Source organism: Mustelus asterias, unplaced genomic scaffold (assembly GCF_964213995.1).
Source record: "Mustelus asterias unplaced genomic scaffold, sMusAst1.hap1.1 HAP1_SCAFFOLD_1549, whole genome shotgun sequence".
Taxonomy (NCBI): domain Eukaryota; kingdom Metazoa; phylum Chordata; class Chondrichthyes; order Carcharhiniformes; family Triakidae; genus Mustelus; species Mustelus asterias.
The window spans coordinates 972-71,819 of NW_027591494.1; the positions used below are offsets into that span (position 1 = coordinate 972).

Here is a 70,848-nt window from a genome sequence, read left to right on the forward strand (position 1 = left end):
AAACGGACCCTAGTTTAAACTTGCAGGTGTATCGGGAGTTGGCTGGAGTGTCGGGGCTGGAGCATTGGAGGAATGATACCTCCGTGCTACAGTGCCATCCATGGCAGGAGGGCATAAGTGCAGCGTGACACCTTTACATTCTAAGTTGTGGCCCTTGGAATTTCCAGCATGAACACAGAACAGTACAGGCCCTTCGGCCCACGATGTTGTGCTGAACCTTGACCAAGATCAAGCTATCCCACTCCCTATCATTCTAGTGTGCTCCATGTGCCTATCCAGTGACCACTTGAAAGTTCCTAAAGTGTCCTACTCCACTGTCACAGCAGGCAGTCCATTCCACACCCCAACCACTCTGAGTAAAGAACCTACCTCGTACATCCCTCCTATATCTCCCACCATGAACCTTATAGTTATGCCCCCTAGTAACAGCTATATCCACCCGAGGAAGTAGTCTCTGAACGTCCACTCTATCTATCCCCCCTCATCATCTTATAAACCTCTATTAAGTCGCCTCTCATCCTCCTCCGCTCTAAAGAGAACAGCCCTAGCTCCCTCAACCTTTGCTCATAAGACCTACCCTCCAAACCAGGCAGCATCCTGGTAAATCTCCTTTGCACTCTTTCCAGTGCTTCCACATTCTTCTTATAGTGGGGTGACCAGAACTGCACACAATATTCCAAATGTGGTCTCACCAAGGTCCTGTACAGTTGCAGCATAACCCCACGGCTCTTAAACTCCAACCCCCTGTTAATAAACGCTAACATACTATCGGCCTTCTTCACGGCTCTATCCACTTGAGTGGCAACCTTCAGAGATCTGTGGATATGAACCCCAAGATCTCTCTGTTCCTCCACATTCCTCAGAACCCTACCTTTGACCCTGTAATCCGCATTCAAATTTGTCCTACCAAAATGAATCACCTCGCACTTATCAGGGTTAAACTCCATCTGCCATTTTTCGGCCCAGCTCTGCATCCTATCTATGTCTCTTTGCAGCCTACAACAGCCCTCCACCTCATCCACTACTCCACCAATCTTGGTGTCATCTGCAAATTTACTGATCCACCCTTCGGCCCCCTCCTCCAAGTCATTTATAAAAATTACAAATAGCAGAGGACCCAGCACTGACCCTTGTGGTACGCTGCTGGTAACTGGTCTCCAGTCTGAAAATTTTCCATCCACCACCACCCTCTGTCTTCTGTGAGATAGTAAGAAGTTTAACAACACCAGGTTAAAGTCCAACAGGTTTATTTGGTAGCAAAAGCCACACAAGCTTTCGGAGCCCCAAGCCCCGTCTTCAGGTGACTGACTTTCCTGTCTGGAGACAATACACATCTCTTTAACCTGTCTTGATGCTCTCTCCACTCACATTGTTTGTATCTTAAAGACTTGATTAGCTGTAAGTATTCGCATTCCAACCATTATTCATGTAAATTGAGTTTGTGTCTTTATATGCCCTGTTTGTGAACAGAATTCCCACTCACCTGAAGAAGGGGCTTGGGGCTCCGAAAGCTTGTGTGGCTTTTGCTATCAAATAAACCTGTTGGACTTTAACCTGGTGTTGTTAAACTTCTTACTGTGTTTACCCCAGTCCAACACCGGCATCTCCACATCATGACTTCTGTGAGATAGCCAGTTACTTATCCAATCGGCCAAATTTCCCTCTATTCCACACCACCTTACTTTCTTCATGAGCCGACCATGGGGGACCTTATCAAATGCCTTCCTAAAATCCATGTATATGACATCAACTGCTCTACCTTCATCTACACACTTCGTTACCTCCTCAAAGAATTCAATCAAATTTGTGAGGCAAGACTTACCCTTCACGAATCCGTGCTGACTATCCTGGATTAAGCTGCATCTTTCTAAATGGTCGTAAATCCTATCCCTCAGGACCTTTTCCATTAACTTACCGACCACCGAAGTAAGACTGACCGGCCTATAATTACCAGGGTCATTCCTATTTCCTTTCTTGAACAGAGGAACAACATTCGCCACTCTCCAGTCCTCTGGCACTATCCCTGTGTGGAGATGCCGGCGTTGGACTGGGGTAAGCACAGTAAGAAGTCTCACAACACCAGGTTAAAGTCCAACAGGTTTATTTGGTAGCAAATACCATAAGCTTTCGGAGCAGCTTTATGGTATTTGCTACCAAATAAACCTGTTGGACTTTAACCTGGTGTTGTGAGACTTCTTACTGTACTATCCTTGTGGACAGTGAGGACCCAAAGATCAAAGCCAAAGGTTCTGCAATCTCATCCCCTGCCTCCCAAGGAATCCTAGGATATATCTCACCTGGCCCAGGGGGCTTATCAACCTTCAGATTTTTCAAAATTGCTAATACATCTTCCCTCAGAACATCTGCCTCCTCCAGCCTATCAGCCTGTATCACACTCTCATCCTCAAAAACATGGCCCCTCTCCTTGATGAACGCTGAAGAAAAGTATTCATTCATCGCCTCTCCTATCTCTTCTGACTCCATGCACAAGTTCCCACTACTGTCCTTGACCGGCCCTAACCTCACCCTGGTCATTCTTTTATTTCTCTCACAAGAGTAAAAAGCCTTGGGGTTTTCCTTGATCCGACCCGACAAGGACTTCTCATGCCCCCTCCTAGCTCTCCTAAGCCCCTTTTTTCAGCTCGTTCCTTGCTAACTTGTAACCCTCAATGGACCCAACTGAACCTTGTTTTCTCACCCTTGCATGGGGAAGTAAGCAGGAAGCAAGATTATAAAAAGATATAAAGGGGAGGGTTGACTAGTGCTGTACTATGCTACTTGTCTTGCTCTGTGTGCACGTGACACTTCTAGCAAGTGTTTCCATGTACCTTCCCTGGCGCGTGAGCAAAGCCAGTCTTTGGTGCTCATTCCCTAATTACCCTTTGAACCTAGAGGCCATTTTAAGGGGGCAGTTAAGAATCAGCCGTGGCCAAATGTCCAGCCAACCCGGGCGCGGATGACAGATTGCCTTCCGGGGCGGCAGTGCTTAGCACCGCTGCCTCACAGCGCCAGGGACCCGGGTTCGATTCCCAGCCTCGGGTCACTGTCTGTGCGGAGTCTGCACGTTCTCCCCGTGTCTGCGTGGGTTTCTTCCGGGTGCTGCGGTTTCCTCCCACAGTCCGAAAGACGTGCTAGTTCGATGCTAAATTCTCCCTCGGTGTACCCGAACAGGTGTCGGAGTGTGGCAACTAGGGGATTTTAATAGTCACTTAATTGCGGTGTTAATGTAAGCTTATTCGTGACACTAATAAATAAACTGTAAAGGACTTTAAGTGAACCACATAATAAAGAACAAAGAAAATTACAGCACAGGAACAGGCCCTTCGGCCCTCCAAGCCTGCACCGACCATGCTGCCCTTCTGAACTAAAACCCCCTACCCTTCCGGGGACCATATCCCTCTATTCCCATCCTATTCATGTATTTGTCCAGACGCCCCTTAAAGCTCACTGTCGTATCTACTTCCACTACCTCCCCCGGCAACGAGTTCCAGGCACCCACCACCCTCTGTGTAAAAAAAACTTGCCTCGTACATCTCCTTTAAACCTTGCCCCTCGCACCTTAAACCTGTGCCCCCGAGTAATTGACTCTTCCACCCTGGGGAAAAGCTTCTGACTATCCACTCTGCCCCTCATAATCTTGTAGACTTCTATCCGGTCGCCCCGCAACCTCCGTCGTTCCAGTGAGAACAAACCAAGTTTCTCCAACCGTTCCTCATAGCTGATGCCCTCCATACCAGGCAACATCCTGGTAAATCTTTTCTGTAACCCTCTCCAAAGCCTCCACACCTTTCCGGTAGTGTGGCGACCAGAATTGAACACTATATTCCAAGTGCGGCCTAACTAAGGTTCTATAAAGCTGCAACATGACTTGCCAATTTTTAAACTCAATGCCCCGGCCAATCTAATGGACCAAACTAATCAGCAGAATAGTTTGACTTGGTCACCGTTGCCAACACTAGCCCTCTGTTTACGAATTGAATTCCCACCAGCTGCTGTGGTAGGATTTGAACCCGTGTCCTCCCAGAGCCTAAGCCTATGCCTCTGGATTACTAGTGCTGTGTGTTATGGTTCAGGTTAGAAGCGCCAAAGTGTTTTATGAAGCCCGGCTGAATCATAAGTTTTGCATCTTGAATGTGGTTGGGATAAGCACGAGATGTTCCACTTCAGGTGTGATTCCAAAGACCCACTGGGGAGTTTTTACCAAACCAAGTTTATTTAAGAATATAGTTAACATATATAGTAAGAAAATTAGCAAGAACTTTTCCTAATTACAAACAAGAAACAAAACACTTACGTATAACCCCTTAACAAAGATAGTTAATGTGTTCTAATTAAACCATAGCCCTTGCCAGAGACAAAACCGTTTAAAACAGGTTCAGTACGGCAAAGACTACTGCTCACGTGATGATGGAAATTGGGTCCTTTGGTTGAAGTCTGCAGTTCTCTGGATTCACTCCGAACAGCATGAAGGCGAGACAGCTTCCCAAAAGCACTAGAGAGACTCTGCTCCAGCCCCCAACAACAGCAAACTTTCGTCCTTCAGGGAAACAAAGAGAATTTCCCAAGAAAGAAACAACAGGGAGAGAGGGAAAACAGTTCCTTTAAGCTTGCTGTCCCTTCTCAAACTGAAACACAAACCTGCAGCTCCAAACTGAAAATGGGGGAAAAAAACTGTCCAAACACACACGACTGTCCTCCGAACAATGCAGGATGGTAAAACTAATCCCATTTAAAACACAGGTAGCAATGAAAGGACATTTCCAGTCAAGTTGCCAACATTGACATCACTGAAACTGAGCTAAAAAACCACTGAAGATGTGAAAGCCGCAGGAATCGTTGTTTTTGAAAGAAACTCTGTCTTATAGGTACACTAACATCACACTGTGACGTTCCCTTGAAGTGTTGAAGACACGCACGCACTCGCAAGGTCAGACATGGGGTTGAAAAACAAAACTGAAGCGGTCGCTTCCACCACAGTCTCGATACTCGAACCCGCCCAGCTCACACGATCTTAATATGAGCTTCAAAAAAACACTTGAATTTCTAACCTATGTGTGTCTTCCAAGAGCGAGATGGAGAGGTTGAGAGAAGGAACTACAGAGCTTAGGGGGCCCCCGGCAAACCAAAGACACAGTTAAACAAATAAAGAATTGCATTTACATTATGCCTGCCATGTCACAGAATCACGGACCCTACAGTGCAGAAGGAGGCCATTAGGCCCATTGAGTCTGCACCGACTACAATCCCACTCAGGCCCTCTCCCCATAACCCCATGCATTTACCCTACTAATCCCCCTGACACTAAGGGGCAATTTACCACGGCTAATTCACCTAACCTGCACATCTTTGGACTGTGGGAGGAAGCCGGAGCATCCGGGGGAAACCCACGCCGACACGGGGAGATGGTGCAAACTCCACACAGACAGTGACCCAAGTTGGGAATCAAACCCGGGTCCCTGGTGCTGTGAGGCAGCAGTGCTAACCACCGTGCCGCCCACTGGATATAACGACGGGGCATTTTATATCCAATGAAGCAACTGCGTTGGAGATATAGAAGAACATAAGAACTAGGAGCAGGAGTAGGCCATCTGGCCCCTCGAGCCTGCCCCGCCATTCAATAAGATCATGGCTGATCCTTTCGTGGACTCAACACCACTTACCCACCCACTCACCATAACCCTTAATTCCTGTTCAAAAATCTATCTAGCCTTGCCTTAAAAAAGGATCAGGTGTAGGCCTTTCGGTCCCTCAAGGCTGCTCTGCTGTTCCATTTGGTTGCGACCGATTCACTTCAACACCATTTTCCTGCACTCTCCACGTGTCCCTTGCTATGGAAGTCTATCAGTCTCGTATCTCGGACGTACTCAATGACAGCCCCCTGGGCTGGAATTTCCAAAGATTTGCCATCCTCAGATTAAAGAATACAAAGTTTATAAAGTGTCACAAGTAGGCTTACAATTAACACTGTAAGAAGTCTCACAACACCAGGTTAAAGTCCAACAGGTTTATTTGGAATCACGAGCTTTCAGAGTGCTGTTCAGTTAAAGTTTAATGTTTATTTATTAGTCACAAGTAAGGCTTGCATTAATCATAGAAACCCTACAGTGCAGAAGGAGGCCATTTGGCCCATCGAGTCTGCACCGACCACAATCCCACCCAGGCCCTCATATCCCTACATATTTTACCCGCTAATCCCTTTAACCTACGCATCTCAGAACTCTAAGGGGCAATTTTTAGCATAGCCAATCAACCTAACCCGCACATCTTTGGACTGTGGGAGGAAACCGGAGCACCCGGAGGAAACCCACGCAGACACGAGGAGAATGTGCAAACTCCACACAGACAGTGACCCAAGCCGGGAATTGAACCCAGGTCCCTGGAGCTGTGAAGCAGCAGTGCTAACCACTGTGCTACCGTGCCGCCTAGTTAACTCACCTAATGAAGGAGCGGCGCTCCGAAAGCTCAAGATTCCAAATAAACCTGTTGGACTTTAACCTGGTGTTGTGAGACTTCTTACTGTGCCCACCCCAGTCCAACGCCAGCATCTCCACATCATGGCTACATTAACACCGCAATGAAGATGCTGTGAAAATTCCCTAGTCGCCACACTCCGGCGCCTGTTCGGGTACACTGAGGGAGAATTTAGCACGGCCGACGCACCTAACAAGCACATCTTTGGGACTGTGGGAGGAAACCGGAGCACCCGGAGGAAACCCACGGGGTGGGGGGGGGGGGAGAACGTGCAGACTCTGCGCAGATAGTGACCCGAGCCGGGAATCGAACCCGGGTCCCTGGCGCTGTGAGGCAGCAGTGCTGACCACCGTGCCACCTCATCTCTGGTCCTAAGTGGGCAGTGTGACGCCCCCACCCCACTGGGACCTTAACTACCACTCCCTCAGCTGGGGGAAAGCAGGCAGGTGATGTTCCGGGAGTAACCGTTGAAGGATTCGGTTGTGGAAGAAATGCTTCCCGAAGCTCTTTTTGTCAGGCCAAAAGGCGTCAAATGTGACTGTTGGCGAGGGGGAAGCGACCTCCCAGTAACTTCAATCTGATTTGCTGTCTTCTTGCCAGATGGCCGGCTCCTCCTTGTACGGCACTCAGCTGAGGAAGATCGGTCACCGAGGCGTGGATTCCACCGGGGAAACGACGTACAAGAAGGTGAGTGGCTAATCCCGTGATTAAATCTTCCACTCCTCCCCCGGTGAATTGCCTTGGACATCCTGTTCCGCACACGCCATCACCCACCTCCCCTCCAGTGGGCCAGATCTTCCTCCACGCTGCAGGCCCTTCGGCCTCTGACCCACGTCCCTGACGCCTCTCGTGAGGCAGCCTCCAAGCCCACGCGCCTCGGGCGAAGGGGACGCGGTGAAGTAGGATCAGACAAACGGGCGACGAGATGGGCGGAATCACGGGAGAAGAGCCAAGGCAGTGGGGACGAATAGGCTCGCTCGTTCGAAAGAGCCAGCATGGGCAGTGTTGGGCCCAATGGCTTCCCGTCGCTGTATCCTATGAAGCTGAGCACTCCTGGCCCTATCTGGGACAGGACAAGGCAGCCCTGAATCTTTCCATCGCTTCCAAAGAATCCCTATAGTGCAGAAGGAGGCCCTTCAGCCCATCGGCCCTCCGACAGAGCATCTTAGCCAAGCCCCCCACCAAACCCTGTCCGCACAACCCCACGCATTTACCTCGCTAATCCACCTAACCTGCACATCTTTGGACACTAAGGGGCAATTTAGCATGGCCAGTCCACCAAACCCATACAACTTTGGACTGTGGGTGGAAACCGGAGCAAGCTTAGCCTCACTAGCTCTCCATTTTTGCAGCGCTTTCGAACAAAATATCTCAGATGCAGGAAGACTAATCCGAGCAGAAAATGCCGGGAGTCCCTGGGCAGATCTGGCAGCGCCCACGGAGGGCGAAACCAGCTTTAATGTCCCAACCTATACTGCTGTTCAGAGCGTTAGTAAATCGCCCGTCTTGTTTTAAGGTTGCGTGAGCTGGGCGGGTTTGAGGATCGAGACCATGGTGGGGGTGACCGCGTCGGTTTGATTGTTGACCCTCTGTTTCTGACCTTGCGATTGTGTGTGTGTGTGTGTCTCTGTGTGTGTGTCTCTGTGTGTGTGTCTCTGTGTGTGTGTCTCTGTGTGTGTGTCTCTGTGTGTGTGTCTCTGTGTGTGTGTCTCTGTGTGTGTGTCTCTGTGTGTGTGTCTCTGTGTGTGTGTCTCTGTGTGTGTGTCTCTGTGTGTGTGTGTCTCTGTGTGTGTGTGTCTCTGTGTGTGTGTGTCTCTGTGTGTGTGTGTGTCTCTGTGTGTGTGTGTGTCTCTGTGTGTGTGTGTGTGTCTCTGTGTGTGTGTGTGTGTCTCTGTGTGTGTGTGTGTGTCTCTGTGTGTGTGTGTGTCTCTGTGTGTGTGTGTGTCTCTGTGTGTGTGTGTGTCTCTGTGTGTGTGTGTGTCTCTGTGTGTGTGTGTGTGTCTCTGTGTGTGTGTGTGTGTCTCTGTGTGTGTGTGTGTCTCTGTGTGTGTGTGTGTGTGTCTGTGTGTGTGTGTGTGTGTGTCTGTGTGTGTGTGTGTCTGTGTGTGTGTGTGTCTCTGTGTGTGTGTGTCTCTGTGTGTGTGTGTCTCTGTGTGTGTGTGTCTTTGTGTGTGTGTGTGTCTCTGTGTGTGTGTGTGTCTCTGTGTGTGTGTGTGTCTCTGTGTGTGTGTGTCTCTGTGTGTGTGTGTGTCTCTGTGTGTGTGTGTGTCTCTGTGTGTGTGTGTGTCTCTGTGTGTGTGTGTGTCTCTGTGTGTGTGTGTGTCTCTGTGTGTGTGTGTCTCTGTGTGTGTGTGTGTCTCTGTGTGTGTGTGTGTCTTTGTGTGTGTGTGTGTCTCTGTGTGTGTGTGTGTGTCTCTGTGTGTGTGTGTGTCTCTGTGTGTGTGTGTGTCTCTGTGTGTGTGTGTGTCTCTGTGTGTGTGTGTCTCTGTGTGTGTGTGTGTCTCTGTGTGTGTGTGTGTCTCTGTGTGTGTGTGTGTCTCTGTGTGTGTGTGTGTCTCTGTCTGTGTGTGTGTGTGTGTCTCTGTGTGTGTGTGTGTCTCTGTGTGTGTGTGTGTCTCTGTGTGTGTGTGTGTCTCTGTGTGTGTGTGTGTGTGTGTCTCTGTGTGTGTGTGTGTCTCTGTGTGTCTCTGTGTGTGTGTGTGTGTGCGTGTCTCTGTGTGTGTGTGTGTCTGTCTCTGTGTGTGTGTGTGTCTCTGTGTGTGTGCGTGTCTCTGTGTGTGTGTGTGTGTGTCTCTGTATGTGTCTCTTCCAATCAGACAACCTCCTCTGCCCTCCGAGGCGCTATCCAGCTGGGAATCACGCACACTGTCGGCAGCCTCAGCACCAAACCCGAACGCGATGTCCTCATGCAAGACTTCTACGTGGTGGAAAGCATCTTCTTCCCCAGGTAAGGGCTCGCCATGCGTCTCGCCGCGCTGCCCAGGAGACCAGTGCGCTCGCCGAGTAATCGGCTTCAATCCCTATGGCCCAGGATACCGGGAAACCCGATAAGGGAGTTCAGCCGATGTGGGGAAGAGGGTGGAATGGGGGGGACCCACTGCCACACGGAATGGATTTGATTTATTATTGTCACATGTATTGGGATACAGTGAAAAGTATTGTTTCTTGCGCGCTATACAGACAAAGCATACCGTTCATAGAGTACATAGATTTGATTTATTATTGTCGCATGTATTGGGACACAGTGAAAAGTATTGTTTCTTGCGCACTATACAAACAAAGCATACCGTTCATAGAGAAGGAAAGGAGAGGGTGCAGAATGTAGAGTTACAGTCACAGCTAGGGTGTAGAGAAACATCAACTTAATGCGAGGTAGGTCCATTCAAAAGACTGACAGCAGCAGGGAAGAAGCTGTTCTTGAGTCGGTCGGTACGTGACCTCAGACTTTTGCATCTTTTTCCTAACGGAAGAAGGTGGAAGAGAGAATGTCCGGGATGCGTGGGGGTCCTTGATTATGCTGGCTGCTTTTCCCGAGACAGCGGGAAGTGTAGACGGAGTCAATGGATGGGAGGCTGGTTTGAGTGATGGGACTGGGCTACATTCACAACCCTTTGTAGATTCTTACAGTCTTGGGCAGAGCAGGAGCCCAGACCAAGCTGTGATACAACCAGAAAGGACGCTTTCTATGGTGCATCTGTACAAATGTTGAGAGTTGTAGCGGACATGCCAAATTTCCTTAGTCTTCTGAGAAAGTAGAGGTGTTGGTGGGGCTTTCTTAACTATAGTGTCGGCGTGGGGGGACCAGGACAGGTTGTTGGTGATCTGAATGAGGAAGAACGGGTGAGGCATCGAGTAAGAGAGAAACGCCATGTCTAGTTGGGCTGAATGTCCTTATATTCAGTATTGTAAATTCTATTTATTCATTCGTGGGACACGGGCATCGCTGGCTGGCCAGCATTTATTGCCCATCCCTAATTGCCCTTGGAGGGCAGTTGAGGGTCAACCACATTGCTGTGGCTCTGGAGTCACATGTAGGCCAGACCGGGGTAAGGACGGCAGATTTCCTTCCCTAAAGGGAACCAGATGGGTTTTTCCGACAATGGGTCATCAGTAGATTCTTAATTCCAGATATTTTTTGTTGAATTCAAATTCCACCATTTGCCGTGGCGGGATTCGAACCCGGGTCCTCCAGAACATTAGCTGAGTTTCTGGATTAATAGTCGAGCGATAATACCACTAGACCTCCCCCAATCAATTTGAATGAGCAGTGTTTACCTGGCAACGTACTCAAAGTTTACAGTTTATTTATTAGCCACAAGTAGGCTCACATTAACACTGCAATGAAGTTACCACACACACCGGCGCCTGTTCGGGTACACGGAGAGAGAATTTTAGCATGACCAATGCACCTGACCCGCCTGTCTTTGGGACTGTGGGAGGAAACTGGAGCTCCCGGAGGAAACCCACGCAGACATGGGGAGAATGTGCAAACTCCGCACGGACAGTGACCCAAGCCGGGAATTGAACCCGGGTCCTTGGCGCAGTGAGGCAGCAGTGGGCAGGATTAAAGGTAGGAGGGCAGTCCCAGCAATGATCTTCTCGCGAGTCATTTTCCTGAGGGGAGTTACTCGCCCTGGGTAGAGTCGGGTTGGGTATGGCTGCTTCTATCTCCGCTAAATTCGGCCTGTTGTGTTTGGTTCTCAGTGAAGGAAGCAACTTGACGCCGGCACATCATTACTCCGATTTCCGGTTCAAAACCTACGCGCCCGTGGCGTTCAGGTATTTCCGAGAGCTGTTTGGAATTCGTCCCGACGATTACCTGGTAAGTGGCGATGGCCGGGCAGACTGGATTCGGCGTGGGAAACGTTAGATGTTCTGCACTTTGGTAGGAAAGATAGAGGCGTAGACTGTTTTCAAAATGGGGATAGAATTCAGAAATCAGAAACGCTAAGGGACTTGTGGGTGTCCTAGTTCAGGATTCTCTTAAGGTTAACGTGCAGGTTGCGTTGGTAGTTAGGAAGGCAAATGCGATGTTAGCATTCATGTCGAGAGGGCTAGAATACAGGAGCAGGGATGTACTTCTGAGGCTGTATAAGTCTCTAGTCAGACCCCATTTGGAGTATTGGGAGCAGTTTTGGGGCCCCGTATCTAAGGAAGGACGTGCCGGTCCTTGGAAAGGGTCCAGAGGAGGTTCACAAGAATGATCCCAGGAATGAAGAGCTTGTGGTATGAGGAACGGTCGAGGACTCTGGGTCTGTACTCGTTGGAGTTTAGAAGGATATGGGGGGATTTTATTGAAACTTACAGCTTACTGCGAGGCCTGGATAGAGTGGACGTGGGGAAGATGTCTCCATTAGTGGGAGAGACTAGGATCCGAGGGCACAGCCTCAGAGTGAAGGGACGATGCTTTAGAACCGAGATGAGGAGGAATTTCTTCAGCCAGAGGGTGGTGAATCTGTGGAATTCATTGCCACAGAGGAGGCTGGATCATTGAGTGTCTTTAAGACGGAGATAGATAGATAGATTCTTCTCGGCAGGTCCGACAGCATCTGTGGAGAGAGAATACAGCCAACGTTTTGAGTCCGGATAACCAGCGCTCTTGACGAAGGGTCACCCAGACTCCAAACGTTGGCTCGATTCTCTCTCCACAGATGCTGTCAGACCTGCCGAGATTTTCCAGCATTTTCTGTTTTTATTTCAGATTCCGGCATCCGCGTTATTATGGATAGGTTCATGATTGGTAAGGGAGGTCAAAGATTACAGGGAAAAGGTGGGAGAATGGGGTTGAGAAACTTTCCAGCCATGGCGAAACTTTACATCTCGCACTCGTCAGGACAGATAAACGCCAATGGTAAAAACCACAACGATTTGTACTGGGTGAGAAGGAGAGTGCCGACTGTGCCACTGTGGGTGGCACAGTGGGGTTAGCACTGCTGCCTCACAGCGCCAGGGACCCGGGTTCGATTCCCGGCCTCGGGTCACTGTCTGTGTGGAGTCTGCACGTTCTCCCCGTGTCTGCGTGGGTTTCCTCCGGGTGCTCCGGTTTCCTCCCACAGTCCGAAAGACGTGCTGGTTAGGGTGGATTAGCCACGCTAAATTAACCCTGAGTGTCAGGGGGACTAGCTAGGGTAAATACATGGTGGCACAGTGGGGTTAGCACTGCTGCCTCACAGCGCCAGGGACACAAGTTCAATTCCCGGCTTGGGTCACTGTCTGTGGGAAGTTTGCACGTTCTCCCCGTGTCTGCGTGGGTTTCCTCCGGGTGCCCCGGTTTCCCCCATAGCCCAAAGGTGTGCTGGTTAGGGTGGATTGGCCGTGCTAAATTCTCCCTCAGTGTAACCCGAACAGGCGCCGGAGTGTGGCGACTCGGGGGATTTTCACAGGACCTTCATTGCGGTGTTAATGTTTACTTATTAGTCACAAGTAGGCTTACATTAACACTGCAATGAAGTTACTGTGAAAATCCCCTCATCGCCACACTCCGGCGCCTGTTCGGGTACACGGAAGGAGAATTCAGCACTGCCAAAGCACCCTAACCTGCACATCTTTGGACACCTAGGGGACAATTTAGCACGGCCAATGCCACCTAACCAGTTTTTCGGACTGTGGGAAGAAACCGGAGCATCCGGAGGAAACCCACGCAGACACGGGGAGAACGTGCAGACTCCGCACAGACAGTGACCCAAGCCGGGAATCGAACCCGGCTCCCTGGCGCTGTGAGGCAGCAGTGTTAACCCCTGTGAAGCCCACTTGTCACTAATAAATAAACTTTAAACTTTTACAGAGGGTGACGGAGAAAGGGTCTGGGTGGGATTGTGGTCGGTGCAGACTCGATGGGCCGAATGGCCGCCTCCTGCACTGTAGGGATTCTCTGATTCTGCTCCACTCTGTGCTGTCGGCTCGTGTTGACTTGAATCCCAACCCATTCTCTCTCTCTCTCCTTCCCTCGCCTTCCCCCTCTCCCTCCCGCAGTATTCTCTGTGCAACGAGACGTTGATAGAGCTCTCTAACCCTGGTGCGAGTGGATCCATCTTCTACGTGTCGGCTGACGATGAATTTATTATCAAAACAGTTCAACACAAGGAGACAGAGTTTTTGCGGAAGCTGCTTCCCGGATATTATATGGTGAGTTGTCCACACGGGGTGAGCGAGCAGGGCCAGAAGGGCCGAACGGCGGCCTCCTCCTGCTCCTATTTTCTGCGTTCTTTGTTCTATATTTAGCCCCCGCCTCTTTTTTAACAACAGATCTGTATTCTGACCCCACCCCACCCTTGGAATCATTTAAAAACCTTACTGAGACGTAGGCATCTCTGGCCAAGCCCCGCACTTATTCCCACCCCTTGGGGCAGTTGCACAGTGGGTTAGCACTGCTGCCTCACAGCGCCAGGGACTCGGGTTCGATTCCCGGCCTCGGGTCACTGTCTGGGTGGAGTCTGCACGTTCTTCCCGTGTCTGCGTGGGTTTCCTCCGGGTGCTCCGGTTTCCTCCCACAGTCCAAAGATCTGCGGGTTAGGTGGATTGGCCGTGCAAAATTGCCCCTTAATGTCCAACGATGTGTAGGTTAGGTGGATTGGCCATGCTAAATTGCCCCTTAGTATCCAAAGGTGTACAGGTTAGGTGGATTGGCCACGCTAAATTGCCCCTTAGAACATAGAACAGTACAGCACAGAACAGGCCCTTCGGCCCACAATGTTGTGCCGAGCTTTATCTGAAACCAAGATCAAGCTATCCCACTCCCTATCATCCTGGTGTGCTCCATGTGCCTATACAATAACCGCTTAAATGTTCCTAAAGTGTCTGACTCCACTATCACTGCAGGCAGTCCATTCCACACCCCAACCACTCTCTGCGTAAAGAACCTACCTCTGATGTCCTTCCTATATCTCCCGCCATGAACCCTATAGTTATGCCCCCTTGTAATAGCTCCATCCACCAGAGGAAATAGTCTTTGAACGTTCACTCTATCTATCCCCTTCATCATTTTATAAACCTCTATTAAGTCTCCCTTCAGCCTCCTCCGCTCCAGAGAGAACAGCCCTAGCTCCCTCAACCTTTCCTCATAAGACCTACCCTCCAAACCAGGCAGCATCCTGGTAAATCTCCTCTGCACTCTTTCCAGCGCTTCCACATCCTTCTTATAGTGAGGTGACCAGAACTACACACAATATTCCAAATGTGGTCTCACCAAGGTCCTGTACAGTTGCAGCATAACCACGGCTCTTAAACTCCAACCCCCTGTTAATAAAAGCTAACACACTATAGGCCTTCTTCACAGCTCTATCCACTTGAGTGGCAACCTTCAGAGATCTGTGGATATGGACCCCAAGATCTTTCTGTTCCTCCACAGTCTTCAGAACCCTATCTTTGACCCTGTAATCCACATTAAAATTAGTCCTACCAAAATGAATCACCTCACATTTATCAGGGTTAAACTCCATTTGCCATTTTTCAGCCCAGCTTTGCATCCTATCTATGTCTCTGCAGCCTACAACAGCCCTCCACCTCATCCACTACTCCACCAATCTTGGTGTCATCAGCAAATTTACTGATCCACCCTTCAGCCCCCTCCTCTAAGTCATTAATAAAAATCACAAAGAGCAGAGGACCAAGCACTGATCCCTGTGGCACTCCGCTAGCAACCTGCCTCCAATCCGAAAATTTTCCATCCACCACCACCCTCTGTCTTCGATCAGATAGCCAATTACCTATCCAATCTGCCAACTTTCTCTCTATCCCACACCTCCTTACTTTCATCATAAGCCGACCATGGGGGACCTTATCAAACGCCTTACTAAAATCCATGTACATGACATCAACTGCCCTACCTTCATCAACACACTTAGTTACCTCCTCAAAAAATTCAATCAAATTTGTGAGGCACGACTTGTCCTTCACGAATCCGTGCTGACTATCCCGGATTAATCCGCATCTTTCTAAATGGTCGTAAATCCCATCCCTAAGGACCTTTTCCATCAATTTACCAACCACCGAAGTAAGACTAACCAGTCTATAATTACCAGGGTCATTTCTATTCCCTTTCTTAAACAGAGGAACAACATTCGCCACTCTCCAGTCCTCTGGCACCATCCCCGTGGACAGTGAGGACCCAAAGATCAAAGCCAAAGGCTCTGCAATCTCATCCCTTGCCTCCCAAAGAATCCTAGGATACATTTCATCAGGCCCAGGGGACTTATCGACCTTCAGTTTATTCAAAACTGCCAGTACATCCTCCCTCCGAACAACTATTTCCTCCAGCCTATTAGCTTGTAACACCTTCTCTTCCTCAAAAACATGGCCCCTCTCCTTGGTGAACACTGAAGAAAAGTATTCATTCATCACCTTGCCTATCTCTACTGACTCCATACACAAGTTCCCACCACTGTCCTTGACCGGCCCTAACCTCACCCTGGTCATTCTTTTATTCCTCACATAAGAGTAAAAAGCCTTGGGGTTTTCCTTGATCCGACCCGCCAAGAACTTCTCATGTCCCCTCCTAGCTCTCCTAAGCCCCTTTTTCAGCTCATTCCTTGCTAACTTGTAACCCTCAATCGAGCCATCTGAACCTTGTTTCCTCATCCCTACATAAGCTTCCCTCTTCCTTTTCACAAGACGTTCCACCTCTTTCGTGAACCATGGTTCCCTCACTCGGCCATTTCCTCCCTGCCTGACAGGGACATACCTATCAAGGACACCCAGTATTTGTTCCTTGAAAAAGTTCCACTTTTCATTAGTGCCTTTCCCTGACAGTTTCTGTTCCCATCTTATGCCCCCTAATTCTTGCTTAATCGCATCATAATTACCTCTCCCCCAATTGTAAACCTTGCCCTGCCGTACGGCCCTATCCCTCTCCATTCCAATAACAAAAGACACCGAATTGTGGTCACTATCTCCAAAGTGCTCTCCCACAACCAAATCTAACACTTGGCCCGGTTCATTTCCCAGTACCAAATCCAATGTGGCCTCACCTCTTGTCGGCCTATCCACATATTGTGTCAGGAAACCCTCCTGCACACACTGCACAAAAACTGCCCCATCCGAACTATTTGACCTACAAAGGTTCCAATCAATATTTGGAAAGTTAAAGTCCCCCATGACAACTACCCTGTGACCCCCCACACATATCCATAATCTGCTTAGCAATTTCTTCCTCCACATCTCTATTACTATTTGGGGGCCTATAGTAAACTCCTAACAACGTGACCGCTCCTTTCCTATTTCTAACCTCAGCCCATATTACCTCAGTGTGCAGATCCCCCTCGAAGTGCCTTTCTGCAGCCGTTAAACTATCCTTGATTAACAATGCTACTCCTCCACCTCTTTTACCAACTTCCCTACACTTACTGAAACATCTATACCCCGGAACGTCCAACAACCATTCCTGTCCTTGTTCTACCCACGTCTCCGTAATGGCCACAACATCGTAGTCCCAAGTACCAATCCACGCTCCAAGTTCATCTACCTTGTTCCGGATGCTCCTTGCATTGAAGTAGACACATTTCAACCCACCTTCCTGTCTACCGGTACCCACCCTTGACCCTGATACCTTCCCCAGTACCTCACCACCCTCAACACTGACTTCTGGACTACAACTCCTTTTCCCACTCCCCTGACAAATTAGTTTAAACCCCCCTGAAGAGCCGTAGCAAATTTCCCTCCCAGGATATTGGTGCCCCTCTGGTTCAGGTGCACCCCGTCCTGTTTGTACAGGTCCCACCTTCCCCAGAATGTGTTCCAATTATCCACGTATCTGAAACCCTCCCTCCTACACCATCCCTGCAACCACATGTTTAACTGTACTCTCTCCCTGTTCCTCAACTCGCTATCACGTGGCACCGGTAACGTACCAGAGATGACCGCATGTTTTGTCTTGGCTCTCAGCTTCCAGCCCAGCTCCCGAAATTCCTGTTTTAAATCCCCGTCCCTTCTCTTACCTATGTCGTTGGTACCAATGTGTACCACGACTTGTGACTGTTTCCCCTCCCCCTTAAGAATCCGGAAAACACGGTCCGAGACGTCACGGACCCTGGCATCCGGTAGGCAACATACCATCCTCGAGTCTCTTTTGCTGCCACAGAACCTCCTATCTATCCCTCTAACTAACGACTCCCCAATAACTATTGCCCTCCCGCTCTCCCCCTTACCCTCCCGAGCCACAGAGACGGACACAGTGCTGGAGATCCTCTCACTGCGACTCACCACTGGTATGTCGTCCCCCTCAACCGTATCCAAAGCGGAATACTTGTTGCTAAGGGGAACGACCACAGGAGATCCCTGCACTGACTGCTTCCTCCCAGCCCCTCTCACCGTCACCCATCTATTTTCAATCCTCGGAGTAACTGTATCCCTAAAGCTTCTGTCTATGGCCACCTCTGCGTCCCTAATGATCCTAAGTTCATCCAACTCCAGCTCCAGTTCCCTAACACGGTTTTGGAGGAGCTGCAGATGGGTGCACTTCCCACAGGTGTAATCAGCAGGGACACTGTCGTCGTCCCTCACCTCAAACATAGTGCAAGAGGAACATAGCACTGCCTGCACACCCATTCCCGTCTAGATACCTTGCCAGTACCAGGTAGAAACAGCAAAAATGAATTAAACTCACCCCTGCTCGCCCTTTCTGCCTAAGCCCTGTGAGCCAAAGCCCTTCCAGCTTTCACTCAGCTTCCCAATCACTCCACAGCCCGCTCCCGACGCTGCCTGCTCCCGACGCTGCCCGCTGTATAGAGTGACTTTTATACTAAAAAACCCTGCAGCCTACTCCCACTTCCTCAGAGTTTAAATCCTTGAAAAAAGCCAGCGGAAAAAGGGATTAAATAAATAAATCGCAGCACTTTACTCACTCTCAGTACTCCTGCTAAGAATCTCTCCCTCTGTCCTGCACCACTTCGAACAAATGAGGGTCCAAAGATGTGTAGGTTAGGGGGGGATTGGCCGTGCTAAATAGCCCCTTAATGTCCAACGATGTGTAGGTTAGTGGATTGGCCACGCTAAATTGACCCTTTGTGTCGGGGAGCTCGCAGGGTAAATATGTGGGGTTACGTGGATGGGGCCTGGGTGAGATTGTGCTTGGTACAGACTCGATGGTCCGAATGGCCTCCTTCTGCGCTGTAGGGATTCTATGAACTTTCCTCCCCTCTCTCAGATGCTTCTCGAAGTCAATGCGTTTGAAGTTGTGGTCGACCCACGTTTGATGACGTACCTGCGAAGCCCCCCGCCCCTTGCGACATTTTACTTTAAGCATGCTGTCAAGCACTTGGAGGCGCTACGTGAATGAAATGTGTCTAAAAGCTTCTTGCTTTTTCTCTCTCCACCCCCCCCACCCCCCCCCCACGCAGAACTTGAACCAGAACCCTCGCACGCTGCTGCCCAAGTTCTTCGGGCTGTACTGCATCCAGTCGGGAGGCAACAACATCCGGCTGGTGGTGATGAATAACCTGCTGCCTCGCGTGATGAAGATGCACCTCAAGTATGACCTGAAGGGCTCGACCTACAAGCGACGGGCCTCCCAGAAGGAGCGGGAGAAGCCTCGGCCTACCTTCAAGGACCTGGACTTCCTGCAGGATATTCCTGACGGACTCTTCCTGGATATCGACATGCACAGTGCCTTATGTAAAACCATTCAGAGAGACTGCTTGGTTAGTTGCCTCCTGGGGCTAGCTGTTTGACCCATACACTTGTTGGGGTTTATCCTTCCCCCTGCTCTTCTCCCCTTCCCTTGGTGGAATTTCAGTTAGGCCGCGCCGTCTTTAACGGGGGTTACGGAACCAGCAATGCGGGTAGGTGCAGTTGACGCTGAGCTCAATCGTCATCCGATGGAACGATGGGATAGGCTCAAGGTATGACAGTGACCCAGAGGGTGAGTGGGCAATCAACTTGGCCGATGGACTACAAATGTGGGGGAAATGTGAAGTTGTGCACTAGGGGAAGAAGAATAAAGGAGATGAATGTTACGTAACGTGGAAACTGGAAGCAGCGGTAGGCCATTTGGCCCTTCAAGCCTGCTCCGCCATCCATTATCATGGAATCCCGACAGTGCCGAAGGAGGCCATTGAGCCTGCACCGACAACAATCCCACCCAGGCCCTATCCCGTAACCCCACGTATTTACCCTGATAGTCCCTCTGACATTAAGGGGCAATTTAGCACGGCTAATCTACCTAACCCGCACATCTTTGGACACTAAGGGACAATTTAGCATGGCCAATCCACCTAACCCGCACATCTTTGGATACTAAGGAGCAATTTAGCATGGCCAATCCACCTAACCTGCACATCTTTGGATACTAAGGAGCAATTTAGCATGGCCAATCCACCTAACCTGCACATCTTTGGATACTAAGGAGCAATTTAGCATGACCAATCCACTTAAACTACACATCTTTGGATACTAAGGGACAATTTAGCATGGCCAATCCACCTAACCTGCACATCTTTGGATACTAAGGAGCAATTTAGCATGACCAATCCACCTACCCTACACATCTTTGGACACTAAGGGACAATTTAGCATGGCCAATCCACCTACCCTACACATCTTTGGATACTAAGGAGCAATTTAGCATGACCAATCCACCTAACCCGCACATCTTTGGACACTAAGGGACAATTTAGCATGGCCAATCCACCTACCCTACACATCTTTGGACACTAAGGGACAATTTAGCATGACCAATCCACCTAACCTACACATCTTTGGACACTAAGGGACAATTTAGCATGGCCAATCCACCTACCCTACACATCTTTGGACACTAAGGGACAATTTAGCATGGCCAATCCACCTAACCCGCACATCTTTGGACACCAAGGGGCAATTTAGCATGGCCAGTCCACCCAACCTACACGTCTTTGGACAAAAGGGGCAATTTAGCATGGCCAATCCAACTAACCTACACATCTTTGGACTGTGGGAGAAAACCCACACAGACACGGGGAGAACATGCAAACTCCACACAGTCACCCAAGGCCGACATTGAACCAGGTCTCTGGCACTGTGAGGCAGCAGTGCTAACCACTGTGCCACCGTGCCATCCTAATGATAATGGCTGATCTTTTGATTTGATTTTATTATTGTCACGGAGATGCAGTAAAAAGTATTGTTTCTTGCGCGCTATACAGACAAAGCATACTGTTCATAGAGTACGTAGATTAGATTTATTATTGTCACATGTATTGGGACACAGTGAAAAGTATTGTTTCTTGCGCGCTACACAGACAAAGCATACCATTCATAGAGAAGGAAAGGAGAGAGTGCAGAATGTAGTGTTACAGTCATAGCTAGGGTGTAGAGAAAGATCAACTTAATGCAAGGTAGGTCCATTCAAAAGTCTGACAGCAGCAGGGAAGAAGCTGTTCTTGAGTCGGTCCTCAGACTTTTCTATCTTTTTCCCTACGGAAGAAGGTGGATGATATTGTGCCGCCCTCGAATATTTTTTTAAAAAAACGATTGAGTCCTGAATGGGAATCGAACCTGGCACTTGCCAGCCTTGGTGTTGCAAGTTGGGCAATGCTTTTAATGGTGAGGGTGGGCCACTGGAGGCAGTAATAAGAACATAAGAACCAGGAGCAGGAGTAGGCCATCTGGTCCCTCGAGCCTGCCCCGCCATTCAATAAGATCGTGGCTGATCTTTTCGTGGACTCAGCTCCACTTACCCACCCGCTCACCTTAATTCCTTCACTGTTCCAAAATCTATCTATCCTTGTCTTAAAAATATTCAATGAGGTAGCCTCAACTGGGCAGGGAATTCCACAGATTCACAACCCTTAGTGTGAAGAAATTCCTCCTCAACTCAGTCCTAAATCTGCTTCCCCTTATTTTGAGGCCATGACCCCTAGTTCTGGTTTCACCTGCCAGTGGAAACAACCTCCCTACTTCTATCTTATCTATTCCCTTCATTATCTTATATGTTTCTATAAGATCCCTCCCACCCCTTATTCTTCTGAATTCCAATGAGTGCAGTCCCTCCTCATAAGCCAACAATCTCGGCCGATGGCACAGTAGTTAACACTGCTGCCTCACAGCGCCAGGATCCCAGGTTCAATTCCGGCCTTGGGTCGCTTGCTGCCTTCAGTTTGCACATTCTCCCCGTGTCTGCGTGGGTTTCCTCCGGGTGCTCCGGTTTCCTCCCACAGTCCAAAGATGTGCGGGTTAGGTGGATTGGCCGTGCTAAATTGCCCCTTAGGGTCAGGGGGATTAGCAGAGTAAATATGTGAAGTTACGGGAATAGGGACTGGGTGGGATTGTGGTTAGTGCAGGCTCGATGGGCCGAATGGCTTCCTTCTGCACTGTAGGGTTTCTATGATTCTGGTGAATCTCCTCTGCACCCCCTCCAGTGCCAGTATATCCTTTCTCAAGTAAGGAGACCAAAACTGTACACAGTACTCCAGGTGTGGCCTCACCAGCACCGTATTTTAAACCCCCAATCGCAGCCACTTTGAGCAGAGGATTTGAATTTGACGTGGAGGGGTTAGAACTCTGTGCGAATCTAGGCCACTGCGCCAGCAACCGTCACTGGCGCCACCTCTCCTTCAGATCAGGGGCTAAACCGAGATTCGGTTTACACAAACCTCCCTGTTTTTAAACTCCATCCCTCCAGCAATGAAGGACAAAACTCCATTTGCCGGGTTCGAATCCCCGCCACGGCAAACGGTGGAATTTGAATTCAATAAAAAATATCTGGAATTAAGAATCTACTGATGACCCATTGTCGGAAAAACCCCATCTGGTTCCCTTTAGGGAAGGAAATCTGCCGTCCTTACCCCGGTCTGGCCTACATGTGACTCCAGAGCCACAGCAATGTGGTTGACTCTCAACTGGGCTCCTAGGGCAACTAGGGATGGGCAATAAATGTTGCCCAGCGACACCCATGTCCCACGAATGAATAGAAGAAAAGGTGACGCGCTCTGTGGGAGGATCGGGCAACATCTGAGGAGGGGGAACCCCCAATCCTAAATCTAAGCAGACCACCACCCTGTTTTCCTTTGTTTTTTTCCCCCCCCACCTTTCCACCCACCCTGTTTCTTCTGCCACAGGGGGTACCCCCCCATTCACTATCCCACACAAGAAAAAACTAACACGACTAATAATATATAAGGAAAAGGCCCAGGAAACAAGAAGACAGCAAGCCACAAGATCAGGGCAAGGCATCACAGGAGGCTACAAGGTTTGGGCGTGAGCCGAAAGAAAAGTGGCAGAGCACAAAGAAAATGGGGGAGACGTGTCCTCTCTCTGTCCGACCCCTAAACCCTCCCCGCAAGAGATTGGTGACCTTTGCACAGGACGCCCTCCGAGTGGCAGAGGGGAAGTTGTAGCTCTCTTCCTCGGCGCTCCCCAAGTAACCCCAGCCTGTCCTGTTTTGTTATTATTTCCCGTCCCTGGCGCGCCTTGCCCCGCTCCTCCCGCTACTTTATCCTTCTCCTTCTGTTGCCTTCCCGACGTAGGTGCTGCAGAGCTTCAAGATCATGGACTACAGCCTGCTGGTGGGGATCCACAACGTGGACATCGCAGGCCGCGAGCGCCTGAGCGAGGGCCCGCAGGCCAGCACGGACGGCGTGGGGCCCCTGGACGCCCGGCGGCCGCTGGGGCAGCGGGCCCTGTACTCCACGGCGGTGGAGGCCATCCAGGGGGAGTCGCGGCTGGGAGGCACGGGCGAGACGGATGAGCTGTAAGTCTCCGCGGCGGGTTTGAGATGCGTGTGGGGGTTGGGGGGGTGGTGGGGTTGGACGCGGGGTGTCGTTGTCAGGTGGCGTGCGAGTGGCAGAGGTGCCACGGGCTGGCGACCCCTTTTCCCTGCTCCCACCAGGTGAATAGAGTCATACAACATAGAAACAGGCCCTTCGGCCCATTCCTCCATGCCAACCAAGTTTCCCCAAACTGAACTGGTCCCATTTTGCCTGCATTTGGCCCGTATCCCTCTAAACCTTTCCCCATCCATGTATCTGTCCAAATGTCTTTTAAATGTCATTGTAGCCGCCTCTACCACCCCCTCTGGCTGCTCATGCCACACACGCACCACCCTCTGTGTGAAAAAGTTACCCCTCGGGTCCCTTTCCCCTCTCACCTTCAACCCCTGCCCTCTAGTTTTGGACTACTCCCAACCCTGGGGGAAAAGACCCTGGCTATTCGCCTGATCTATATCCCTCATGATTTTATAAACCTCTATAAGGCCGCCGCCCGCCCCCCCCCCCCCTCATCCCCATACCCTCCAGAGGAAAAGAGTTCCAGCCTCTCCAATATACACGATTCCCACGATTGCTGTATTTAAGAGATGCCTGGGGGGGTGTGTGTTTAGGTTCCTCCAGAGCGTCCCGTTCATCTTTTAGCCAAACGTCATCTATCAGTAGAGCACGCGGCCACGTTGCTGTTTATGGGATCCTGCTGTGCGCACATTGTCCACCGTGCTTCCTTCATCCCCACCGTAACCGCGCTCGGAAAGCACATCATTGGTTGCAGGACGCTTTGGGATGCCCTGATGCATTTTGGTAGATCGAACCGGGGCAGGACTAACTCAGTTAATGGTCGGGCGTCGGGGGAGAGTTACAGAACAAAGGGATCTTGGGGTACAGGTTCATAGCTCCTTGAAAGTGGGAGTCACAGGTGGACAGAGTGGTGAAGAAGGCATTCGGCACGCTTGGTTTCATTGGTCAGAACATTGAATACAGGAGTTGGGACATCTTGTTGAAGTTGTACAAGACATTGGTAAGGCCACACTTGGAATACTGTGTGCAGTTCTGGTCACCCTATTATAGAAAGGATATTATTAAACTCGAAAGAGTGCAGAAGAGCTTTACTAGGATGCTACCGGGACTTGATGGTTTGAGTTATAAGGAGAGGCTGGATAGACTGGGACTTTTTTCTCTGGAGCGTAGGAGGCTGAGGGGAGATCTTATAGAGGTCTATAAAATAATGAGGGGCACAGATCAGCTAGATAGTCAATATCTTTTCCCAAAGGTAGAGGAGTCTAAAACTAGAGGGCATAGGTTTGAGGTGAGAGGGGAGAGATACAAAAGGGTCCAGAGGGGCAAGGTTTTCACACACAGGGTGGTGAGTGTCTGGAACGAGCTGCCAGAGGTAGTAGTAGAGGCGGGTACAATTTTGTCTTTTAAAAAGCATTTCGACGGTTACATGGGGAAGGTGATGGTCTAGTGGTATTATCGCCAGACTATTAATCCAGAATCTCAGTTAATGTTCTGGGGGACCCGGGTTCGAATCCCGCCACGGCAGATGGTGGAATTTGAATTCAATAAAAAGTATCTGGAATTAAGAATCTACTGATGACCCATTGTCGGAAAAACCCATCTGGTTCCCTTTAGGGAAGGAAATCTGCTGTCCTTTACCCCAGTCTGGCCTACACGTGACTCCAGAGCCACAGCAATGTAGTTGACTGCCCCTGTAACCCCCTTCAGCCCTGACAGCCCCTCCCTATCCCAGCCAGTGACACCCATGTCCCACGAATGAATCGAGGGATATGGGCCAAATGCGGGCAATTGGGACGAGCTTAGTGGTTTTAAAAAAAAAGGGTGGCACAGTGGGTTAGCACTGCTGCCTCACAGCGCCAGGGACCTGGGTTCAATTTCTGGCTTGGGTCACTGTCTGTGTGGAGCCTGCACGTTCTCCCCGTGTCTGCGTGGGTTTCCTCCGGGTGCTCCGGTTTCCTCCCACACTCCAAAGATGTGCAGGTTCGGTGGATTGGCCGTGCTAAATTGCCCCGAGTGTCAGGGGGAATTAGCAAGGTAAATGCGTGGGGTTACAGGAGTAGGGCCTAGATTGGATTGTGGTCGGTACAGACTCGATGTGTCGAATGGCCTCCTCCTATACTGTAGGGATTCTATGATTAGATGACAAGTTGGGCCAGAGGTCCTGTTTCCATGCTGTAAACCTCTGTGGCTCTATGAAAGGGGCGCTATAGAAATGCAGGTTCTATATGGAATCGGGGTGGGGGGGCCGGGATGAGTATTGGAATGGATGAGTGATGCTCCAGTATTCTGTTTCAGAATGGGTGGCATCCCAGCCAGGAACTCCAAGGGGGAGCGCCTGATGTTATATGTTGGCATCATAGACATCTTACAATCCTATCGGTAAGTAGCTCCCTGAGCTTCTGTCCCGAGTTGCTGTCAACCGCCGGTCAACACCAGGTTCAACACAGCTTCAGATTTCAAATTCTCATTGTGTTCATGTCCCTCCATTGCCCCTGCCCTCCCCAGCTCTGCACTCTGCCAGCCCCTCCACCCCCTCCCTATCTCCGTAACCCCCTCCAGCCCCTACACCCCCTCCCTATCTCTGTAACCCCCTCCAGCCCCTACACCCCCTCCCTATCTCTGTAACCCCCTCCAGCCCCTACACCCCCTCCCTATCTCTGTAACCCCCTCCAGCCCCTACACCCCCTCCCTATCTCTGAAACCCTCTCCAGCCCCTACACCCCCTCCCTATCTCTGTAACCCCCTCCAGCCCCTACATCCCCTCCCTATCTCTGTAACCCCCTCCAGCCCCGACACCCCCTCCCTATCTCTGTAACCCCCTCCAGCCCCGACACCCCCTCCCTAACTCTGTAACCTCCTCCAGCCCCTACACCCCCTCCCTATCTCTGTAACCCTCTCCAGCCCCTACACCCCCTCCCTATCTCTGTAACCTCCTCCAGCCCCTCCACCCCCTCCCTATCTCTGTAACCTCATCCAGCCCCTACACCCCCTCCCTATCTCTGTAACCCCCTCCAGCCCCTACACCCTCTCCCTATCTCTGTAACCCCCTCCAGCCCCTACACTCCCTCCCTATCTCTGTAACCTCCTCCAGCCCCTACACACCCTCCCTATCTCTGTAACCTCCTCCAGCCCCTACACCCCCCTCCCTATCTCTGTAACCCTCTCCAGCCCCTACACCCCCTCCCTATCTCTGTAACCTCCTCCAGCCCCTACACCCCCTCCCTATCTCTGTAACCTCCTCCAGCCCCTACACCCCCTCCCTATCTCTGTAACTCCCTCCAGCCCCTACACACCCTCCCTATCTCTGTAACCTCCCCAGCCCCTACACCCCCTCTCTATCTCTGTACCCTCCTCCAGCCCCTACACCCCCTCCCTATCTCTGTAACCCCCTCCAGCCCCTACACCCCCTCCCTATCTCTGTACCCTCCTCCAGACCTTACACCCCCTCCCTGTCTCTGTAACCTCATCCAGCCTCTACACCCCCCTTATCTCTGTAACCTCCTCCAGCCCCTACACCCCCTCCCTATCTCTGTAACCTCCTCCACACGCTACACCCCCACCCTATCTCTGTAACCTCCTCCAGCCCCCTACACCCCTTCCCTATCTCTGTAACCTCCTCGAGACGCTACACCCCCACCCTATCTCTGTAACCTCCTCCAGCCCCTACACCCCCTCCCTATCTCTGTAACCTCCTCCAGCCCCTACACCCCCTCACTATCTCTGTAACCTCCTCCAGCCCCTACACCCCCTCCCTATCTCTGTAACCTCCTCCAGCCCCTACACCCCCTCCCTATCTCTGTAACCTCCTCCAGCCCCTACACTCCCTCCCTATCTCTGTAACCTCCTCCAGCCCCTACACCCCCTCCCTATCTCTGTAACCTCCTCCAGCCCCGACGCCCCCTCCCTATCTCTGTAACCTCCTCCAGCCCCTACACTCCCTCCCTATCTCTGTACCCTCCTCCAGACCTTACTCCCCCTCCCTATCTCTGTAACATCCTCCAGCCCCTTCACCCCCCTCCCTGTCTCTAACCTCCTCCAGCCCCTACACCCCCTCCCTATCTCTGTAACCACCTCCAGTCCTGACAGCCCCTCCCTATCTCTGTAACCACCTCCAGCCCCTACACCCCCTCCCTATCTCTGTAACCTCCTCCAGCCCCTACACCCCCTCCCTATCTCTGTAACCTCCTCCAGCCCCTACACTCCCTCCCTATCTCTGTAACCTCCTCCAGCCCCTACACCCCCTCCCTATCTCTGTAACCTCCTCCAGCCCCGACGCCCCCTCCCTATCTCTGTAACCTCCTCCAGCCCCTACACTCCCTCCCTATCTCTGTACCCTCCTCCAGACCTTACTCCCCCTCCCTATCTCTGTAACCTCCTCCAGCCCCTTCAACCCCTCCCTGTCTCTAACCTCCTCCAGCCCCTACACCCCCTCCCTATCTCTGTAACCACCTCCAGTCCTGACAGCCCCTCCCTATCTCTGTAACCACCTCCAGCCCCTACACCCCCTCCCTATCTCTGTAACCTCCTCCAGCCCCTACACCCCCTCCCTATCTCTGTAACCACCTCCAGCCCCTACACCCCCTCCCTATCTCTGTAACCTCCTCCAGCCCCCTACACCCCTTCCCTATCTCTGTAACCTCCTCCAGCCCCTACACCCCCTCCCTATCTCTGTAACCACCTCCAGCCCCTACACCCCCTCCCTATCTCTGTAACCTCCTCCAGCCCCCTACACCCCCTCCCTATCTCTGTAACCTCCTCCAGCCCCTCTGAGATCTCTGCGCTCCTCCAATTCCGGCCTCTCGCGTATCCCACGATTCCCATCACTCCGCCATTGGCGACCGTGCCTTCAGCTGCCTGGGGGGAGGCCCTAAGCTCTGGAATTCTCTGCCTAAATACCTCTGCCACCCGCGACCCCTCTCGCGCGCCCTTGGTTCAGACCCCTTTGAGCTTTGATCACTCTTCTGGTATCTCCCAACGTGGTTTGCTGTCCTGTTTACGCTTCAGTGAAGCACCTTTAACAATTGAGCTGATTTGGGTTAAAGAATTCATTATTCGATGATGTCTAGTTCGCTCCTTCTGTACCATGTTGAAAAACCCTTGTCTTGAGTCTTGTTCCCCCATGTAGCCACTGTAACCTTGTCTTTCCCACCACCCCCCCCTCCTCCATTTTAGATTCATAAAGAAGCTGGAACATTCTTGGAAGGCCCTCGTACACGATGGGGTGAGTAGGAAGGATTAGTCCTGCCTCTACAAAAGTAGGGCCCTCCGTGTGTACCTCGGACCGGTCTGTCACTGAGTTAGCCAAGCATGATTTGGGTGGCACGGTGGTTAGCACAGCTGCCTCACAACGCCAGGGACCCGGGTTCGATCCCGGCCTCTGGTCACCGTCTGCGCAGAGTCTGCACGTTCTGCCCCGCCGTGTCTGCGTGGGTTTCCTCCCGCACTCCAAAATGTGCGGATTAGGTGGATTGGCCATGTTAAATTACCCCTTTAGTGTCCAAAGATGTGCAGGTTAGGTGGATTGGCCGTGCTAAATTACCCCTTTAGTGTCCAAAGATGTGCAGGTTAGGTGGATTGGCCGTGCTAAATTGCCCCTTAGTATCACGGGCGGCACGGTATCACAGTGGTTAGCACTGCTGCTTCACAGCTCCAGGGTCCCGGGTTCGATTCCCGGCTCGGGTCACTGTCTGTGTGGAGTTTGCACATTCTCCTCGTGTCTGTGTGGGTTTCCTCCGGGTGCTCCGGTTTCCTCCCACAGTCCAAAGATGTGCGGGTTAGGTTGATTGGCCAGGTTAAAAATTGCCCCTTAGAATCCTGGGATGTGTAGGTTAGCGGGTAAATATGTGGGGGTAGGGCCTGGGTGGGATTGTGGTCGGTGCAGACTCGATGGGCCGAATGGCCTCCTTCTGCACTGTAGGGTTTCTATGATTTCTATGATCCAAAGATGTGCAGGTTAGGTGGATTGGCCGTGCTAAATTGCCCTTTAGTATCCAAAGATGTGCAGGTTAGGTGGATTGGCCATGCTAAATTGCCCCTTAGTGTCAGAGGGATTAGCAGGGTAAATACATGGGATTGTGGTGGGTACAGACCCGATGGGCCGAATGGCCTCCTTCTGCCCTATCAGGATTCTATGATTCCGATGTCCAGAGAGTTTCCCCCTGAAGTGGGGCCCTCCATTCGTTGAAAAATGAATTAGCGACTGATGCTCAGGAGGAGGCCATTTGGCCCGCTGTACCCATGCTAACCCCTCACGTCGTGTTATCCAATTGATCCCACGCGTGGGAATTCAGCAACTGGCGCTCCGGCCTGCCAAAGCCTCGCTTCTAACAATGGCAGCTTCCCGCGCAGTCCCAGGAAGTACTCTGTGCAACATCCTGTGCAGTCACTCGGCTTTTCACCAGATTAATTCCTTCCATTCACCTTGAACTTGGGGACGGCACGGTGGCACAGTGGTTAGCACTGCTGTCTCACGGTGCCAGGCACCCGGGTTCAATTCCCGGCTTGGGTCACTGTCTGTGTGGAGTCTGCACATTCTCCCCGTGTCTGCATGGGTTTCCTCCGGGTGCTCCGGTTTCCTCCCACAGTCCAAAGACGTGCCGGTTAGGGTGGATTGGCCATGCTAAATTCTCCCTCAGTGTACCCGAACAGGAGTGTGGCGACTAGGGGATTTTCACAGTAACTTCATTGCAGTGTTAAAGTTTGTTTATTAGTCACAAGTAGGCTTACATTAACTCCGCAATGAAGTTACTGTGAAAATCCCCTAGTCGCCACACTCCGGCACCTGTTCGGATGCACTGAGAGAGAATTTAGCACGGCCAATCCACCCTAACCAGCATATCTTTGGGACTGTGGGAGGAAACCGGAAGAAACCCACGCAGACACGGGGAGAACGTGCAAACTCCGCACGGACAGTGACCCGAGTCGGGAATCGAACCCGGGTCCCTGACGCTGTGAGGCAGCAGCGCTAACCCACTGTGCCACCGTGCCGCTAATGTAAGACAATGTATTAACATAGAGACATGGAAGATAGGAGCAGGAGGAGTCCATTCGGCCCTTCGAGCTGCTCCATCATTCATCACCATCATGGCTGATCATCCAACTCAATAGCCTAATCCTGCTTTCTCCCCATAACCTTTGAACCCGTTCGCCCCCAAGTGCTATATCCAGCCGCCTCTTCAATACATTCAATGTTTTGGCATCAACTACTTCCTGTGGTAATGAATTCCACAGGCTCACCACTCTTTGGGTGAAGAAATGTCTCCTCATCTCCGTCCTAAATGGTCTACCCCACATCCTCAGACTGTGACCCCCTGGTTCTGGACTCCCCCCACCATTGGGAACATCCTCCCTGCATCTACCCTGTCCAGTCCTGTTAGAATTTTATAAGTCTCTATGAGATCCCCCCTCATTCGTCTGAACTCCAGTGAAAACAATCCTAACCTGGTCAATCTCTCCTCGTACATCAGTCCCGCCATCCCCGGAATCAGGGGATTAATGGTGTTAATGTAAAACCACTTGTGACACTAATGAATAAACGTTTCAGGCAACGCCTTCCAGATCGCAACAGAATTCTCTCCCGGTCTTGCCTAAACCGCTTATGGTCCCATTGGCGGGGGGGCCTTAATCTTGGGGGGGTGGGGTGGTCTCCCTTGACGAATGGTCACCTCTGACCCCTGCTTTCTTTGACCTGATCGACAAATGACCCTGAATTCTTGATCCCCACACTGGGTTTGGCAAATGTCGCTGCATCGGTCAGTCATGCAATGTCGTTTCCCATTGTTAATCTGTGCTCTTCTCTTCCCGCTGTCTCTCTCTCTCTCTCCCAGGACACGGTATCCGTGCACCGGCCGGGTTTCTACGCAGAGCGGTTTCAGCGGTTCATGTGTAGCATCGTCTTCAAGAAGATACCACGTAAATATCCACCTTTCCTACGCTGTCAGGCCAGGACTTTTCACTCATCGCTCCCTCCGTCCGCACTGAGACTCCTTCCCAATGTAATTCGGCCGTCCGGCCACTGGAGGCCCCGCAGTGGGAGGCCGAGCGGACGTGTGAGGCCGTTCGGATGAGGGAGGGTTGGGCCTGGGTTTGTTTTTTTATATATTCATTCATGGAACATGGGAGTCGCTGGCTGGGCATTTACTGCCCATCCCTAGTTGCCCAGGGCTAGAAGAGTACAGCTATGAGGAGAGATTAAAGTAACGTTTATTTATTAGTGTCACAAGTTGGCTCACATTAACACTGCAATGAAGTTACTGTGAAAATCCCCTAGGCACCACACTCCAGGGCCTGTTTGGGTACACTGAGGGAGAATTTAGCATGGCCAATGCATCCTAACCAGCACGTCTCTGGACACTAAGGGGCAATTTAGCATGGCCAATCCACCTAACCTACACATCCTTGGACACTAAGGGGCAATTTAGCATGGCCAATCCACCTAACCTACACATCTTTGGACACTAAGGGGCAATTTAGCATGGCCAATCCACCTAAACCGCACATCTTTGGACATTAAGGGGCAATTTAGCATGGCCAATCCACCTAACCTGCACATCTTTGGGCACTTAGGGGCAATTTAGCATGACCAATCCACCTAAACCGCACATCTTTGGACACTAAGGGACAATTTAGCACGGCCAATGCACCTAACTTGCACATCTTTGGATTGTGGGAGGAAACCGGAGCACCCGGAGGAAACCCACGCAGACACGGGGAGAACGTGCAGACTCCGCACAGACAGTGACCCGAGCCAGGAATCGAACCCGGGTCCCTGACGCTGTGAGGCAGCAGTGCTAACCACTGTGTTGCCATGCCGATTGGATAGCTTGGGGTTATTTTCCTTGGAACAAAGGCGGCTGAGGGGTGACTTGATCGAGGTGAACATAATGATGAGGGGAAGAGGTAGATTGGACGTGATAAAATTGTTTCCCATGGCGGAGAATTCTAGAACCAGGGGGGCATAGATTCAAGATAGATGGCAGCTGGCATAGAGGGGACGTGAGGAAGAAGGTTTTTACGCAGAGGGTGGTGGGTGTCTGGAACTCGCTGCCCGAGTTGGTGGTGGAGGCAGAGATCCTTAGCTCTTTTAAAAAGTACCTGGATCTGCACCTTAAGTGCTGGAAGCTACAGGGCTCTGGGCTGGGTGCAGGAAGGTGGGATTAGAAAGGGCGTCCTCTGGCTGGCATGGACAAGATGGACTGAATAGCCTCCTCCTGTGCTGTAACATTTCTAAGTTTAAAGTATATTCATTAATGTCACAAGTAGCTTACATTAACACTGCAGTGAAGTTACTGTGAAAATCCCCTGGTCGCCACACTCCGGCGCCTGTTCGGGTAACACTGAGGGAGAATTTAGCACCTAACCAGCGCGTCTGTGGGAGGAAACCAGAGCACCCGGAGGAAACCCACGCAGACACGAGGAGAATGTGCAGACTCCACACAGACAGTGACCAGAGGCCGGGAATCGAACCCGGGTCCCAGGCGCTGTGAGGCAGCAGTGCTAACCACTGTGCTGCCCGTCTATTAGTGAACCAGATGAGTTTTTAACGGCAACCTATAGCAGTCCCTTGGTCATCCTTCAGATTTCACCATCTGCCTTGGTGGGATTCAAGCTCGGGCCCCCAGAGCGTTGCCCCGGGTCTCTGGATTACTAGTCCAGTGACACTACCACTTTGCCACTGCCTCCCCATATATCTATGTATATAAGCAAGCCTTACGCTAAAGAATGAAGATGTCATGTCCTCCAGTGTGCAGTCTCTATTCAATGTGTTTTTTCATTGAGAAACCTAGGTGAAGGGCCAAGACTGTTAGTACAGAGCAACACCATGTTTGAGAAGAGTAGGCGAGAAGATGAGTTAGAACAAGTAGGTGACTTCACACTCGAGGTTTGTGCTTTGTTGTAAGAAGTTGCTTGATCCCGAATATTGCTGAACAAGAGTGGCATTCTCGAGAGGTTCTCTTCCCGCCCGCATCAGGACAAACACAAGAACTCCAAATTTCAAAAGATCACAGTTGGTTGGCAAGTCCATTGCGATTGGCTGAGGCGTTGCCGTGGAGAGAGCAACAAGAAAGCTATAGTTTCCCCCTAGCTCTTGAGTAATTATTGAGTAATTAATTGAATTTGTTTGCAGCGGACAGAAGAACTAGGAGCAGGAGTGGGCCATCTGGCCCCTCGAGCCTGCTCCGCCATTCAATAAGATCGTGGCTGATCTTTTCATGGACTACCCGCCCCCCCTTAATTCCTTTACTGTTCAAAAATCTATCTATCCTTGCCTTAAAAACATTCAATGAGGTAGCCTCAACTGCTTCACTGGGCAGGGAATTCCACAGATTCACAACCCTTTGGGTGAAGAAGTTCCTCTTCAACTCAGTCCTAAATCTGCTCCCCCTTATTTTGAGGCCATGCCCCCTAGTTCTGGTTTCACCCGCCAGTGGAAACAACTTCCCTGCTTCTATCTTATCGATTCCCTTCGTAATCTTATATGTTTCTATAAGATCTCCCCTCATTCTTCTGAATTCCAATGAGTGTAGCCCCAGTCTATTCAGTCTCTCCTCATAAGCCAACCCTCTCAACTCCGGAATCAACCTAGTGAATCTCCTCTGCACCCCCTCCAGTCGATGAATGTGGCTGCAAGCGAGCGAGTTACGCACTGAGATAATGGCAAAATACTGCGGAATTAAACCCGGGTCCCTGGAGCTGAGAGGCAACAGTGCTAACCACTGTGCCGCCATGTATTTACCCTAGCCAGTCCCCCTGACACTAAGGGGCAATTTAGCATGGCCTGTCCCCCTAGCCTGCACATCTTTGGAGTGTGGGAGGAAACCCACGCAGACACGGGGAGAACGTGCAGACTCCACACAGGCAGTGACCCGAGCCGGGAATCGAAGCCACTTCCCCGGCGCTGAGAGGCAGCAGCGCTGACCACTGTGCCGCCGTGCCATGGACAACAGGATAACTGACTGCCAACTCTCCCCTCGTACTTCAGTGGCATCCCTAGGTCTCCCTATCTTCCCCACCCCGTGCCAAAGTCCGCACCTTCTTTCCCTCATCCCTGGAAACCGACACGAGGGCTCTCGGTCACACAGCTGCACCATCCTCGGGACATCCCGCCTCCAGCTCCGCAGCCTTTTATGAGATACAGCAGCAGAATTAGGCCATTCGGCCCATCGAGTCCGCTCCACCACCATGGCTGATAAGTTTCTCAACTCCCGCCTCCCCCAACCCCCCATAACCTTTGACCCCCTGACCCATCAAGAACCGATCTATAATAAAGGCAAAATAACGCAGATGCTGGAATCTGAAACAAAAACAGAAAATGCTGGAAAATCTCAGCAGGTCTGACAGCCTCTGTGGAGAGAGAATAGAGCCAACGTTTTGAGTCAGGATGGCCCTTCGCCAGAGCTCTGGCCGTTCATAGGGTACATGGATTTGATTTATTATTGTCACATGTATTGGGATACAGTGAAATTCTCACGCGCTCTACAGACAAAGCATACCGTTCATAGAGAAGGAAAGGAGAGAGTGCAGAATGTAGTGTTACAGTCCTAGCTAGGGTGTAGAGAAAGATCAACTTAATATAAGGTCCATTCAAAAGTCTGACGGCAGCAGAGAAGAAGCTGTTCTTGAGTCGGTGGGTACGTGACCTCAGACTTTTGTATCTTTTTCCCAACGGAAGAAGGTGGAAGAGAGAATGTCCGGGGTGCGTGGGGGTCCTTGATTATGCCGGCTGCTTTTCCCCGAGGCAGCGGGAAGTGTAGACGGAGTCAATGGATGGGGAGGCTGGTTTGTGTGATGGATTGGGCTACGTTCACGACCCTTTTGTAGTTCCTTGCGGTCTTGGGCAGAGCAGGAGCCCATACCAAGCTGTGATACACCCAGAAAGGATGCTTTCTATGGGGCATCTGTAAACGTTGGTGAGAGTCGTAGCGGACATGCCAAATTTCCTTAGCCTCCTGAGAAAGTAGAGGCATTGGTGGGGCTTTCTTAACTATAGTGTCGGCGTGGGGGGGGGACCAGGGCAGGTTGTTGGTGATCTGGACACCTAAAAACTTGAAGCTCTCGACCCTTTCTACTTCATCCCCGTTGATGTAGACAGGAGCATGTTCTCCTTTACGCTTCCTGAAGTTGATGACTATGCGTGCGAGTTAGTAACCTGTTGCTGTCCCCATTAAACGCCTTGGCCAGTCAGGAGTTGACTCGCCCACCCATCGGTATGGGGCGTAAATTGTTGAGACGGTTTGGAATTTGACATTCTCGTCCTGGGTGGGAGAGCGAAACCTTTGGCAACATGTCCCTCGGCAATATTTGAGATGTGAACTAGCAACGGTACTGAGGGAGGGGTGGTTTTGATGCCTCCCAGAGTGTGAGGAACCCAAGTCCACAGCAGGCCACCGTACAAAGTGTGAAGATAACCCCAAAGCAGCTTGAGGTCAAACATTGTTGAAGTTTACTTATTAGTGTCGCAAGTCGGCTTACGTTAACGCTGTAATGAAGTTACTGTGAAAATCCCCTAGTCGCCACACTCCAGCGCCTGTTCGGGTAACACTGAGGGAGAATTTAGCACGGCCAATCCACCTAACTGCACGTCTTTCGGACTGTGGGAGGAAACCGGAGCACCCGGAGGAAACCCATGCAGACACGGGGAGAACGTGCAGATTCCACACAGGCAGTGACCCGAGCCGGGAATCGAACCCGGGTCCCTGGCGCTGTAAGGCAGCAGTGCTAACCCACTGTGCCACCGTGCCGTCCATTCCCCCCCCCCCCCGACCGCCAGTCCCTGAGCTGAATGTGTCAACGCCTTGCCTCACCGGTTTTCACTGGTGCTTTGCCCCTTGGCGTTCCTATAAGTTGTCTGCCACTCCTGTCCTCTGAGCTAGCGCAGCCCAACCCACTCGATACCGACTGAGCTCCCTGAAGCGCGTGTGGAAAGAGTATGTCGAGGGACGGATATGGCGCACTTCCACCTCTGTTCTGCTTCCTTGGCATGACTTTGACTTTCCTTGTCGCCCTGATGCACCCCATCACCAGAGCCTAGTGGCAGGCCAGATACCAAGGGAAACTAGCAAGCCAGTGACTCTCGATGACTGCTTCCCAGGTCAGATTCAGATGGTCGCCTGCCCCATTGGGGTTTGACCCCTCGACCTCCGACCCTCTTGTCCAGCACCTCAGTGTCCGAGTGGGCCCGAGGTGGTAGCCGGGCTTGTGGCGGCCATCTTGGGGACTGGGCTCCCATTTGGTGTCAGATCCCTGGGAAGGGAGCAGGGAAAAGGGAGGGAGCGTGGGACTGGAAGGCGGTGTAGCCACCGGGGGCCAGTGTGTCGGTTTCCTGCGCCTAACGTGCTCTTGTCTTCCCCGCAGTCAAGCCATCCCCCTCGAAGAAAAGTCGAATCGGCATGGCTTCAACCCGGCGGCCAGCCACGGGCGGCCCTGGCCAACCGCCACCAGCCCTGACAGAGGAAGCCAAAACCCAGGCGGCGAACAAGGAGGTGATCCACGCGGTGGTAGAACCAGGTAACCGAGCCCGGAGCGCCAGTCAGGGCTGCCATCATTGCCATGTTCTTCTGTCTGGGAAGGGATGCGTATGTTACCCACACCCAGCGCTAGCTGCCTCCAAGCCCAGCGATGTCCTGAGTATTATATTTCACGGGAGGTCTCTGCCTTAGACATCTTCCCTACTCCCACACCCCTCCGGGATCTCTGCCCTCCTCCAATTTAAATCTCTCACCCCAACCAATTTCCATCGCTCCATCATTGGCGGACGTGCCTTCAACAGCCTGAGGCCCTGAATTCTGGGATTCCTTCCGTTATGCTCCCTCGCATGCGCGCTCGCCCAGCACTCCCTCGGCACTGAACCTCCCACAGTGCGGCGCTCCCTCGGCACTGACCCTCCCACAGTGTGGCGCTCCCTCGACACTGACACACCCACAGTGCGGCGCTCCCTCGGCACTGACCCTCCCACAGTGCGGGGCACCTTCAGCACTGACCCACAGTGCGGCGCTCCCTCAGCACTGACCCTCCCACAGTGCAGCGCTCCCTCAGCACTGACGTTAACACAGTGTGGCGCTCCCTCAGCACTGACCCTAACACAGTGTGGCGCTCCCTCAGCACTGACCCTAACACAGTGTGGCGCTCCCTCAGCACTGACCCTAACACAGTGTGGCGCTCCCTCAGCACTGACCCTAACACAGTGTGGCGCTCCCTCAGCACTGACTCTCCGACAGTGTGGCGCTCCCTCAGCACTGACCCTCCCACAGTGCGGCGCTCCCTCAGCACCAACCCTCCCACAGTGCGGCGCTCCCTCAGCACTGACCCTCCCACAGTGCGGTGCACCTTCAGCACTGACCCTCCCACAGTGTGGCACTCCCTCAGCACCGACCCTCCCACAGTGCGGCGCTCCCTCAGCACCGACCCTCCCACAGTGCGTCACTCCCTCAGCACCGACCCTCCCACAGTGTGGCGCTCCCTCAGCACCGACCCTCCCACAGTGCGGCACTCCCTCAGCACCGACCCTCCCACAGTGCGGCGCTCCCTCAGCACTGACCCTCCCACAGTGTGGCGCTCCCTCGGCACTGACACACCCACAGTGTGGCGCTCCCTCGGCACTGACACACCCACAGTGTGGCGCTCCCTCGGCACTGACACACCCACAGTGTGGCGCTCCCTCGGCACTGACCCTCCCACAGTGCGGGGCACCTTCAGCACTGACCCACAGTGCGGCGCTCCCTCAGCACTGACCCTCCCACAGTGCAGCGCTCCCTCAGCACTGACCCTAACACAGTGTGGCGCTCCCTCAGCACTGACCCTAACACAGTGTGGCGCTCCCTCAGCACTGACTCTCCGACAGTGTGGCGCTCCCTCAGCACTGACCCTCCCACAGTGCGGCGCTCTTTCAGCACTGACCGTCCCACAGTGCGGCGCTCCCTCAGCACCGACCTTCCCTCAGTGCGGCGCCCCCTCAGCACTGACCCTCCCACAGTGCGGCGCTCCCTCAGCGCCGACCCTCCCACAGTGCGGCGCTCCCTCAGCACCGACCCTCCCACAGTGCGGCACTCCCTCAGCACCGACCCTCCCACAGTGCGGCGCTCCCTCAGCACTGACCCTCCCACAGTGTGGCGCTCCCTCGGCACTGACACACCCACAGTGTGGCGCTCCCTCGGCACTGACACACCCACAGTGTGGCGCTCCCTCGGCACTGACCCTCCCACAGTGCGGGGCACCTTCAGCACTGACCCACAGTGCGGCGCTCCCTCAGCACCGACCTTCCCACAGTGCGGCGCCCCCTCAGCACTGACCCTCCCACAGTGCGGCGCTCCCTCAGCGCCGACCCTCCCACAGTGCGGCGCTCCCTCAGCACCGACCCTCCCACAGTGCGGCGCTCCCTCAGCACTGACCCTAACACAGTGCGGCGCTCCCTCAGCACTGACCCTCCCACAGTGCGGTGCACCTTCAGCACTGACCCTCCCACAGTGTGGTGCTCCCTCAGCACCGATCCTCCCACAGTGCGGCGCTCCCTCAGCACTCACCCTCCCACAGTGCGTCACTCCCTCAGCACTGACCCTCCCACAGTGCGGCGCTCCTTCAGCACTGACCCTCCCACAGTGCGGCACTCCCTCAGCACTGACCCTCCCACAGTGCGGCACTCCCTCAGCACCGACCCTCCCACAGTGCGGCGTCCCCTCAGCACTGACCCTCCCACAGTGCGGCGCTCCCTCAGCGCCGACCCTCCCACAGTGCGGCGCTCCCTCAGCACCGACCCTCCCACAGTGCGGCGCTCCCTCAGCACCGACCCTCCCACAGTGCGGCACTCCCTCAGCACCGTCTCTCCCACAGTGCGGCGCTCCTTCAGCACTGAGCCTCCCAGAGTGCGGCGCTCCCTCAGCACCGACCCTCCCACAGTGCGGCGCTCCCTCAGCACTGACCCTCCCACAGTGCGGCGCTCCCTCAGCACTGACCCTCCCACAGTGCGGCACTCCCTCAGCACTGAGCCTCCCACAGTGCGGCACTCCCTCAGCACTGAGCCTCCCACAGTGCGGCGCTCCCTCAGCACTGAGCCTCCCACAGTGCGGCGCTCCCTCAGCACTGAGCCTCCCACAGTGCGGCGCTCCCTCAGCACTGAGCCTCCCACAGTGCGGCGCTCCCTCAGCACTGAGCCTCCCACAGAGCGGCGCTCCCTCAGCACTGAGCCTCCCACAGTGCGGCGCTCCCTCAGCACTGACCCTCCCACAGTGCGGCGCTCCCTCAGCACTGACCCTCCCACAGTGCGGCGCTCGCTCAGCACTGAGCCTCCCACAGTGCGGCGCTCGCTCAGCACTGAGCCTCCCACAGTGCAGCGCTCGCTCAGCACTGAGGCTCCCACAGTGCTGCGCTCGCTCAGCACTGAGGCTCCCACAGTGCTGCGCTCGCTCAGCACTGAGGCTCCCACAGTGCGGCGCTCGCTCAGCACTGACCCTCCCACAGTGCGGCGCTCCCTCAGCACTGAGCCTCCCACAGTGCGGCGCTCCCTCAGCACTGAGCCTCCCACAGTGCGGCGCTCCCTTAGCACTGAGCCTCCCACAGTGCGGCGCTCCCTCAGCGCTGAGCCTCCCACAGTGCGGCGCTCCCTCAGCACCGAGCCTCCCACAGTGCGGCGCTCGCTCAGCACCGAGCCTCCCACAGTGCGGCGCTCGCTCAGCACCGACCCTCCCACAGTGCGGCGCTCCCTCAGCACTGAGCCTGCCACAGTGTGGCGCTCCCTCAGCACTGAGCCTGCCACAGTGCGGCGCTCCCTCAGCACTGACCCTCCCACAGTGCGGCGCTCCCTCAGCACTGACCCTCCCACAGTGCGGCGCTCCCTCAGCACTGACCCTCCCACAGTGCGGCGCTCCATCAGCACTGACCCTCCCACAGTGCGGCGCTCCCTCAGCAATGAACCTCCCACAGTGCGGCGCTCCCTCAGCACTGAGCCTCCCACAGTGCGGCGCTCCCTCAGCACTGAGCCTCCCACAGTGCGGCGCTCCCTCAGCGCTGAGCCTACCACAGTGCGGCGCTCCCTCAGCACTGAGCCTCCCACAGTGCGGCGCTCACTCAGCAATGAACCTCCCACAGTGCGGCGCTCCCTCAGCACTGAGCCTCCCACAGTGCGGCGCTCCCTCAGCACTGAGCCTCCCACAGTGCGGCGCTCGCTCAGCACCGAGCCTGCCACAGTGCGGCGCTCCCTCAGCACCTAGCCTGCCACAGTGCGGCGCTCCCTCAGCACCTAGCCTGCCACAGTGCGGCACTCCCTCAGCACCTAGCCTGCCACAGTGCGGCGCTCCCTCAGCACTGCGCCTGCCACAGTGCGGCGCTCCTTCAGCACTGACCCTCCCACAGTGCGGCGCTCCCTCAGCACCGAGCCTCCCACAGTGCGGCGCTCCCTCAGCACCGACCCTCCCACAGTGCGGCGCTCCCTCAGCACTGACCCTCCCACAGTGCGGCGCTCCCTCAGCACTGACCCTCCCACAGTGCGGCGCTCCCTCAGCACTGACCCTCCCACAGTGCGACGCTCCCTCAGCACTGACCCTCCCACAGTGCGGCACTCCCTCAGCACCGACCCTCCCACAGTGCGGCGCTCCCTCAGCACTGACCCTCCCACAGTGCGGCGCTCCCTCTGTGTCAGACTGGATTTTGTGTTCTGAAGTACTCCTCGACCCTGTCACCTGCTGACTCCAAGGGTGAGTGTTTTGCTTTCTGTACTACGGCAAACACTCTTTGCACGGTGTTGGTGAAGCTGAGAGCTGAAAGGCAATGGGTGTCGGTGCAATTTGTGACGGGGTCGTCTTTGCTGCTTCCTCGATTGACCCCTTGATTGCCCTTTCTGGCAGGAGCGTACCAGGGGCGTCCTGACATCCTCCCCAGGACTCCACCCTTAGATGAGGCTGCAAGTGTCTCGGCCGCCACGACCTTGTCCAATTCTTCTCTCGCGGAACCCGGAGGCTTGGACAGCACAGGAACCAACTCTCCAGTCTCCAGGTTAGTTGTGCCTCGGTGATGGATTGTGTTAGGGAGCAGATCAGAATCTCCAAGGCATGATATGAAGTTAGCCTAACTGTTGGCATTGGGATGAGCATCCGATGTTCTGCTCCAGATACGGTTCTATTGACACCCCCGGAAGTTTTTATTAGAACAAACTTTATTTAACATCCCAGTTAAAATATAATAAAAATAACTAGCATAACGTTTCACCAATTAAAATACTCAAGCGTGACAAGATATAATTCTTAACTGCTCGCCTATCTCTATTAGTTCCAATTTAAGCAATATCCCCATAGACGTTCATCCCACTTCAGAATCAGTTAGCAAGACACCCAGTCTTGGCGTGAATTCCCAGTCCTCCAGCCTTTTAACCCCCCCTGGACAGAGATACAGTGAGGCACCCATCTTCTGACTTTTAGACAGCAGCCGCCAGAGAGACAAATGTCTTCGCACAGCAGAACTCCAGTGAGAGAGGAGGCGAGAAAACACCTCTTGCCTTTTGCAGACCTCTGGAGAACGATACGTATTTTCTTGCAAGTCCCCAGACTTCAATTTCCAGAAAGACAGACAGAGAGAGAGAGAGGAAAAGAGCTACTGCTCTATTCAAATTCAAACTGCAACTGCATGCTTTTTTCCTCTTTGTAAGCCTAACTCCACCCTCTCGCGTGATTTTTCCTCTTGTCAACCAACCTAATCAAACCCTACTCCAAAACCCCAGGGGACAACTCTTAAGAAGAACAATAATGCATTCGCCCAGATTAAAACAAACAACTCCAGTAATTAGGAGCAATTATCCTTCTGCACTATCGGAGGTGGGCTGCACGTTTGGCATCGTCAAACACAACCTTCGCCAGAAACACGATACAGAGTACATTGTTTAAGGGCACAGTATCGTCACAAATGCAACAAGTTCGGAGCAAGGCCGTTCGGCCCATCTTGGCTGGGCTGGCCCTCTGAAAAAGCTTATCCAGTTAGTTCCACTTCTGCCCTTGGAGATTTTCAACTTCAAGTGTTGATCCAAATATTGAGACGTGGTCGCTCCTTGTGTTGGCATGTGAGCTCGCCCGGGCCGTGACTGGCATGTCGCCCGCTGTGCACGCCCGCCAGCGACTGGGCCTCCCACAGCTTGGGGTACTATGCTCTGGAATTCCCTCCCGATACCCCTCCGACCGTTAAGATGCTCCTGGAAAACTGACCTCTTTAATCGGGCCCTTGGTCGTCAGTGCCTAACATCTCCTTGCGTGGTCCAGGGTCAAATTGCTGCCTCATGATGCTCCTTTGAAATGCCTTGAGACGCATTGGCCACCCTGAGCTTACATAATATTGAAAGGCCCGGATACAGTGGACGTGGGGAAGATGTCTCCGTTAGTGGGAGAGACTAGGATCCGAGGGCACAGCCCCTGAGTAAAGGGATGACCCTTTAGAACCGAGATGAGGAGGAATTCCTTCAGCCAGAGAGTGGTGAATTTGTGGAATTCGTTGCCACAGAGGAGGCCGGGTCATTGAGTGTATTTAAGACAAAGATAGGTAGGTTCTTGATGGGTAAGGGGGTCATAGGTTAACGGGGGGGTAAAAGGTGGGAGAATGGGGTTGAGAAACTTATCAGCCATGGCCGGCCAGACTCGATGGGCCGAATGGCATAATTCCGCTCCTAATCCCATGTTCCTATGATCTAAATTTAACTACTCAAAAGGTGCCACATAAAACGGCATGGTGGCACAGTGGTTAGCACTGCTGCCTCACAGCGCCAAGGACCCGGGTTCAATTCCAGCCTCGGGTCACCATCTGTGCGGAATCTGCACGTTCCCCCCGTGTCCGCATGGGTTTCCTCCGGGTGCTCCGGTTTCCTTCTGTAGTCCAAAGATGTGCAGGTTAGGCTGATTGGCCATGTTAAATTGCCCCCTTAGTGTCCAAAGATGTGCAGGTTAGGTGGATTGACCATGCTAAATTGCCCCTTAGTGTCCAAAGATGTGTAGGTTAGGTGGATTGACCATGCTAAATTGCCCCCTTAGTGTCCAAAGATGTGTAGGTTAGGTGGATTGGCCATGCTAAATTGCCTCTTAGTGTTCAAAGATGTGCAGGTTAGGTGGATTGACCATGCTAAATTGCCCCTTAGTGTCCAAAGATGTGTAGGTTAGGTGGATTGACCATGCTAAATTGCCCCTTGGTGTCCAAAGATGTGTAGGTTAGGTGGATTGACCATGCTAAATTGCCCCTTGGTGTCCAAAGATGTGTAGGTTAGGTGGATTGACCATGCTAAATTGCCCCTTGGTGTCCAAAGATGTGTAGGTTAGGTGGATTGACCATGCTAAATTGCCCCTTGGTGTCCAAAGATGTGTAGGTTAGGTGGATTGACCATGCTAAATTGCCCCTTAGTGTCCAAAGATGTGTGGGTTAGGTGGATTGGCCATGCTAAATTGCCCCTTAGTGTCCAAAGATGTGTAGGTTAGGTGGATTGGCCATGCTAAATTGCCCCTTAGTGTCAGGGGGACCATTAGGCTATAGCCCCGTTTAACCTCACCACTTCTTGCCATTAGTGTCTGCGAACCGTTGTCAGCTCACGCTGTGAGGGACTAAAAGTGAGCAAAAAGAATAAAACTGCAAAAACGTCAGGTCAAGGCGTTGCGAATGAAGTCGAAAGAAAAATATTTATCAAAAATACGCCAACGGTAAACTGAAAAAAACACCTAAAGGTGGATTTAGCAGTTGGAGACGCTCAGAGTACTTCCCTGAAATTGGTTCTGCGATGCACACACACTCTCCTCAAAAAATCTACTTATTTTTATAAATATATTTCTTTAACAAGAGGAAGCAAGTCGTAACCTGGTAAAAGCGTACTGGAAAGTGCACTGGGAATCACAATGTGGCTAAATTAGCAAAGCTCCTCCGTGCAATTCGGATCATTTTGAACCTTAAAGCTAGCCTATTTACTGGACCTCATTAATCCAATCTACACTACAGCCTACAACCAAAACATCCTCAACCTTCCAGGGTGGGTGACAGAACAATAACCCCAGCGCAATAGCTCACGTACCGCAAGGGAAGGCTGGCAAAGAAATGAAATGAATCACTGAAGTACTAAAAAGCAGACATTACACCTCGTACCTCTTGCATTATGATTCAGCCAGAAAAGAACTAGGCAATAAGATCTTACGTCTACCTCCCCGAAACTAAACGAGCTACTCCGAAGCAGCATTATCGAGCTAATCTGCCTCTGTGGCAAAATGAGGAGTTCCGGGCCTGGGTGGGATTGGGGTCGGTGCAGGCTCGATGGGCCGAATGGCCTCCTCCTGCACTGTCGGGTGCTATGTTAACATGCTGGCATTGGCCGTGCTAAATTCTCCCTCAGTGTAACCCGAACAGGAGTGTGGCGACTAGGGGATTTTCACAGTAACTTCATTGCGGTGTTAATGTAGGCCGACCTGTGGAACTCATAAATAAACTGCAAACTTTACAAATGTGGGTGCAAGCTGGTATTAAGGCACCCCCCCTTTGAGTGGTTTTAATTGATTAAATCTGCGTCTTGCCTGCTGATGTCACTGGGGTACTTGACCATTGCTGCGTGACCTTGTTGCAGACCCCTAGGATTGGACGCGCACACGGCAGATCAGACCGAGCTACAACCCAACACGCAAGTGGCCAGCAGCGTGGAAAGGTGAGAACTCGGGGTGGTGTTGGGGGTGGAGCGGTGAGCAAGTTCGGTCAGCCGTACAAAACTGCGGGTGAGGCCACAGCTGGAGGACCGTGTGGGGTCCTACTCGCCTCACTACAGGGAGGACGTGATTGCACTGGAGGGGGTGTGGAGGAGATTCACCAGGACGCTGCCTGGGCTGGTGTGTCTCAGCTATGAAGAGAGGCTGGGGTTACTTTTCTGAAATCAGAGAGGGGGGGGAGAACCCTGATTGAGGTGTGTAAGATTACGGACAGGGTGGATAGGAAGTATAGGGAGGTGATGGCATAGTGGTATTATCGCGAGACTATTAATGTTCTGGGGGACCCGGGTTCGAATCCCCGCCACGGCAGACGGTGGAATTTGAATTCAATAAAAAATATCTGGAATTAAGAATCTACTGATGACCCATTGTCGGAAAAACCCATCTGGTTCCCTTTAGGGAAGGAAATCTGCCGTCCTTACCCCGGTCTGGCCTACATGTGATTCCAGAGCCACACAGCAATGTGGCTGACTCCCAACTGCCCTCCAAGGGCAACTAGGGATGGGCAATAAATGCTGGTCCAGCCGGCGACGCCCACGTCCTGTGAATGAATTTTTTAAAAGTAGCTTAGTTGAAGGGTCAGTAACGAGAGGGCAGAATTTTAAGTTGAGGGGCAGGAGGTTTAGAAGGGATCTGAGGGGAAAGAAATCAGAGAGTGGTGGGAATCTGCAATGCGCCGCCTGGAAGGGTCGTCAAGGCAGGAAACCTCACAACCTTTTAAAAGTACGTGGATAAGCACATGAAACGTCGTAACATTCAAGGCTATGGGCTAAGTGCTGAAAGTGGGATTAGTGTTGATTTATAGTTTTGTCGGTGCAGACTCGATGGGCCGAAGGGCCGCTTCTGTACCGTACTCCTCACGTCTGACTATAAACAAAAGCTTGAGGTGGGGGGCGGGGATTGCAACCGTTCCCTGCTGCGTTCCCCATGGCAATGCCTGGACCACCTGCCAACCGATCCGCACCCTGTATCTCCCGCGGTGTAAATTGTTGTTTGAGATTGTCCTGATGAGTCCCAGGTGAAAAACTTCGACAGCATGACCCTTTTTTTTATTTCCAGCAAGTTACATTCAAGACTGAGATGGGTAGATAGTTGGATGCGTAGGGAACTGAGGGACGCGCGGTTCGGGGGATGGGTTAGTTTTGGAAAGGTAAAAGTAGAAGATTTGCCACGATCTTGTTGAATGATAACTTAAATTTGAGGGGCCGAATGGCTCCCTCCTGCTACTATTTCTTCCCCTTTGTCCAGGACTGAATATTGGCACCTTGGCTACTGTGGAAATGACTCCTTGTGTCTAGGGGATGGATAATAAATGCTATTCCAGCCAGCGATACCCACAACCCAAAAATGAACCATGGGACATGGGTGTCGCTGGCTGGGACCAGCATTTATTGCCCATCCCTAGTTGCCCTTGGAGGGCAGTTGAGAGTCACATGTGGCTCTGGAGTCACATGTAGGCCAGACCGGGGTAAGGACGGCAGATTTCCTTCCCTAAAGGGAACCAGATGGGTTTTTCCCAACAATTGACAATGGGTCATCAGTAGATTCTTAATTCCAGATATTTTTCATTGAATTCAAATTCCACTATCTGCCGTGGTGGGATTTGAACCCGGGTCCTCAGAACATTAAGACCATAAGAAATAGGAGCAAAATTAGGCCACTCGGCCCATCGTGTCTGCTTCGCCATTCAATCATGGCTGATATTTTTCTCATCCCCATTCTCCTGCCTTTTCCCCATAACCCCTAATCCCCTTACTAATCAAGAACCTATCTATCTCTGTCTTAAAGACACTCAATGACCTGGCCTCCACAGCCTTCTGCGGCAAAGAGTTCCACAGATTCACCACTCTCTGGCTGAAGAAATTCCTCTGTTTTAAAGGATCGTCCCTTCAGCCTGAGGTTGTGCCCTCTGGTTCTAGTTTTTCCTACTAGTGGAAACATCCTCCCCACGTCCACTCTATCCAGGCCTCGCAGTATCCTGGAAGTTTCAATAAGATTCCCCCCGCCTCATCCTTCTAAACTTCAACGAGTACAGACCCAGAGTCCTCAACCGTTCCTCATACGACAAGCTCTTCATTCCTGGGATCATTCTTGTGAACCTCCTCTGGACCCTTTCCAAGGCCCGGCACATCCTTCCTTAGATACGGGGCCCAAAACTGCTTACAATGCTCCAAATGGGGTCCGACCAGAGCCTTATACAGCCTCAGAAGTACATCCCTGTTCTTGTATTCTAGCCCTCTCGACATGAATGCTAAGTTATTAGCTGAGTTCCTGGATTAATAGGTAATACCACTGGGCTATCACCTCCCCGAATGGCCTGGTTGGTGTGAAAACCCCCAGGTTTGAGCTCAGAATGTGCTTGTTTCGCTTTCCTGTGTGGGAGAGATGGGCCTTTGCCTGCTAACTACCATGTTTGAATCCCACACGGGAATTCTTTTTCATTCATGGGACATGGTCATCGCTGGCCGGCCAGCATTTATTGCCCATCCCTAGTTGCCCCGGTGGGACAACTTTGACAGGGAGCATGAGCGCTCGGTGCTCAGTTGGGTCCAACTCCTCTCTCTGCTTAATCCCCACGAACCCATTGTATTCCCCCCCCCCCGCTCCACCACAGAGACCACAGTCTTAACCCACAGTCGATTAAAGCCACCTCTTCAAACAGAACACCCCCCCGTAACATCTTGTATGTCTTGTGTTTGAAAAAACACGGAAGAAGGTTAACCTCTGTCGTTTCTTCTTCTTCCCCCCTCCCCACCCCCCGTCGATTTTCTCCCCCCCGCCCCCTCTCGCCAGTATCCCCCCAATCGTCACGGAGCCAGTGGCGGGGACCCTCCACTCCACCCTTCCGTCAAAAGCAGATGAGGGCTCCAGGTGCCGTGGCACGCTTCTAGAAACAGAAATCTGCTTTGTAAGTACTGCGGGCGAGTGCGGAGTGCTGGGGAGACGGGCAGTCGGGGGGGGGGGCGGTAGGGATTGGCCCCGGGGACATTGGAAGGCCTCTTACGTTTCCCCTCGCCTGGACGGGTGCGGCGCCGACCGCTCTCTTGGAGCTCGACGCCACCCAGGACAAAGCAGCCCCGCTCGATCGACACGCTAACCACAAGCATTCACTCCCTCCTCCACCGACGCAGCCATGTGTACCATCTACAAGATGCGCCGCAGCGACTCGCCAAGGCTCCTTCGACGGCACCTTCCAAACCCGCCACCTCTACCATCTAGAAGGACAAGGCTGTGAAAATCCAGCAACTAACACTCCAGCCTACCAATCGCTTCTATCCATGTCAGCTTCCCGCATGCCCCCATAACATACTCTGTGCAATTACTAAACTTTTCACCAGATTAGTTCCTTTTTTAAGTTAAGTTTAAGTTTATTTATGAGTGTCACAAGTAAGGCTTACATTAACACTGCAATGAAGTAACTGTGAGAATCCCCTAGCCGCCACACTCCTGTTCGGATACACTGAGGGAGAATTTAGCACGGACAATGCACCCTAACCAGCACGTCTTTCGGATTGGGGGAGGAACCCGGAGGAAACCCACGCAGACACGGGGAGAACGTGCAAACTCCGCACAGACAGTGACCCAAGTCGGGAATGGAACCCGGGTCCCTGAGGCTGTGAGGCAGCAGTGCTAACCCACTGTGCCACCGCGCCGCTTCCTTCCATCCACCTTGAACTTGTGGGTGGCACAGTGGGTTAGCATTGCTGCCTCACAGCGCCAGGGACCCGGGTTCGATTCCCGGCTCGGGTCACTGTCTGTGCGGAGTCTGCACATTCTCCCCGTGTCTGTGTGGGTTTCCTCCCACAGTCCAAAAGACGTGCTGGTTAGGGTGGATTGGCCGTGCTAAATTCTCCCTCGGTGTACCCGAACAGGAGTGTGGCGACTAGGGGGATTTTCACAGTAACTTCATTGCAGTGTTAATGTAAGCCTACTTGTGACACTAATAAATAAACTTTAAAGTTGTGTGAAAAGAAAGTTCTCCTCTCTGCCAATTCTGGGTGTCTCCTCTCCTGCCCCCTCCCCCATCAGAACCCCATGAGGTTGTTCGACCACGTGTGGGATTGAGGCCCTCTTTGTCCAACACCTGTGGGCGGCATGGTTAGCACTGCTGCCCACAGCGCCAGGGACCCGGGTTTGATTCCATCCTCTGGCCATTGTGTGGAGTCTGCACATTCTCCCCGTATCTGCATGGCTTTCCTCCGAGTGCTTTGGTTTCCTCCCACAGTCCAAAGATATACCGTTAGGTGGATTGGCCGTGCTAAATTGTCCCCTTAATGTCCAAAGATGTGCAGGTTGGGTGGATTGGCCATACTAAATTGCCCCTTAGTGTCCAAAGATGTGCAGGTTAGGTGGATTGGCCGTGCTAAATTGCCCCTTAGTGTCAGGGGGAATTAGCAGGGTAAATATGTGGGGTTACGAGGATAAGTCCTGGGTGGGATTGTTGTCGGGTGCTGGCTCGATGGGCCGACTGGCCTCCTTCTGCACTGTAGGGATTCTGTGAGTCAAAGCTCTAAAAGTTTGGAAACCGCCCTTATCTTAAAGCAAGCCAGATTTAAAACAGAAGTGAGGATTTACTTCACTCCTAGTGTGGTTGGGTACGTTAACACTGCTGCCTCGCAGCGCCAGGGACCCGGGTTCGATTCCCGGCTCGGGTCACTGTCTGTGCGGAGCCTGCACCTTCTCCCCGTGTCTGCGTGGGTTTCCTCCGGGTGCTCCGGTTTCCTCCCACAGCTCGAAAGACGTGCTGGTTAGGGTGCTAAATTCTCCCTCAGTGTAACCCGAACAGGAGTGTGGCGACTGAGGAATTTTCACAGTAACTTCATTGCAGCGTTGATGTAAGCCGACTTGTGACACTAATAAATAAACTGAATCTGTGGAATTCGTTGACCCAAAGTGTGATGGACGCCGGGTCGAATTCGCGAAGGTGGAGTGGGTTTTTGAGTTAGCGGCGGGAGAGTGCGGGTTAGGAGGGGAGCGGGCAGGGAGATGGCCACGAGGTGGAAATGAGATGGGCCACGATCGTATTGGATGGGGGGGGGGGAGGAGACACGGATTTGAGGGGCTGAATGGCTCTCGCGCTCAGTCTTTTGCAGTTATGCTTTACCCATTTCGGAATCCTAAAAAGCTGCTTAACTTAACCTCGAGACTAAACTGCTTTTCTATCTGCGCTGCACGTGTTGGTCTCACGTCTTCAACTGCTCTTTCTTCTTGAGTGTCTCTGCTGCTCTGTGTAGCTCCTATTGCTTTTTTGTTTGTGTTCTTTTGTCCCCTGCCTGTCTCTCCTCCCGCTGCTCACCCCAGTTCCTGGAGGGAAGGTATTGGATTTGTGCGTCGCCTGTACTCCCCCGACCTCCGTGTCTGCCAAAGCCTCCGGAGGCTGTTGATAGCGAGGATGGTGAAGTAAGTTGTTTCTCGCCCCGTAATGTCCCCCCCCCCCCCCCCCCCTCTCCCACGATGTCTGTCTTCCTGTGCCCCGCCAGCTCCATTTTCCGCTTCCTTCAGTCACCCGCCATCCATTCTATATTTGTCTTGAGAGCCTTGTCGGAGGATTGGAGTCTGTTGGTGGTGGGGTTGACCTGCTGGAGTTCTGGCCATCCAGCGCGCCACTGAGGGACTGGCACAGTAGTTGGCACTGCTGCCTTGCAGCGCCAGGGACCCGGGTTCAATGCCAGAAGAGTTTGCGTGATGGCCTTGGACTGGGGTGGGCACAGTAAGAGGTCTCACAACACCAGGTTAAAGTCCCACCAGAAGATAGCCAAGTTCCGCACGCATGGGGACGGCCTCAACTGGGATCCTGGGTTCATGGGCCTGGGCTTGCAATATCTTGCTAACTGTCCTGGCTTGAGACAATTCACCCCTCTTCAACCTGTGATTGTCCCTCTCTCCACTCACACTGTCTGTACCTGTAAAGACTTGATGACCTGTAAAGACTCTCATTCCAACCATTCTTCACATTCCAATCTGTAATTACCTTGCAATTGTGTCTTGGTCCATATCTGCCATGTTTGTGACACCTACCTCTCCACTCACCCAATGAAGCGCTCCGAAAAGCTTGTGATTCCAAATAAACCACAGGTGGATAGGGTCGTAAAGAGTGCCTTTGGTACGTTGGCCTTTATAAATCGGAGTATCGAGTATAAAAGTTGGAGTGTTATGGTAAGGTTATATAAGGCATTGGTGAGGCCGAATTTGGAGTATTGTGTACAGTTTTGGTCACCTAGTTACAGGAAGGATGTAAATAAGGTTGAAAGAGTGCAGAGAAGGTTCACAAGGATGTTGCCGGGACTTGAGAAGCTGAGTTACAGAGAGAGATTGAATAGGTTGGGACTTGATTCCCTGGAGCGTAGAAGATTGAGGGGAGATTTGATAGAGGTGTATAAGATTTTGATGGGTATAGATAGAGTGAATGCAAGCAGGCTTTTTCCGCTGAGGCGAGTGGAGAAAAAAACCAGAGGGCATGGGTTAAGGGTGAAAGGAGAAAAGTTTAAAGGGAATATTAGGGGGGGCTTCTTCACGCAGAGAGTGGTGGGAGTGTGGAATGAGCTGCCGGATAAAGTGGTCAATGCGGGGTCACTTTTAACATTTAAGAAAAACTTGGACGGGTTCATGGATGAGAGGGGTGTGGAGGGATATGGTCCAAGTGCAGGTCAGTGGGACTAGGCAAAAAATGGTTTGACACAGACAAGAAGGGCCAAAAGGCCTGTTTCTGAGCTGTAATTTTCTGTGGTTCTAAACCTGTTGGACTTTAACCTGGTGTTGTGAGACTTCTTACTCCAAAGATGCGCGGGTTAGGTGGATTGGCCATGCTAAATTGCCCCTTAGTGTCCAAAGATGTGCAGATTGGGTGGTTCAGAGGGTTAAACGCATGGGGTTACGGGGATAGGGTATATGGGTGAGATGCTCTATCGGAGAGAGTCGGTACAGACTCGATGGACCGAGTGACCTGCTGCTTCTGCACTGTAGAGATTCTCAGAGTGCTGTCACCATCACAGGGAGCCACCATTCGAGTGTGATGCTGAACTGTAGTCCCAGGGGTGAGGGGAGGGGGGGAACCAAGAGCAAACTGGATCTCCAAGGCCACTTGGAAGGGTCATAGCCAACATTCCTCCCTCACCATCCAACCTGCACTTTACTTTCCTCCTCCACCTTTACTGTCACCTTTGCTTACTTGTTGGTAGATTCTGTGCATGGCAGATTCGCACTGGGTGGAGTACTGTAACGACTTGTGTGTTCGTATGAGCCCTTAAAACACCGGCAATCGCTTCCCAAGTGGATGGATCAGGCGAACTTTGACTCTGGGCCGCATGAGGTGACCTAAAGCTTGATCAAAAGGTTGCTTTTTACGGTGGCTCTCAAACAAGGCTCTGCCAGCCTGCTCCGCCATTCAGTAAGGTCATGACACCGTGGCACAGTAGTTGGCACCGCTGCCTCACAGCGCCAGGGACCCGGGTTCGATTCCCGGCTCGGGTCACTGTCTGTGCGGAGTCTGCACGTTCTCCTCGTGTCTGCGTGGGTTCCTCCGGGTGCTCCGGTTTCCTCCCACACTCCAAAGATGTGCTGGTTAGGTGTATTGGCCATGCTAAATTGCCCCTTAATGTCCAAAAATGTGCAGGTTGGGTGGATTGGCCATGCTAAATTACCCCAAGTGTCCAAATATGTGTTAGTTAGGTGGATTGACCATGCTAAATTGTCCCTTTAGTGTCCAAAGATATGCAGGTTAGGTGGATTGGCCATGCTAAATTGTCCCTTTAGTGTCCAAAGATATGCAGGTTGGTGGATTGGCCATGCTAAATTGTCCCTTTAGTGTCCAAAGATGTGCAGGTTGGTGGATTGGCCATGCTAAATTGCCCCTTTAGTGTCCAAAGATATGCAGGTTAGGTGGATTGGCCGTGCTAAATTGTCCCTTTAGTGTCCAAAGATGTGCAGGTTAGGTGGATTGGCCACGCTAAATTGCCCCTTAGTGTCCAAAGATATGCAGGTTGGTGGATTGGCCATGCTAAATTGTCCCTTTAGTGTCCAAAGATGTGTGGGTTAGGTGGATTGGCCATGCTAAATTGCCCCTTAGTGTCCAAAGATGTGCAGGTTAGGTGGATTGGCAGTGCTAAATTGCCCCTTAGTGTCAGGTGGATTAGCAGGGTTAATACGTGGGGTAAAGGGGATAGGGCCTGGGTGGGATTGTCGGCGCAGATTCGATGGGCCAAATGTCGTCCTCCTGAACCGTGGGGATTCCATTCTATCCCCTCACGTGTCACAGCCGTCAGATTCAGCCCCGTCCCCACCTTGGGACATTTTGACCGTGTTAAAGGCGCCCGACACACGCGAGTTGAGGCTTCCTCCTTTTTTGTTTTGAGTTGGCGGCCGGGGACGGGAGAAGAGCAGTCAGCGAGGCGGAATGTCGGTGATTCTCCCCGGCCCGGGCTGCAGCCAGACCGGGTGTCCATCCCAGGGGAGGAAAGGCGGCACCCGGGTGGGTGGGTGGGGTGCCCTCTCCCAAACGAAACAAGCCCAGGGGGCGGAAGTGTCAGACGAGGGCAGCATTACCTTTCTCCTATTTAATCTTTCTTTCTTTCCTTCTCTCGCAGTGACCTGGAGGGCGTGTAAAACTTCCGGAAGCCGGGAACCACCCCTCCCCCTCCCCCACCCCCCCCCCCCCCCCCCCCCCCCCCCCCCCCGACCCTCCCCCCGCACAGGTCGATTCTCTTCTCGATATAATCCAGGGACGGCACACCCCCACCCATCCCCCCCCCACTACGCTCGCAGCCACATGAGGAGAAAGGAGGCTTTTGACGGACGGTCTATTTCGGGAGGGGATCTTGTTACGAGGAGAGGGGGGGGGGAGAGTTTGCCGGAATAAGCTCTCGCTATAGATTCGGCCCCCGCCAGCCAGCCCCCCCCCCCCCCCCCCCGTCCCATCCCATTCTGCCTCTCCACCAACAATCGGAGAGACCCTCGGCCTTGCCTGCCTGCGTTCCACCGCGATCATCCTACGCCCCCCCCCCCCCCAAAATCGGGCAAGGAAGGAAGCGTCGTGGGGAGCATGTGGGGGAAACGTCGAACCTATTTTTTAAGATGAATATATATATATCTCCAAACGACAGCGAAGTCCTTTGCCTGGAGGCTGGCAAACGGTTCCAGAGGACACCTTGCTCCCTCCTGCAACGGACGGAGACACGGTTCCTTCATCTTTTGAGCCTAGCTGCTGAAGACTTTCACCCTGATATAAATGTCTATATTAGACGCTTTATTTCCTTCCTTTTTTTTTTAAGAAAACTTCATCCCGCATCCCAATCACATTGTTAACAAGCACGCGTGTTGTTTGTGTGTGTATGTGTGCGCACGCGTGCATTCTTTCTGAATTTATTTATGGACATTATATTTAAATGCCAAGGACTTTAACCCTCTCCTCCTCCTCCCACTATCGTTGAGTTGGAAACAGCCGGCAGAAACTCGGCTTCCGTAGATTTTTGTGGCTACTTTTTTTCCCCCCTCTGTGTCCGAAAACGCGGCCCGTGTCCGGAGAAAAGACCTCGGAGGGGTTTTCCGAAAGGCAAAGGTTGGACGTTGAAGGATCCCGGTGTGCCGCGCGATGTTACGGTGTCCTGTGTGTATCGCCGGCCTGTGATGTGTACAGAACCTTGCTGCGTCAGTGTTCCCGATCGGACGCACCAAGCTGCGAGATGTATTCTCCCCACCTCCGCCCCCTCCTTCTCCTCCAACTTCACTGAAGTGCCGTTTTTTTTTCCTGGCGGACTCTGCCTTTCGATTGGATCGCGACTGCCGCGTGTACCGTCACGTTCGCCAGACCCGTCTACCCGCCCCCCCCCAACTCCCCAGACAAAAATATTGGGACGGTTCTGAGAAGCCAACCCTGGTCTTCCTCTGTCCTCACAGCACTCGCGTTCAGTTGGATCTCAGATGATTTGAGGGACTTGTTTTGTTTGCCAGGATAAAGCTATTGTGTGTGTTTAGAATCATAGAATCCTACAGTGCAGAAGGAGGCCATTCAGCCCATCGAGTCTGCACCGGCCACAGTCCCACCCAGGCCCTTTCCCCGTAACCCCACATATTCACCCTAGCTAGTCCCCCTGACACCAAGGGGCAATTTTTAGCATGGGGGCGCCACGGTTGGCGTAGTGGTTAGCATTGCCGCGTCACAGCGCCAGGGACTCGGGTTTGATTCCCGGCTTGGATCATTGTGTGGAGTTTACACATTCTCCTCATGTCTCCCTGGGTTTCCTCCAGGTGCTCCGGTTTCCCCCCACAGTCTGAAGGATGTGTGAATTAGGTGGATTGGCCATCCTAAATTGCCCCTTAGTATCCAAAGATGTGTGGATTAGGTGGATTGGCCATGCTAAATTGCCCCTTAGTGTCCAAGAATGTGCAGGTTAGGTGGAATGGCCATGCTAAATTGCCCCTTAGTATCCAAAGATGTGTAGGTTGGGTGGATTGGCCATGCTAAATTGCCCCTTAGCGTCCAAAGATGTGTAGGTTAGGTGGATTGGCCATGCTAAATTGCCCCTTAGTGTCCAAAGATGTGCAGGTTAGGTGGATTGGCCATGCTAAATTGCCCCTTAGTATCCAAAGACGTGTGGATTAGGTGGATTGGCCATGTTAAATTGCCCCTTAGTGTCCAAAGATGTGCAGGTTAGGTGAATTGGCCATGCTAAATTGCCCCTTCGTGTCCAAAGATGTGTAGGTTGGGTGAATTGGCCGTGCTAAATTGCCCCTTAGTGTCAGGGGGATTAGCAGGGTAAATGTGTGGGGTTACGGGGGTAGGGCCTGGGTGGGATTGTGGTCGGTGCAGACTCGATGGGCCGAATGGCTTCCTTCTGCACTGTCGGGATGCTATGATTCTGTTTTGGGAAAATTAACGTGGCAGGAATTAAGCTCCCACTCCCCCCCGCTTTTGCCCATTTCTGTGCCAGGTAGAGTTGACTGATGGAACATGGCGCGGGGTGGGGGGAGGAAGGGCCTCGATGGTGAGATTTTCTGCTTCTTCATACGCAGTGCCTGTCGATCGGGGTACCAGTGCGCCACCCCACGGAGCACTCACATCCCCGTGCTGCTAGCCTCCACATTACGTGGGCGAGTTTCTTTATTCCCCCTGTGTGATAAAGTCCTCCTCCTCCCTCGTGCGTTTGTGGATTTTCTGTTACGTCCCGTTCAACGGGGCCTGCACTGTTGACAGTGTAATGGTTTGTAGGTCGCAATTAGGGATTAAATATGGACAGTGTCGTATTATATTCCTCTTCGGGGCGGAGTATGGGAGTGCGCGTGTGAGATAACACTGAGGTTTAAAGCTATATCAGTGTATTTATATGCAGCACTGGCTGTGTGTGTGTGTGTATGTGTGTGCGTATCTCTGCTGTTTCAGCAACTCTCCAACAATGCTCGGTGCTCTTTACCTCCTGATCAAAGTCTTACTGCCTTGTTAACTAGAGACATTGCAACCGGTGCTTTACTCGTGCCAGAGGTCCCTCTGTCTGTGTGTCAGCAGCCGTTCCCAGTGACGCTGTATCTAACCCCGTGCTGTACCTGTCCTGGGAGTGTTTGATGGGGGACAGTGTAGAGGGAGCTTTACTCTGTATCTAACTCCGTGCTGTACCTGTCCTGGGAGTGTTTGATGGGGGACAGTGTAGAGGGAGCTTTACTCTGTACCTAACCCCGCGCTGTACCTGTCCTGGGAGTGTTTGATGGGGGTCAGTGTCGAAGAAGCTTTACTCTGTATCTAACCCCGTGCTGTACCTGTCCTGGGAGTGTTTGATGGGGACAGTGTAGAGGGAGCTTTACTCTGTATCTAACCCCGTGCTGTACCTGTCCTGGGAGTGTTTGTTGGGGACAGTGTAGAGGGAGCTTTACTCTGTATCTAAGCTCATGCTGTACCTGTCCTGGGAGTGTTTGATGGGGGACAGTGTGGAGGGAGCTTTACTCTGTATCTAACTCCGTGCTGTACCTGTCCTGGGAGTGTTTGATGGGGGACAGTGTGGAGGGAGCTTTACTCTGTATCTAACTCCGTGCTGTACCTGTCCTGGGAGTGTTTGATGGGGGACAGTGTAGAGGGAGCTTTGCTCTGTATCTAACCCCATGCTGTACCTGTCATGGGAGTGTTTGATGGGGGAGAGTGTAGAGGGAGCTTTACTCTGTATCTAACCCCGTGCTGTACCTGTCCTGGGAGTGTTTGATGGGGGTCAGTGTCGAAGAAGCTTTACTCTGTATCTAACCCCGTGCTGTACCTGTCCTGGGAGTGTTTGATGGGGGACAGTGTAGAGGGAGCTTTACTCTGTATCTAAGCTCATGCTGTACCTGTCCTGGGAGTGTTTGATGGGGGACAGTGTGGAGGGAGCTTTACTCTGTATCTAACTCCGTGCTGTACCTGTCCTGGGAGTGTTTGATGGGGGACAGTGTAGAGGGAGCTTTACTCTGTATCTAACCCCGTACTGTACCTGTCCTGGGAGTGTTTGATGGAGACAGTGTTCCCCCTCTCTCTCTCTCCCCCTCGCTCTGTTTTTCTCTCACCCCCCTTCTCTCTCTCTCTCTCTCACCCCTCTCATGCTCTCTGTCGCACCCCCTCTCTCTCCATCTGTGTCTCACTTTCTCTGCACTTTCTCCTCTCTCTGTCTCTCTGGTCTTCTCTTACTCTCTCTCTCTCTCTCTCTGCCCTCCCCAGCCTCCCCCTTCTCTCTCTCTCTCTCTGCCCTCTCCTCTCTCTCTCTCTGCCCTCTTCTCTCTCTCTCTCTCTCTGCCCTCTCCTCTCTCTCTCTGCCCTCTCCTCTCTCTCTCTGCCCTCTCCTCTCTCTCTCTCTCTGCCCTCCCCAGCCTCCCCCCTTCTCTCTCTCTCTCTCTCTCTGCCCTCTCCTCTCTCTGGCCTCTTCTCTCTCGCCCTCCCAGTGTCACTGAAACGCAGGTGACCACGCCGCTTCCATATTGCTGTGTGAAATCTTGCTGTGTGCAAATTGGCTTTGCGATTCCCGCACGAACAATAGCAACCAGTCTCCGGAAGAACTTCACGGGCCGCTGAACCATTGGGACCCCCTGCGGGAAGTGCCATAGAAATGCCTTACTCTGCGCTGCCGTGAAGTGAGCCTGGGGAAGCTACGGGGTTTCCCCGGGGCTGTGGAGAAGTGGGGGGGGGGACATTTCCCCCCGGGTCTGGGGGGCGAGTTTGCCTTCTCCTGTTAGCTCCTGCCTTAGGACGGGCTTTGTCCATATCCTGCTCTGCCACGGGGCTTCCGTGCTGGTTCTCCTCTTGTCTGTGATGCTTGTCTGCAGCGGGCAGTTTTGTGCCATGACCTCGCCAGCTCCCCTACCCCCTTCCCCGCTTGTGCCCCTTGACAATGTGCCGTTGGTCACGTACGGGAGAGGGGGGTAGGTGATCTGAACGGACTTGAGGCTCTCTCTCTCTCGCTTGCCTATCCGACTGCTGTGTGAATGTAGCAAGCTTTATATCCTGCTTTCTGATGGCTCGGAATGCAAGCTGCTTTCTTTACCAGTTTCAGAAATTCTTATATATATTATATTATATATATATATATATACCCAAGTGTTAGAAATGTGCCAAGTGCTCACTTTTTCTCTGCCTTGCCTTTGTCGTCTGCGGGGGGGGGGGGGGGGGCTTTTGGGAAGGTCGAAGCCATGGGAAGTCCTACCGACTATCCACCCTTTTTCCCCCCTCCCCTCAATCCCGGTCTATACATCAGGTAACCAACACCACCTCCGAGGGCTTCACCATTCCTCTCGAGTTAAACGGGCCAGCACTACCAGGGGAGGGGGAGGGGTGATGGGGGGAACCCCCTCGCTTGTGGATCCCTGGCTTGCGGGGAGCCCCCCTGGCTCGCGGGGTCTCGATGCCCACCCAGGTTTCAGGGTGGGGTGAGTTAGGCCAGAGATTCTTGCTTTCTCCACGGCGACGCCTTCTGTGGTCGAACAGCCCGCTTGACGGTGCGTTTGCCCCGCAGGTGGGCACGGGGGGGCTGTTGATGCACGGGGTGGGGTGGGGTGGGGGGGGGGCGGTGCGAGGAGGGTAAATTAAACGCCAGGTGACTGGAAGTCCGATCCCAAACTGCCTTTTGTCTAGTGGACCTCTGGGTGGGTGGTGATTAATGAGTGGCTGAGACCTGTTACCTTGTACAGCGAGGCTGCAGTAACACAGGTCTGTTCCGTCACCGTCTTATTACTTTTGAGACAAAAGAGATGTTTTTTTTTGCATTTGTGTAAATTTAAATATCTTAACTTTCCGTCGACTTTGTATCTATCTGTATATAAATGGACAGTTTACCTAAATGTTTGTGTGTCTCTCTCTCTCTCTCTCTGTCTGACTTGATTCCGAGAAAAATCACCAGGCGTAAGTGCAGCAATTCGTGCTGTTTCTCACCACCTCAAGGGAATGACCAGTAAACATATTGCCTGGCCGAGCCACCGACGTCCGCACCCTGCGTAAGGAGGTTTCACAAATGTCTTTGAACAGAGCAGTTCATAATGTGACGCGCAGTCGACAGGCCATTCTGCCCCTCTGGTCCATGCTGCTTCGTGTTCAGGACAATGCCTCTTTATCTCGTCTCTCGCCCCCCCCCACCATCAACATTTACCCCCATTCCGTTCCCCCTCGTGTTTATCCAGCTTACCCCCACATTCAATGCTATTTACCTTCCCCCGTGGGAGCGAGTCCCACATTCTCCCCCACTCTTCCCCCCCCCACCCCCGTGGGGAGCAAGTCTCACATTCTCCCCCAACTCCTCCCCCCCCCCCCCCCCCCCCCGTGGGGAGTGAGTCCCACACTCTCCCCCACTTCCCCCGTGGGAGCGAGTCCCACATTCTCCCCCACTCCCTCCCCCGCCCCCCTGTGGGGAGTGAGTCCCACACTCTCGTTCTGATCACCGCAGTGGGAAACCCTTTCCTGTGTCCAACCTCAAAGCATAACAGTGCAGATGCTGGAAATCTGACATTAAAACACAATAAGAAGTCTAACAACACCAGGTTAAAGTCCAACAGGTTTATTTGGTAGCAAAAGCCACTAGCTTTCGGAACAGGCTGTCCCTTCGTCAGGTGGGTGGGAGTTCTGATTACAAGCAGGGCACAAAGACACAAACTCAATTTACATGAATAATGGTTGGAATGCGAGTCTTTACAGCTAATCCAGCCTTAAAGGTACAGACAATGTGAGTGGAGGGAGCATTAAGCACAGGTTAAAGAGATGTGTATTGTCTCCAGACAGGACAGCTCGTGAGATTTTGCACATCCAGGCAGGTTGTGGGGGTTACAGATAGTGTGACATGAACCCAATATCCCGGTTGAGGCCATCCTCATGTGTGCGGAACCTGGCTATCAGTCCCTGCTCAGCGACTCTGCGCATCTCATAGCTTCTCTGCTCCTTCGCCGTCCAGTACTTCCCTGGAGCGGAGAAGCTACGGCATCTCCTCCGGAGCCTTCAACATGTTATTGATGAAGACGAACATCTCGCCAAGGCCATCCCCACAGCCCCCACTTCTTCCTTTCAAACAATCGCACAACCTCAAACAGACCATCGTCCGTAGCAAACTACCCAGCCTTCAGGAGAACAGTGACCACGGCACCACACAACCCTGCCACAGCAACCTCTGCAAGACGTGCCGGATCATCGACACGGATGCCATCATCTCACGTGAGAACACCATCCACCAGGTACACGGTACATACTCTTGCAACTCGGCCAACGTTGTCTACCTGATACGCTGCAGGAAAGGATGTCCCGAGACATGGTACATTGGGGAGACCATGCAGACGCTATGACAACGGATGAATGAACACCGCTCGACAATCACCAGGCAAGGCTGTTCTCTTCCTGTGGGGGAGCACTTCAGCAGTCACGGGCATTCAACCTCTGATCTCCGGGTAAGCGTTCTCCAAGGCGGCCTTCACGACACACGACAGCGCAGAGTCGCTGAGCAGAGACTGATAGCCAGGTTCCGCACACAACCTGTGGGGGTTACAGGGGGTTGGATGTGCAAAATCTCACTGGCTGTCCTGCCTGGAGACAATACACATCTCTTTAACCTGTGCTTACTGCTCCCTCCACTCACATTGTCTGTACCTTTAAGACTTGATTAGCTGTAAAGGCTCACATTCCAATCATTATTCATGTAAATTGAGTTTATGCTTTGTTTGTAATCAGAACTCCCACCCGCCTGATGAAGGGACAGCCTGTTCCGAAAGCTCGTGGCTTTTGCTACCAAATAAACCTGTTGGGCTTTAACCTGGTGTTGTTAGACTTCTTACTGTGTTTACCCCAGTCCAATGCTGGCATCTCCACATCATTAAAACACAATGCAGGCAGAGAACTGAGCAGCACTTCTGCCGAGAGACACAAGCTGTTCGAGTCCGCATGACTCTCTATCTCCCTGCACGAGTCCCTCCTTTATTAGAGCTCTCTAGCTCGAGTTGGAAAAAGCCCCAGCCTCTTTCCTCCCTTTCCTGCAGGCGTGGTCTGTGCGTTTTGTGGGTTTTTCCTTTAAACAGTGTGACTCCTAAAACTTCCCCTAGCCTTACCCTGAGTGCTAAGTGGAGGGAAGTGCTTCGTACTCATAAAGGGGGAGCAGAGGAATCGCAATCTGATCCTTCCGTTCCCCAATACTAGCAATGGGTTCATTAAATAGACTCATAGAATCCCTACGGTGCAGCAGGCGGCCATTCGGCCCATCGAGCCTGTACCAGCAACAATCCCACCCAGGTTCATAGAATCCTACAGTGCAGAAAGAGGCCATTCGGCCCATCGAGTCTGCACCAACCACAATCCCACCCAGGCCCTATCCACATATCACTACATATTTACCCACTAACCCCTCTAACCTATGCATCCCGGGACACTAAGGGGCAATTCAGAATGGCCAATCAACCTCGCCCGCACCTCTTTGGACTGTGGGAGGAAACCGGAGCACCCGGAGGAAACCCACGCAGACACGGGGAGAATGTGCAAACTCCACACAGACAGCGACCCGAGCCGGGATTCGAACCCGGGTCCCTGGAGCTGTGAAGCAACAGTGCTAACCACTGTGCTACCGTGCCGCCCAATCGTGCATGGCCAATCCACCTAACCTGCACATCTTTGGACACTAAGGGATAATTTAGCACGGCCAATCCACCTAACCTGCACATCTTTGGACACTAAGGGATAATTTAGCATAGCCAATCCACCTAACCTGCACATCTTTGGACTGTGGGAGGAAACCGGAGGAAACCCACGCAGACGCGGAGAGAAAATGCAGACTCCACACAGACAGTGACCCGAGGCCGGAATCAAACCTGGGTCTCTGGCGCTGTGAAGGCAGCAGAGCTAACCGCTGTGCCACCATGTCGACCCTAAATAGCAAGGTATTTCCCATGGAATGTACGTGTGCCTGGCTGAGCTAGCATCCCTAATGGGCACTGAGTGCCGTTTTCAGGGGCATTTGAGCAGTGCTGCGATTCTGGAGTAGGCCAGACCAGGTAAGGATGGCAGATTTCTTTTCCTAAAGGACAAAGCTGAATTTTGTCGACAACCGTAATTCCATATTTCTATTGGGTTCGAATTTTGCCATTGATCACGGCGGTGTTCGAACCTGGGACCTTACCCTCGATGCCTGGCTTGCTAGACCAACAGCAATACCACTCCCTCCCCGACAGAATACAAGAGCTGGGATGTACTTCTGAGGTATAAGTCTCTAGTCAGACCCCATTTGGAGTATTGGGAGCAGTTTTGGATCCCATATCTAAGGAAGGACGTGCTGGCCTTGGAAAGGGTCCAGAGGAGGTTCACAAGAATGATCCCTGGAATGAAGAGCTTGTCGTATGAGGAACGGTTGAGGACTCTGGGTCTGTACTCGTTGGAGTTTAGAAGGATGAGGGGGGGGGATCTCATTGAAACTTACAGAATACTGAAAGGCCTGGATAGAGTGGACGTGGGGAAGATGTCTCCATTAGTCGGAGAGACTGGGATCTGAGGGTGCAGACTCAAGGATGGCCCATTAGAACCGAGATGAGGAATTTCTTCAGCCAGAGGGTGGGTGAATCTGTGGAATTCGTTGCCACAAAGGAAACCGGGTCATTGAGTGTATTTAAGACAGAGATAGATAGGTTCTTGATTGGTAAGGGGGTCAAAGGTTATGGGGAGAAGACGGGCGGGAGAACAGGGCTGAGAAACTTATCAGCCATGGCGGGCCAGATTCGATGGGCCGAATGGCCCAATTCCTTCCATTTGTGGGACATGGGCGTCGCTGGCTGGCCAGCATTTATTGCCCATCTCAAGTTGCCCTCGGAGGGCAGTTGAGAGTCAACCACATTGCTGTGGCTCTGGAGTCACATGTAGGCCAGACCGGGGTAAGGACGGCAGATTTCCTTCCCTAAAGGGAACCAGATGGGTTTTTCCGACAATGGGTTTCACGCTCCTATATCTTATGAGTGACTGAGCCCAAAAATCTTTGGACTGCTCCTTCGCCAGCTCTGCTGCTGGGAGGAGCTTGAGAGTTTCAGATGGGATGATTATTCATGACGTTGTACCTAGCAGTAAATAGCCTGCCATCGGGGAATTCAGGAAAACAGGTGGCCAACGCTTGGCTTTTGTGGGATCCCGCCTGACTCGCAGGGTGGATATAGACAAGGGAGACCGCTCAGCCCTACATGCAAACACAGGCTGTCCCTAGCATCTCGCTATTGGGTACATGAAGCCACCCACAGTTCAATAGCACTTTGCGTTGTTGCACCTCTGATGAGAATCTCCTGCCTGAAGGTAAGCACCACACCCTGGACTGCAAGCAATGAAGGGAGCAAGAGAAAGCAGCAATCCTCCTTCACCCCTTGGTTTCCAAGGCGCACAGTTCACAAGCAAAAGTACAGCTGGAACTTCACCCCAGGCCTTCAGACAACTGGCAGGAGCCCACAGCCTGGCAATAGCAGTTCAATTAACTGGGATAATGCATATGGTATACTTGCTTTCATCAGCCTGGGCATTGAGTACAAGAGTTGGCAAATCACGTCGCAGCTATATAAAACTGTGGTTAGGCCACATTTGGGAGTGTTGCGTGAGGTTCTGGTCGCCACACTACCATTCTGGTCCCCAGTCCGATTAATGGAGACATCATTCAGGTCCCCAGTCATATTACCCAACCTGTCAATTCTCCCAATCAAGCTCTGCGCTGCAATCCCAGGCGAACATGGAAACAGCCGAACACTGCATTAGTTCAGATTAAAACAAACAGAATGTCAATTATATTGCCTCAGTAGCAATAGGAGCCACCAGCTGCAGACAACATGGCGCCGACAAAGTGCCAGGGACTGCTCAAACATCCTACAGCAAAACATGATTAAAATATGTTTCTTAAAGGTGCTAAAAGGCATACAAATCTTGGAAATATGGGCTCTTAATTTTTTTTTTAAGATTGTGGGTTTAGGCTCCATGTTCGTATGATGGGCTGACACTGGGGTGCAATTCTGAGATGTTAATGAGGGTCTTTTCATCCTGTCCTGGGGAGGAGCTTTATGGGTTCCATACCTGGAGAGTAGCTGCCAGATTTTCCAGCGTCCAACAATAAGGCGCCGCCAACCCTCCAGGAATTTAGGATTAATTTTCCACACCCAGGTTGCTGGCGAAGAGTCATAGAGGTTTACAGCATGGAAACAGGCCCTTCGGCCCAACTTGTCCATGCCGCCCTTTTTTTAAACCCCTAAGCTAGTCCCAATTGCCCACATTTTGGACAATTGCCTATATCCTTCTGAAGTAGGCAATTTTCCAAAAGCCGTATTGGCACCATTCATAACGTGCCTACAATGCAGAGGGGAACACCCGGATGGATATTCGTTCAAATCCCCCTCTGCACAGCTGAGAGACCTTTAAATTTCAAAGCCAACGAAAGATCCTTATTCTGCCCAGCAACAGCGCGAACCGGCCTTTGGCCAAGGAAGATCGGGATATCTGCGAGTCAAGACCGAGAGTGGGCTATATGGCATAACCAGACTATCAATAAAATATTACAGGAATAAAATGGCCAAGGCAGGCAAAGAAACTTAACAAACTCGGGTAAAAGGAATAAAAGATTAGATTAAATCTCCCTACACACAGCAGGACAAAATAACATTAACACCTAATCTCGCAAGCAGGGAACACAGACACAAAACAATGAGGTGAATTCAGATAAGGGGACACATAGAGGGGATAATGGGAAACACATTAAAACACCGGGGCAAGAACAGGTAGTCCCATTAACACAAACACACACCATACAAATGCAAATTGACAAGCCTCCCAGAGAACTTCCTGACCCGACAGACCACTTTATACATATTGTAAAAATGCATAATCAAATGTTCCCGCTCGAATTTGGATCCCTATAAAGATCCAGAGCTGATGTGAAAGGATGGAGATCAACGTGGCCAAGCCACTGTTTCGGAGCTGGTTACGCTGGTTCTCCCTGGGTTCCCAGTAATTAGAAATCATAGAAATCCTACACTGCAGAAGGAGGCCATTCGGCCCATCGAGTCTGCACCGACCACAATCCCACCCAGGCCCTACCCCCACATATTTTACCCACTAATCCCTCTAACCTATGCATCTCAGGACTCTAAGGGGCAATTTTTAACCTGGCCAATCAACCTAACCCGCACATCTTTGGACTGTGGGAGGAAACCGGAGCACCCGGAGGAAACCCATGTTTGTACAATAAAGAAAAACACTTTGAACATTGCCTTGCGACTCGACTTCTTTGAATGCACTGGTACAAGGGATTTTTCCCTACAACACTTCTATACCCATCTTACCCATTAACTGTCTAAATGCTTTTTAAAAGACAAAATTGTACCCGCCTCTACTACTCTGGCAGCTTGTTCCACCCTCTGTGTGAAAACATTGCCCCTCTGGACACTTTTGTATCTCTCCCCTCTCACCTTAAACCTATGCCCTCTAGTTTTAGACTCCTCTACCTTTGGGAAAAGATGTTGACTTAGCTAGTTGATCTATGCCCCTCATTATTTTATAGACCTCTATAAGATCACCCCTCGGCCTTCTACGCTCCAGAGAAAAAAGTCCCAGTCTATCCAGCCTCTCCTTATAACTCAAACCATCAAGTCCCGGTAGCATCCAAGTAAATCTTTTCTGCACTCTTTCTAGTTTAATAATATCCTTTCTATAATAGGGTGACCAGAACTGTACACAGTATTCCAAGTGTGGCCTTAGCAATGTCTTGTACAACTTCAACAAGATGTCCCAACTCCTGTATTCAATGTTCTGACCAATGAAACCAAGCATGCCGAATGCCTTCTTCAGCATTCTGTCCACCTGTGACTCCACTTTCAAGGAGCTATAAACATGTACCCCCAGATCTCTTTGTTCTGTAACTCTCCCCAACGCCCGACCATTAACTGAGTAAGTCCTGCCCTGGTTCAATCTACCAAAATGCATCACCTTGCATTTATCTAAATTAAACTCCATCTGCCATTCATCAGCCCACTGGCCCAATTGATCAAGATCCCGTTGCAGTCCGAGATAACCTTCTTCACTCTCCACTTAGCCACCAATCTTGGTGTCATCTGCAAACTTAATAACCATGCCTCCTAAATTCTCATCCAAATCATTAATATAAATGGCAAATAACAGTGGACCCAACACCGATCCCTGAGGCACACCGCCGGTCACAGGTCTCCAGTTTGAGAAACGACCCTCTACAAGGTGATAATGAAGTTTCATCTTGCCACTCCCCACCACCCCCACACCCAGTGGATATTGGAGTTGGGGTAGGAGGCCTGGAAAGAATGGACATGGAGAGGATGTTTCCACTAGTGGGAGTAACTAGTCCTCGAGGGCTCAACCTCAGACTGAAGGGACGCTCCTTTAAAACAGAGATGAGGAGGAATTTCTTCAGCCAGAGAGTGGTGAGTCTGGGGAACTCATTGCCATAGAGGAGGCCGGGTCATTGAGTGTCTTTAAGACAGAGAATAATAGGTTCTTGATCAATAAGGGGATCAAGGGTTATGGGGAAAAGGCGGGAGAATGGGAATGAAAATCAGCCATGATTGAATGGCGGAACAGACTCGATGGGCAGAATGGCTGAATTCTGTTCCTATATCTTATGGACAGGTAATCAATTGGAAAGGTGGGGTGACTGGAGGCTAGAACTGGTGACAGAAAGCCTACAGGAAAGCGGCCAGTCAGAGTTAGCAACCTTAATCCTACCCAAATGAAAGCATATTACTTTGTTGAGGTCAGTACCTTGTATTTCAGCCAGCGAGGATGCATGATCTCGCTGCACACCTTAAACGTTCTATGATTCTCCTTCGCAACCTAGTTGGAAGAGGAGTCATATTGGATGGAAAACGTTGACTTTGCTTCTCCCTCGCCCTCAGGGACATGGCCAGAGCCACTTGAGCTTTATTTGCCCCCTCCCCCTGACTATGTTTAAATCCTACCCCATATTCTTCTGAACTTTATAATTTAAAAAAAGACATTGACTGGTCTTCCACCTGATGAGGTGCGACATACATCGAGGGCGTTCAGCTGGGATGTCATCATTAGAGAGACCTCATGGTGCCAAGGGTATGGGAGGAAAGGAAGCAGTCCTCTCTGAAAGCGTTCCAGTAATTTTGTTTATGTTATTAGCTGATGGACAGCACAGTGGGTTAGCACTGCTGCTTCACAGCGCCAGGGACCCGGGTTTGATTCCCGGCTCGGGTCACTGTCTGTGTGGAGTTTGCACATTCTCCCCGTGTCTGCATGGGTTTCCTCCCACATTCCAAAGATGTACAGGTTAGGTGGATTGGCCATGCTGAATTGCCCCTTAGTGTCCAAAGATGTGCAGGTTAGGTGGATTGGCCATGTTAATTTGCCCCTTAGTGTCCAAAGATGTGCAGGTTAGGTGGATTGGCCATGCTAAATTGCCCCTTAGTGTCCAAAGATGTGCAGGTTAGGGGGATTGGCCATGCTAAATTGTCCCTCTGTATCTAAAGATGTGCAGGTTAGGGGGATTGGCCATGTTAAATTGCCCCTTAGTGTCCAAAGATGTGCAGGTTAGGTGGATTGGCCATGCTAAATTGCCCCTTAGTGTCCAAAGATGTGCAGTTAGGGTGGATTGGCTGTTCTAAATGCCTGGGGTTAGGGAATAGGGAGAGTTGGGCCTGGGTTCAGATGTCCTTTGGGACAGCAGACACAATGGGCTGAATGGCCTCTCTCTCTGCAGTGAGGTGTTTATATGGGTTGGAGTTGCTGGGAGGGAGAGAATGAGAAACTACAACTCCCAGCAGCCCTGGGGAGGGACGTCATGACGTGCGGCGGCGCCGGACTTGATGACGCAGTGGCTTACGGGGGGGGGGTGGGCAGCGCGGTGACATGAGGCATCAACGTAATGACGCAACACCTGAGACAAACAGGGATGACGTTGCGTGAGAGGGGGAGCAGAGGCTGAGGCGGACGCGATGACGCAGCCCGGGGGGGCGGAGTCGGCGCCTTTCCACCTGGGCGGCAGAGCCGGGCTCCGATTGGGACGTGCGTGATCGCGTCAGCGCGCGTCGGGGGGCGGGGATTTGCAGTAAGGCGGGCGGCGATTGGGCCGCGGCGCCAGCGGGCTGCCGCGAATGGGCGGCGGGGTTGCTGGCGGCAGGCTGAAGGCAGGAGCCGGGATAGAGACGGGGACAAGATGGTGTTGGAGAGCACAATGGTGTGGTGAGTGAGGGAGAGGGGGAGAGACAGGGAGGGGGGAGCCGTGCACCCCGCCTCAGGCTGGGGGCGGGAATCAGAATCTACCCCTGCCTTCCCCTCCCCGGGGGGCGGGCGGAGCGGAGCCGCAAATCCCTGAGTCACCGCCAGGCCCCAAACCCCCCCAGCGGCCACACTCCGGCGCCTGTTCGGGTTACACTGAGGGAGAATTTAGCACGGCCAATCCACCCTAACCAGCACGTCTTTCGGACTGTGGGAGGAAACCGGAGCACCCGGAGGAAACCCACGCAGACACGGGGAGAACGTGCAGACTCCACACAGACAGTGACCCCGAGCCGGGAATCGAACCCGGGTCCCTGGCGCCGTGAGGCAGCAGCGCTAACCACTGTGCTGCCCCATTTTATATCTGATTTATTACTGTCACGTGTATTATGTCGTCCCTGACGGCGGTCTCTCTTTACAAGTGCTCTGGGTCTCTTCATCAAATAATTCCTTTTTTTCTTTTAATTTGTATTATTGTCACACGTATTGGGACTCAGTGAAAAGTATTGTTTCTTGTGCGCTATACAGACAAAGCATACCGTTCATAGAGTACATAGATTTGATTTATTATTGTCATGTATTGGGATACAGTGAAAAGTATTGTTTCTTGCGCGCTACACAGACAAAGCATACCGTTCATAGAGTACATAGATTTGATTTATTATTGTCACGTATTGGGATACAGTGAAAAGTATTGTTTCTTGCGCGCTACACAGACAAAGCATACCGTTCATAGAGTACATAGATTTGATTTATTATTGTCATGTATTGGGATACAGTGAAAAGTATTGTTTGCGCGCTGCACAGACAAAGCATACCATTCATAGAGTACATGGGTTAGATTTATTATTGTCACATGTATTGGGATACAGTGAAAAGTATTGTTTCTTGCGCGCTATACAGACAAAGCATACCATTCATAGAGTACATAGATTTGATTTATTATTGTCACGTATTGGGATACAGTGAAAAGTATTGTTTCTTGCGCGCTGCACAGACAAAGCATACCATTCATAGAGTACATAAATTTGATTTATTATTGTCATGTATTGGGATACAGTGAAAAGTATTGTTTCTTGTGACCTATACAGACAAAGCATACTGTTCATAGAGTACATGGGTTAGATTTATTATTGTCACATGTATTGGGATACAGGGAAAAGTATTGTTTCTTGCACGCTGCACAGACAAAGAACAAAGAACAGTACAGCACAGGAAACAGGCCCTTCGGCCCTCCAAGCCTGTGCCGCTCCTTGGTCCAACTAGACCAATCGTTTGTATCCCTCCATTCCCAGGCTGCTCATGTGACTATCCAGGTAAGTCTTAAACAATGTCAGCGTGCCTGCCTCCACCACCCTACTTGGCAGCGCATTCCAGGCCCCCACCACCCTCTGTGTAAAAAACGTCCCTCTGATGTCTGAGTTATACTTCACCCCTCTCAGCTTGAGCCCGTGATCCCTCGTGATCGTCACCTCCGACCTGGGAAAAAGCTTCCCACTGTTCACCCTATCTATACCCTTCATAATCTTGTACACCTCTATTAGATCTCCCCTCATTCTCCGTCTTTCCAAGGAGAATAACCCCAGTCTACCCAATCTCTCCTCATAGCTAGGTTTACCAGGCAACATCCTGGTAAACCTTCTCTGCACTCTCTCCAATGCCTCCACGTCCTTCTGGTAGTGCGGCGACCTGAACTGGACGCAGTACTCCAAATGTGGCCTAACCAGCGTTCTACAAAGCATACCGTTCATAGAGTACATGCATTTTGGAAGGTCTAATACAGATAGGAAATATACAGTAAATGGCAGAATCCTTAAGGGTATTGATAGGCAGAGGGATCTGGGTGTACAGGTACACAGGTCACTGAAAGTGGCAACGCAGGTGGAGAAGGTAGTCAGGAAGGCATACGGCTTGCCTTCATCGGGCCGGGGCATTCTGTTTAAAAATTGGCAAGTCATGTTGCAACTTTGTAGAACCTTAGTTCGGCTGCACTTGGAATAAAGTGTTCACTTCTGGTCGCCACACTACCAGAAGGATGTGGAGGCTTTCGGAGAGGGTTACAGAAAAGATTTACCAGGATGTTGCCTGGTATGGAGGGCATTAGCTATGAGGAGAGGTTGGAGAAACTTGGTTTGTTCTCACTGGAATGACGGAGGTTGAGGGGAGACCTGATAGAAGTCTACAAGATTATGAGAGACATGGACAGAGTGGATAGTCAGAAGCTTTTATCCATGGGGGAAGAGTCAATTACTAGGGGCACAGGTTTAAGGTGTGAGGGGCAAGGTTTAAAAGAGAT

General features: G+C 52.0%; 2 protein-coding genes across 4 annotated transcripts in view; both read left to right on the top strand.

Annotated features, from left to right (window-relative positions):
• Positions 1-7,020: 7,020 nt before the first annotated feature.
• On the top strand, positions 7,021-54,099 carry pip5k1ab (phosphatidylinositol-4-phosphate 5-kinase, type I, alpha, b). Of its 3 annotated transcripts, XM_078206491.1 has the most exons (14): positions 7,021-7,158; positions 9,288-9,418; positions 11,176-11,293; positions 13,444-13,596; positions 18,804-19,103; positions 22,908-23,131; positions 25,461-25,544; positions 28,338-28,386; positions 30,992-31,076; positions 36,519-36,671; positions 41,000-41,147; positions 44,728-44,805; positions 47,657-47,771; positions 53,446-53,593. In XM_078206491.1, the coding sequence occupies exons 1-14, from the start codon at positions 7,072-7,074 to the stop codon at positions 53,446-53,448; spliced, it is 1,728 nt and encodes a 575-aa protein (XP_078062617.1). In that variant the 5' UTR covers positions 7,021-7,071; the 3' UTR covers positions 53,449-53,593. The 3 variants fall into 3 exon arrangements, with proteins under 3 accessions (XP_078062617.1, XP_078062619.1, XP_078062618.1); XM_078206493.1 differs by lacking the exon at positions 47,657-47,771 and having other exon boundaries at positions 53,446-54,099; XM_078206492.1 differs by lacking the exons at positions 47,657-47,771; positions 53,446-53,593 and adding an exon at positions 50,165-50,355.
• Positions 54,100-68,376: 14,277 nt separating this feature from the next.
• LOC144488422 (26S proteasome non-ATPase regulatory subunit 4-like) overlaps positions 68,377-70,848 on the top strand; it is a 17,386-nt gene continuing 14,914 nt past the window's right edge. The window contains exon 1 of the mRNA XM_078206494.1: positions 68,377-68,516. Within this exon, the coding sequence (XP_078062620.1) occupies positions 68,491-68,516 (26 nt within the window). The 5' untranslated portion in view covers positions 68,377-68,490. The remainder of the gene's footprint in view (positions 68,517-70,848) is intronic.

Excerpts from the sequence above, each read along its gene's own strand:
- pip5k1ab (XM_078206491.1), top strand. The coding sequence starts at position 7,072 with ATGGCCGGCTCCTCCTTGTACGGCACTCAGCTGAGGAAGATCGGTCAC. Across the intron at positions 36,672-40,999 it reads CCACGCGGTGGTAGAACCAG|GAGCGTACCAGGGGCGTCCT; the intron begins GTAACCGAGCCC and ends CCTTTCTGGCAG. Across the intron at positions 44,806-47,656 it reads GTGGCCAGCAGCGTGGAAAG|TATCCCCCCAATCGTCACGG; the intron begins GTGAGAACTCGG and ends CCCTCTCGCCAG.